This window comes from Opisthocomus hoazin, chromosome 9, assembly GCF_030867145.1.
Source record: "Opisthocomus hoazin isolate bOpiHoa1 chromosome 9, bOpiHoa1.hap1, whole genome shotgun sequence".
Taxonomy (NCBI): Eukaryota; Metazoa; Chordata; class Aves; order Opisthocomiformes; family Opisthocomidae; genus Opisthocomus; species Opisthocomus hoazin.
Genome location: NC_134422.1, coordinates 35710225 through 35770030, shown reverse-complemented (window position 1 = coordinate 35770030; position 59806 = coordinate 35710225). Strand labels below are relative to the sequence as shown.

At 51.9% G+C, this 59806-nt stretch overlaps 3 protein-coding genes across 14 annotated transcripts in view; 1 reads left to right on the top strand and 2 right to left on the bottom strand.

Annotated features, from left to right (window-relative positions):
• The window catches only part of AGAP1 (ArfGAP with GTPase domain, ankyrin repeat and PH domain 1), a 385086-nt gene extending 367661 nt beyond the window's left edge, over positions 1 to 17425 (top strand). For all 10 annotated transcript variants that reach the window (XM_075429671.1, XM_075429670.1, XM_075429669.1 and 7 more), the window contains 2 exons: positions 7989 to 8244; positions 8719 to 17425. In XM_075429671.1, the coding sequence (XP_075285786.1) occupies positions 7989 to 8244; positions 8719 to 8922 (460 nt within the window). In that variant the 3' untranslated portion in view covers positions 8923 to 17425. The remainder of the gene's footprint in view (positions 1 to 7988; positions 8245 to 8718) is intronic.
• Positions 17426 to 30835: 13410 nt separating this feature from the next.
• Positions 30836 to 32193, bottom strand: GBX2 (gastrulation brain homeobox 2). The gene is made up of 2 exons (XM_075430730.1): positions 31695 to 32193; positions 30836 to 31359 (listed from the first exon to the last, which is right to left on the bottom strand). The coding sequence occupies exons 1-2, from the start codon at positions 32191 to 32193 to the stop codon at positions 30836 to 30838; spliced, it is 1023 nt and encodes a 340-aa protein (XP_075286845.1).
• Positions 32194 to 40190: 7997 nt separating this feature from the next.
• On the bottom strand, positions 40191 to 55694 carry ASB18 (ankyrin repeat and SOCS box containing 18). 3 transcript variants are annotated; one of them, XM_075430441.1, is made up of 6 exons: positions 55576 to 55694; positions 51965 to 52500; positions 50975 to 51242; positions 42302 to 42800; positions 41549 to 41662; positions 40191 to 40551 (listed from the first exon to the last, which is right to left on the bottom strand). In XM_075430441.1, the coding sequence occupies exons 2-6, from the start codon at positions 52260 to 52262 to the stop codon at positions 40366 to 40368; spliced, it is 1365 nt and encodes a 454-aa protein (XP_075286556.1). In that variant the 5' UTR covers positions 52263 to 52500; positions 55576 to 55694; the 3' UTR covers positions 40191 to 40365. The 3 variants fall into 3 exon arrangements, with proteins under 3 accessions (XP_075286556.1, XP_075286557.1, XP_075286558.1); XM_075430442.1 differs by lacking the exon at positions 55576 to 55694 and adding an exon at positions 52672 to 52885; XM_075430443.1 differs by lacking the exon at positions 55576 to 55694 and adding an exon at positions 52672 to 52885 and having other exon boundaries at positions 51965 to 52486.
• Between the last annotated feature and the right edge of the window lie 4112 nt (positions 55695 to 59806).

Below are 59806 nucleotides of genomic sequence, written 5' to 3'. Positions count from 1 at the left end.
GAAAAATTGATTTCAAATGGAATTTTCTTTTTTTTTCAAAAAAAAAGGGGATAAATTGTGTAATGATTTTCTTGAGCTGTGTTTAAAATAAGATTGCATTAAGTATAGCCTTCCTATATGAGAAAATTAGTGTTAACAAATTGCAAATTAATGGAATCATCTAATCTGAGTGACTGTATATCAAATTGTAAATTGAAATTTCCAGTCTGTGTTCAGGTACTGACACAATGCAATTTGATTTATACACTTAAGGCATCAGTTTAAGTATGGTTACACATGAATAATGAAATGCATTAGTTACATGTTTGCAATTACTATTCTCTGCGTATATATATTACTGCAAACAAACAAGAAGCAAATATGCTCCTTGGTTTTAGCATTTCCATGCAACTGTTGTAGAGCAGCTTTTGGCTTTTTTTTAGGTCATATTTATAGTCTGCCAAGTGTTGAGGTTGACCACCCAAGAAATGGAAGCAGTCCGTGTATGTACCTAGAACCACGCAGTGAGAATTCACTTATTAGCCTTTTTTTTGATAGCCAACAAAGTGATACATTGTGGCTTAAATTTTTCATCAGTGTTCACATGCTAGTACATCAATATCTAGGTAAAAGGAATCAGATCGTGAACTCAGTAGTTTTTCTGCTGGTCAGCAGAGGGTAGGCGGACAGAAGCGGTCATTGGTGGCTGTTGTACTCCAGATGCTCATAAGATCTCTCCTTGTACATCTTGGCAGAAACCCATTTTCCTTCACTGTTCGCGGTGCTTTTTTAATTGTTTTCACCTGACTGAATGTTTAAAATCCTTAGAATTCACCATTGTTAGGTTTTTTCCTCCTAGATGTTGCAGGCAGTGCTGTTTAAAAAAATTCTGGGGCTTTTGGGGTTAGTGGAAAAGTACAGTTTGTGGCATTCTGCAAGCTTTTTGTTAAATCTCTAGGGACTGTTTTCATTTCATACAGTTGCACGGAACAAAACAAGCTTGGATTTGTATAGAGAAGAGACTTAACCAGCTTGCAGGGCTTACAGTTGTCACGCTTACAATCTTTATTCTGAACTTAATAAGCCATTTCTTAGTATCTGCAGTATTCCATACAGTTGTATGTCAGATGGCTTTTGCTAACTTCACACAGAGTAAACCCCAGATGTGCAATATATTTTATCGAGTATACCTTAAAAATTATTAGATTGAGTGTTGTGCAATGAAAACATGCATTTGCTGCAGTTTTATGAGGTAAGTCAGAGCCCACAGCTGGCAGGATATTTATCTAAAAAGCCTGAAGTCAGTACACCTTGATGTCTCGGCCAGGCTGGTAATTAATGCTGTGCAGTAATAAATCCTGCAGGTGTCTCAACACCTAAGGGAGAGCTGCTGGTCACTCGTGGCATCACTGGAAGGCTAACCTAGAAGTGCAGAAATAACAAGCTATTTTAGAGCCCTGTGCAGGGGGATACTGTCAGAAGAGAGGGCAAAGAAAGTGGAGAAGCTCCGCTGAATCCAAATTACGATTATACTGGTAAGTGTCATGCAAGACATGATTAATTTTAGAAGCACATTCAGCTTTGCACATATAAGTGATCTCTGTCCGTCATGCACAGAGGGCCTTTTTTTCCCTTAAACATACAGCTATAAAAGGAAAACTGAAAAATGTAGTAGTAGTTAGAGCTAATGGTGGAGAAGACCCTGACCTGTAGGCTTCAGAAAACAGCTCCCTGACAACGCGAGGGGCTTTGGGCGTGCTTCCTATGGGAAACCGCCTTTATTTGTGTCTTCTGGGCCGCTGTTTTGTTTCGGTGGCTTGAATGGGTCTGATGGTAGGAGAAGTGACTTGAATTTGGAATATTTCTACGGCACTGAATTGTCGCTCTCTGCCTATCCCAGCTGGTGGACAAAACTTTGCAGGTTTGACAGCGGGTTGAACACAGTCCTGAGCCAAATAACTTCCCCGGCAGAGACAGAAATTAAATCATTTCCAAGCTGGGTTACTACGCAGCTTGCCTGGAGAGCCCTGGTCCAGAGTCCAAGACAAGGCGCGGGTTGGCTTATCTGCAGCTTTCCTGTAGGGCAGCTCTTCGTCCGTCAGGGGTGTTTAACTTGTAAGAAGTAATAAGCTTAATAGGTTGACTTTATTTAATTATTAATGATCCCTTTCTGTCCTTACAGCTCATAAAACACCCTGTAGGTTGGCAAAACACTCATAATATTGATCAGGAGCCAGAGAGATATTTATTTCCTCTTTGCCCCAGCTCACATAAATCTCGGTCCTTTGCCTCCTTTTCCTCGGCGGGCGGGATTTACAGTGGCCTGTTTCTTAAAAGCTTTTCGTAATTAAGGAATAAATACCCATCGGTCTTTGTTTGCTGTCTGGAGCCCTCTTGTTTGCCAGGGACCTGTATATCCCCGGTGGGCTTGTGCGCCTTCCCCCTTAGCAACGCAGCCGGGGAGAGAAGGCATGCATGCTAGGAAGCAGTCAACTGCTAAGCACTTACTTTGCAATAGAGTGGGGTCTTCTCCTGCAGAGAGAGGAAGCCCCAGTGTTTTCTTAGCATATTGTTCCCAGTTCCTCTTCCATGCCTCTCCTCCCAGTTCCTGCTTTGCTTGGGGCAGGAAAACACTTTGGAAATTCCTTGCTGCTAGCCCTTTCTTCTCGCCTTCTCTTCTTCTCCCCCCTTTGCTAGTTGCAATTAAAAACATCATGAACCTGTCCCAACATTTCAATCCTGTCTTTCCCCTACCACTGCTCCCCCCCACGTTTCTCGTTTACCCATCCCAACGCTGCATCGCTGACTCTATCCAAAGCAATGCAGTTTATCGGATGCACGCGGGGTCATCGCGATGGGGTTTGTCTAAACAGCAAGGCCCGGCACAACCGGCTGCTCTGTGCTGGGCGTTCGGTGATGCATGCTTCTTGCATGCTGGACCACGAAGCTAATGACACATTCTGGGACTCTCCAGGAGTTTGGAAGGTACGGGGGTTAGATTTACTTCATTTTCTTGGAAGAGACACATTAACCTTGTCAGCTGGCCAACAGGAGAGAAAATTTGGCAGTGCTCTTGCTGAGCTGGCCAGGTTACTGCTGCGTTAAGCGGTTGTACTTCAGTGAGCAACCAGAAATGGCAACACACGGGCACAGCACACGCATGGCAACGCTGGAGAGACCGTTTAGAGGGCTCCTCAGTTACAGAATTATTTTCTTTAGCAAGAGAGAAGAAAAGATTAAAAATTTCAAGAGCTTTTTAGTGTTGTTGGAGGTATGGAGTATAAAACTTTACCTCAAAATGCCTGCACCCAAGCCAGCTGAGCGTTTTTGATGGTGGGAAATCAGTGCTCTTCTGTGGTAAGTATCTGCTGTCCATTACGTTTTTAATGCAACCTTCCAAAATCTCATTGAGCCTTTTAACAAATGGTGGGTAATTTTAGATAACGAGCAAGTGACACAACATTTTTGTCGTCCTTGTTACCGCTTTGGTAAGAACAAGGCTGCTCTTACCCTGGAGCTGTTCAATTTTGACGACACGTTCTCAGGCTCTATCCACATGCTGTTGCCTACGCAATCCATTCTGAGTTGCCGTATGAACACAGCATTTTATTTCCACCCTGCACATCCTTTTTGTGTCTCCCCAAGCTGAAGGCAGAGGCGAACGGGAGCAAGGAGGAGTAGGGTGGAGGTTCGATACCAGCAGTACGAGGCTCCTGCTCAGATTTGTCGGGTATGAAACCGCGTGTGTTTAACCGAGGTGGGAGAGCCACAAGATGCACACTGTGGGGCTGAGTGTGTAGGACGTGAGCTCCCAAGTGAGCATCTCTGGTGCAAACCCACAAGTGGAGAATGCAGGCTAGCCCCTGGAGCGAAGCTGTGCTTTAAGCAAATCTGCTTTTTACATTCTCTCCTGCTACGTAGTTAGCCCTTCCCCCTTACAGTGCCCGGTATTTATGTTTCCAGATAATAATGATGTGATGTGGCTGGCAGAGTAATTTAAATAATTGGACATTATCTTGAGAAGCAAGCACCTAATTAGATCAAAATAAACTGAGAACTGAAATTTTCATCTGTTTCTAATAACCCTGTACCTATGCACAGTATCGCTGCCGTGGCAGAGATTCCATTTTTCACACCGCTGCGTGTACTTCGAGTTCACTGGTGATGGAGACTCCTCCAAGAGCAAAGAGCTTGGTGGTGGTTTTTGGCCAAGAATTGGTGCCTCGTTCCTCTCCTGGTACCACAGAGCATTTTGCAGTCTTACTCTGTTGTATTTGGCCCTTATGTAACCAGCGAGGTTTGAAGTTTGTAGCAGCAGTCTGGGTTTGAATGCATAGCTTCAGAGATAAAAGGCTCAAAGAAGTATGATCTTACAGCTATTATTTTTTCTTTCTCTAAATTTCTCTAGGAGTTTATTAATTCCTTTGTGCGTATGGTTTGAAAAAATAGCAGCTAGCATGGTGACTGAAGAAAAGAGAAGTAATTTTAGTACGTGTGAGGAAGAGGCAGCTCACACGGTCTCCAGCAGTAGGTGTTGTAGGGACCATCGGAGCATATCGTGGTGTTGCCTCTCCAGCACACTGGCTTCAGTGTGGTCTTGAGAAAAGGACTCGGCTGGATTTTAAAAGTTCAGTAAGAGAGTCTTGTTTTGGCTTTGAAAAATACAGCTGAAAGTCTCTGGTGACGAGGAGGCTGTTTAGAGTGCAAGTTACCAGGATTACAGCTCAGGGAAGAAAACGAGGGAAATATTTACTAGCCAATGTACATTTCCTTTATTTTTAGGGATTGGTTCGGTGTCTTTCTCCTGATTAGTTACTCTTCCTCACATTTCCTCGTACTCTTATTCAGTTGATTTATTTAAAGGTATGTCAGCGCTGGCTGAAATGAAACACTGTGCCTCCTCTTTCTGCGTATTGCTGACCGCTCCAATAATTCATTTTTTAGCTCATTAGCTAACAGGGGATGTGACCAGTGGTCCTCCAGGGAACTGCAATGAGGTTAAGTGATCTACTGCTGACAACTCTGCTCTTGGACTGGCCTTCCTTGGGGGAAATGAAACCTCGACCGAGACAAGCTGTGGATCCCAGCAGTGAAACTGGGGCATCGGAGGAACAGTTACAGTATTTATGTCTTCTTGTCGGGATTTCTAAGATGAATGCAAGCCACGGAGCCGAAGCTGTCTTCCAGGAAAGTCCCCAGGACTTCCCGTTCAGAATGAAATGGTTTGTGTCAGAGATGTAGGGAGGATGTCCGTGGACATTAGCTTTCTAGATACTCATTCAGAACCAGGCCCTCTACATTTTTGGCTGTCCAGGAGGTGTGGGTGAGCATGCTTTTCCTCCTGCCTCTATGCTAAAGTTTCGTTTTCTACCAGAAAATCCGAACAATGTCTCTTTCTTGTGCCCAGTTTGTACAGTTGGATAAGATCTAAATCTCATTCGATAGCTGATGTCAGTGACGTGCTGCCCCCAAATGTCTGAGGCTTTTAAAACACTTTTATTTTTTGTTTGTAAGGTTTGCTGTGTTCCCACCACAAGCCTTAATGTCACTCCAAAGGTAGAATTGGGCCTTAATGAATTGAGTCTTTTGGTGGCCTACGTGGTCAAGAAAAATCAGGGTGGTTTTCTGAAAAGGGAAACCGAAGTGAGGTAAAGTAACCACGTGTGAAGGCTGGATTTTTAGGTGAGCGTAGCCCCATGGCACAGCCCGCTGCTGGCTGCAGGGTCCTGCTCTGGCCAGGCACAGCAGTGAGCATCTCCTGAGGGACCCGGTGTCTGCTTGGCTGGTGCCCAGCTCTGCAACGGATTTGCTCCGGTGAAGGGACGGGTCCTGACCGGAGCATGCAGTCAGTGTCAGTGCCGAGCATTTACGGGTTACTGACCGTACTGCAGGAGGGGGCTTTAAGGAAGGACCATTTGCATCCTCTCCATCACTAGTATAGGTGGCAGCATGTTCCCCTTCCTCAGAGTTAGGTTTATTTTTAAATGGGTTTTCTGTTCTTTTCGCAGCCGTTTGAGACAGGAGGCTAAACCTGAGCAGGAGCAGGTTGTTGGTGCCTCTCCTGCTCTCTTGCAGCCTTCCAGGAGCAGCAGGATTGCCTTTGTCTGCTCCCATGCGATGCGCAGCAAACGTGACATTCGTGCTGATGAATTTGTAAACCAGCAGCCTAAAGCTCTGAAGCCTCTGCCTGGACTTGGCACTTACGGCCTCTGTTTTGGTAGATACCATAGCTCACTATTACGGTTTAAGGTGAATTGTGATTGGAAGTGGGAAACTTGTGTAAACCAGCTTGTTTTCTACACAGAAGGGGAATTCTCTTCAAGCCATGGTGATCACAGCAACTGATGCTCTGACAGGAGCCAAAACTTACTATCGCTCAAAAGATGGTCTGGGGGAGAAGGGGAATTTGTTTGCAGACTCTGAACGCATTTTAAAAACATACAAGAGCTTTCCTAAACATTCTTGACGATACACTAGATGGTTACGGGACCTAGAAGTGTTGCAATGTTGCAAGAATGCCCATTTAGTTATAAATAAATGCATGTATGTCACTTTATCCTCCTCATTGGACTGGTTTTGGTTTGGTTTTTTTACCTTAAAAAAATTGCAAACACAAAAAACATCAGTTAAGGTTGCAGTAGTAACAGAAGTCCTTTTCTTCCCCCTCTCCATCTGGAATACCTGAAATGATACTCTGTTTATCAGATGGCAGCATCAAAGGTTAATTTGCAACTCCCCACATGCTTTGGGGTGGGTTTTTTTTGGTGTGTCTTTTAGTTTGCAGGAGTCATTCCAAGGTTTGATTTAAACGAAGCACTCTTTGTGCTAATTTTCTGTTTGCACTTTTGCTCTGAAGAAAAAGCCCTGGACCTGTTTGTAAGGTAAATTGTGGTGGGGTAGAGAAGCGGTTGCTTTGGGAAGCTGTGCCTGAAAGCATCCAGGGAGGTCAAAGCAAGGTCACTTCGCATGTACCAGGAAATGATGCAAAACTAATCCAGATTTGCTGTTGGAAGGATCTGTTTACATAGGTATTTAAAAACAGATTAGGGCTAACCTGACACTAGATTACTGGGAGCAGTGTAAACACGGCTGAAAGGCGTAAACAGAGCTTTGCCTTTTGTGCTCCAGAGAAGAAGATCTGTCACCAGTAACAAGTTGCCTGGCTTAGGTGATGTATATGGTTTTCACAGGCTGGACGGATTACCTGAGGTACCTCTAAATGGGACTTTGTCTAAGGCTAGATCTCTTAGATCATATAATTGTATGGTAATTTTTTTAATGGAGAGTTGAGAGACTTGTTTGTAGTCCTTGTTAGCCTGTAACCTGATAGCATCCAGAAGGCTTTTGATAGTTCTTTGACGTATCAGGAGGAAATGGTGCTTCAAAGTATTGTTTTGGTGGTCTGCATTTTGGAAAAACAAACAGAGGAACCATGCATATGCCTCTTGCATTGGGAACATTACTCCACTTGCACAAGGAAAAAGCACCCCTGCAAGCAGGGCTGTGTCCTTCAGGGCTTGCCCTCCCATCTGAACTGTGAGCCCGGGTGCTTGGTTACTTTTGGTCTTAGATACAGAAATTTGGTGCATTTTCTGTAATGTGTTCTGCAGCACGACCTTGACGTGGGACCAGGCTGCCTGCTTTGGTTTTGGTCTTTACGATGGTGAGGGCTCGTGCACTGACCTCTTGCCAGGCCTCAGGGAGCTTTTTAAGACCTCCTGGCTGTTGTGATCCTACAACCCCGTAGGCACGGCATCGAGTGAGGGCGATCTTGGGCACTGCAATAATATGATTCGGTAGTGATGAGATGGGTGACACAAATACCACTGCAAAGATGGGGTTTGGATGAACTGGCTTTATGAGGGCTTTTTTGCCAGAGGTTTGGGGGAGGAACAATTTTCATGTTGGCTTGCTAGCATAACAATAGCTAAAGCTATTGTTAAACTTGCACCATGTTAGAGAGTCAGTGAAGTTGGGTTGGAGTGACCTGTTTCCTTTGGCTTCTCTAGGGAAGAAAAAGAGCGCTGGATACGTGCGAAATACGAGCAGAAGCTCTTCCTTGCCCCGCTGCAGTGCCTGGAGCTTTCTCTGGGCCAGCATCTCCTGAGGGCTACAGCTGAGGAGGACTTGCGGACGGTCATCCTGCTCCTTGCCCACGGGACTAGGGAAGAGGTGAACGAGACCTGTGGAGATGGCGATGGGCGCACTGCCCTCCATTTGGCATGCAGGAAAGGAAACGTGGTGTTGGTGCAGCTCTTGATTTGGGTAAGTACTTGGTGTCTGGGGCGGGGGCTGGCTGGGCTGGGTTCCGCTTGGCTGTGTCCCGCAGCAGGACCTCCCAAACCTCCATCCTGCCGGTTCCACAAAGCCTTTGCTGGTGTCCCAGGTCTAGATGTTCCTCATTGCAGGCTCTCAAAAGACAGCAATGTGATTAAAAAGTACATTTCTGCCTGTCCTCTGCTACTTGACAGAAAGTAAAGGAGAGCCTAGGAAATGAGGAAGGAGAGATTTCCCTAGCACCTATTTGAAACACCACCGTAGCAAATTTTGTTCCCTACATGAGCCTCTCCCCATAGAAACTTTCACGTATGTGACTCAGTGCTGCCCACGTTATCAGGCTGATATCCTGCCTGCTCTCTTCTCCCTCTCTCCATCCTCAATTACCCTCAAACCAATCTGTCCCGAGTCCGTCCCTCCAACGTTCCACAGCTTCCAACTCCACACCTCTTCTTTCTGTAGTATGGCGTTGACGTGATGGCACGCGATGCCCATGGGAACACGGCGTTGGCCTACGCCCGGCAGGCTTCCAGCCAGGAGTGCATTGATGTTCTCCTCCAGTACGGCTGCCCCGACGAGCGCTTCGTCCTCATGGCCACTCCAAACTTGTCCAGGAAGAACAATAACCGGAACAACAGCAGCGGAAGGATGCCCACCATCATCTGAGGAGCTCACTCGTGTATTCGCTGACCTGAATTACATCCGCAGCCTCATATTCCTCCATCCCCATCACAGCTCTGCTCTGTGAGTCTGGTAACTCTCCTTTTCCCTTTTCCCTTCGGTACATCCCCGTCCCATCCAGAAACGGTGCGTCTGGAGAGCGCAAGGGGATGAGAAGGAGCAAAAGGGGCTGCAGAGAAAGCGGTTGTTTCAGTGACAGCTCTTGAACGATGGAAGCAAGCGGGCAAGAGCGCATGGGTTGAGCAGGACACGCCGCGCGTGGCACTGGGACCATGGGAGAGCGGTCATCCCTGGGGGGGGGGACGCAGGCTCCCCGAGCGTGGAGGGAAGGGGCGGAGGGAGAGGCGAGCGAGAGGAGAAGGAAGGAGAGATGGTGACTTTCCGTAACTGACAGTTAAGCACATCAGTACATTTCACCTCTACCAAACGCGACGCCTGGATTTCATTCTCTTCTCTGAAGAGCTTGACGGCATAAATCAGAAGCAAGCACAGAGTTTGTCAGGTTTGAAGCTCCTATGATGGTATGTGTCAAATCAGTTGTAGCTAATCTGTCCGGGGAGAATACTGGCTTCATTACACTTGTATAGTTGAGTTCTTCCAGCATTACCGCTGTTTAATAGAACATGATTAGTCATCACGGAGAAAAAAGCATATTAGCTGAGGAGGTAGTTACATGGCACGCTTCGGTGATTGCTTGGATGTGATTGCAATATTCTTAGAAGCATCATATTATCTCAGACATGTTCTTTCAAGCCCTTGGAGCCCTCCTTTCTAAATTCACTGTCATAATTTAGTATCTGTTTAATTTTTCAGTCCAAAGAGAGGAAATGAGTTGCTGAGTGTTATTTGACTGCAGTCTCCTTGGTGTAAAAACAAAATGGAAAAAATAAATAAGAGTAACTATGAAACACAAAAAGGAATAATGAATACCGCTAAGGAAAAACATTTCGAGTACATTTAGTGAAATTAATAAACGCATTAATGGCTAATATTTTTTCAGCCAGCAGAAATAGGTTTTGTCATTTTGCCAAGGTAAATGTGTTGAGTTTTTGGTCATTCCTGTGATGCATTGCCTAACTTATACAGATTTTTGTATTGTGTCTCTAGATTATATGTATGTAAAATCTATTTGAATAAAAAAAACATAAATATGCATCGATTTTTTTTTTTTTTTTTTTGTACAGAAAATGACATCTCTGTTAATTTATAAGCTGTCATGGATGTGAACTAAATAATGTGCAACTAGTTAGGATTTGTGGGTTACAGATCATTGTACATTGAAAATATTCCCAGCAGTGAACTCTTGTTTCCATTGCAAGCCTTCGAGGAACATATCAGAAGGAGATTATGGCACGTCTGACATCCAAACAAAAGTGTACAAGAACTTTTAGAAAGGAAAAAGAGGCTGTTTCTCAGCACTGTAAATATATTTTACTCCAGAAGTCACGAAGCTTTCACAAGCCAAGACAAAAAGCCCTAGTCTGGCTGTGGGAAGATCAGATTTGATTAAGTTCAGAATTGATAGCCTTCACCGTGGCGGGCAGGGCCTGGCTGCGCTTGACTCCCAACTTGGCTGCTTGCTGGAAGAAAAATGGCTTGTGAAAGTAGCCTGGACAGTTCATTTGAATTCCAAGTTTTAATACTTGATTTGATTATTTTGGTATTACTGGGCAGATCCCAGCTTCTCGTGTTTTCAGCGAAGCAGGATTCTGGTGCAGGGAAGCAGGCTGTATGGTTTTTGACAGGCAGAAAAGTGGGGTTTTTTAAGTGGCATATGGCAGTGTGAAGATGGGGGAAGGGTATATCACGGAGAAAGTTGAAAACTCAACTGAATTCGATGGCAAAGGAGCAATTAGGTGAGGGCAGTAAGGTGCACACAGCATAGTAGTTTGCAGATCTACCTGCTCGTATGTGTTTCCCAAGCCTTCGGTGGTGTTCTTCCTTGGGGCTCTGGATTTCATTTGGCATACAAATGGGAGGAGCGTAGCAATTGCTAAATAAGCTATATGTGGAGAAAATGTGAAGGAAAAAACATAATCTGGGTATCTTAAGGGGAAAAAAAAAATTTACAGATTTGGTGCAAAATCATCAAATAGTGGAAGAAAAGTGAGCCTCAAGGTGGAAGCCCGAGGCTGTTGACCAGCTTTTCCTATTCGGTGGTGTTCTCATTTTGTACTTTGTTACTGTATAGACCTTTAACTATGTGGGGGGGGGAATCTTTCTTCAACCAGCCTAGGCTGGCTGCATCAGAGTAAAGCTACAGCTGATCCTCTTCATACTGAGATAATTTTAATCATTTCTTTTTAACCGAGGAAGGGTGTCTGTTATAATTGCTATTTCTGCATCATTCCCATGCAGCTCCCCGATCTTTGGTACTGACGGGTGGTCCTGCAGCGATGGGACAGCCCGTCTAGTGTGCAGCTGGAGGGGATGCTGTGAAGCCCGCTGTGTCTTGGGGGTCACAAGCTTTGTACCCCTGTGAGGGGTACACAGCGGGGGGTCAGGAATCGCGGCTCATGGTCCCAGAGGTGTTATAGCTGCCCGCTGTTCCCCTGGGAGCATCAAGGGCATTTGCATCCGAAAACCAAGTCCAATATTTCAAATACATGGTAGGCAGATTTGCCGTTGTTCAGTCCTCAATGCATGTTCCATTTCCAAGCTGTTTTTTTCCTAATTGCAAGTATTTTCTGTACATAGTTTGATGCTCTCTTTGGGCCACCTTCCTCTTATAAAGCTGAGAGTGATGTCTGAGAAACAAGGGCAACCAGACTGTCAAGCAGATTTCAGGTAGAAGAATTATACGCTCCTTTCATAAAAATTTTCTGAAGGCAAGCATCAAAAAAACCACAGAATATTTTTAGGAGGGGAAATTCTACTGTATTATAGGAAAAATCATATATCCAGGCTAGCCAACTAATAACCTCATACTTAGGCAGTAATACAGTTGCTTTTAACTTAAACATGGGGTTTTTTTCCCTTGGAGGTGTAAGCGTTGGCAGTACCTATGTTGAAGTGGCGTAGGCTATGTGATGACTTCCCCCAAATGTTTGGGGGTCTTCGGGGGGGATACCCAGTCATGTCTCCAAGACAGGAGATCACCCAGCACTGTCTCTCCAAGTCAGGAGAGACCTTCTCTGGCCCTACAGCTGGTGATGCTCCAGCCACGGGAGAACAGACCCCGAGGGTCTGTGCCTCATGGGGTGTTGGCTACAACATCCCCTGTTCAAATGGGTTGTTGGATGGCTCTGAGAAGTTGTGTGGCACCTCCAGAGCTAGTGGGACAGGCCACTTGGTGAGGAAGTCAGGCCAGCGTAGACTCCATCGCCTTCTTGCATGGTGAGGGAGAGGAGGGGAAACCTCTTCCCACCACAGCTGAGAGCGAGGATGGAGGACGTTCTCTGTGGCCGGAGCTCGGTGGGGCTTGTCTTTGTGAGACAAGGTCTCCAGGCTGCTTCAGGGGATGCGTTTGCACTTTGCAAAGGATGTTCTTGAATCCATCCAGGTGCGGAAACAGGCAATATATACCGACACTTGGAGAACCTGCAGGAATCATTCCCCTTGCTTTCACTCTGTTAATCCGCCCGTTTTCTGTTCTTGGTGTCGTGTTTAGCCCCTCTCGTTGCTTTTATGGAACCCGCTTGCCAGGCTGTTTACGCCCTTTGAGCATGTTATGAGCAAATTAAAACCAAATTGAGATCCAGTCAATAAGAAATCCCAGCAGAAATATGTTAGCTAAAGCTGTTTTCTCCAAAAATGGAGTCCATGGCTGTGGTTTTTGTTGCATCCCCATTTAACCCTTTTCATCATCCCAGATACCTTTAAATCCCCCTTCCTCTGCACTTTATCCACAGTGACTAAAACACTAGAAGTGAGCCAGTCATTGCTATTAACATCAGCGCTTTCCTTCTAATTATTTTAAGCTAATTGCTGTTGAACGGTGGAGATGAGTTGGATGTGTCGTATCCGGCATCTGAACCTTGATATTCCCGGAGTTGAGGAGGGTTTACTTCTCCTCTCTGTTTATGAAGAAGTAGGATCTAACCTTGGGAAAATTCAGGGTCATGCCAGTGCGGAGATTTGGCCAAGGTCTCCCATTACCAGATTTGCAATTTCGTTGCTAAAAGGGGGCAGAAGAAAAGCTCGTTTTGGAGGGCTTTGGTGTGTTCTGAGCTAGGTGCTGCTCAAAAAGCCAGGTGAGCTCCTGGAAGGTAGAGAGGATTTTTAAGCATTTGGGCATAGTGTGTAATAACTGTGTAAACATTAGTATTGTTTAATTTGCCGTCTTTTCTCCATTTCCTTAAATTATGTGTGTTAGTCCAAAAAAAGCTTTAGCTGCACTTGAAGATTTCCCCTGGCCAGAAGAAGCTGGGTAACGTAGGGAGAAGACTAGAAGTGGGAATGCAGATACGGGCTTAGAAATGATCTCCGGCACTGTAATGTAGTATAATTAGATTATATGGGGTTTGGATAGCTTCATCTTTTATATTTGTATGGAGATCGGGAGAAATGAAGTAATTTGTAGTTTCTAATATAAAGTAGTAATAGTGGAGATAAGCACAGATTTCACAAGGGGGCCCCAAAGGGGCCCTTTCCAAATGTCTCGGGGAGCCGTGTTTGCACCTTAACAGGGAACAAATGGTCATTGTGGCTGGAGGGACTCAAGGTAAAGGAGGACAGCGTTGGGGACCAACCTTGGGGCAGCTTGGCTGGATAGGAGACAACTTGCCCATTCCCGTCTCGTCATCAGGCATCTTCGTTTCCCCTTCAGTGGCTGCCACAGCGATGCGTACATGGGATCTCTGGCTGTTAGTCTTTGATCCTCAGTTCAACATCTGCTTCCGTTCTTGGTGATTTGTGGGCAAAATTTATTGCGTAGAAAACCGGTTTTGGATGTTCTTGTGTTTGCTGCATAGCAGAAAAAAAAATCCGCTCCAGACTAAAGTTCTTTTCAAGGTAGAAAAACACTAAACTACACCAAATTAAAAGGTTCTGCAATTAGTTTTGACTTCTTGAATTCTAAGCTACAAAAAGAATGTTGGTTTGAATGGGTTTATTAGAAAATAATCTCCTGTTTGAAAAAATATAGAGGTAATAGAGCAAAATATCCAAAAGCTGTAGTTAAGTAGATTTATTACAATATTCTAGGTTTTATTATGTTGTTTAGCATGGGCCAGTTTTTAAAGTAAATATTGGGTGATCTCATCTCATGACAGTTTACCTTGAGTTGACTGAATCGGTCTCGTGGTTTAAAGGGAGGTTCGAAGGGTTTTGACCAAGATTTTCAGGAGCTGTGAATAGTTCGTATTTTGAGAGGAGGATTGCATGATTTCTGAAAATAAAAGGTTGGTTTGCTTTTGGTTGGGTTTTTTTATTTTAGAGCCATCTTAAGCCCCAGATCACGAGGGGTGCTTCTGGTCATCTTGGCGCTGGTGTTTCGTTTCAGGTGACAGCAATATGTGGGTGAATTAACTCCTGTTGTTTACTGTCTTCCCCTGAATGTTCAGGGGGGACTTTTGCTTGTGGGCAGATGAAATAAAAATGTCTTTGTGGATTTCAGCAGTTCTGACCTCTTCATCTCTATCTGTCTGCCTGTCTCCCAAATCCCTGTGGCATACTCAAGTGGTGGCGGTCTGTTCTGTTGACAGGCAGAGCTTCAGCTTTCTCTTGGCCATGAACTTTCTGGATGTGTGTTTAGCTTCCAGTACTAAGGACTGACTATTTTGCAGTGCTTCAGAGCTAGTAATTTTTACCTGTGTGTTATGTACAAAATGTGAAGGGGGGTGGGGGGGGATGCTTTCTGAGGTCTAACGGCATGCGTTTGGGATGACCGTGTTGCTTGCTGGCAGTGAATGCACCATCAGCGCTTTTATGTATGCCCCATTTTCCAAACCAATCGGTGTTTTTTAGTTTCTGAGAACTGAAGTAGCTGAAATCACTTTCCTGGTCCCCTTGAATGACAAGGCGCAGGGAGTAAAACCCCTCGCAGCAGACAACTGGATAGGGTCTGATCTGTGCTGAAGGCAAACCCCAAGCTCGTGCAGGACCGAGAAGAGGTTTTGGTGCTGAAGGTGGGTGGTTTGGCAACTAGTTCCCAGATCTGGGGATTGAGTTGAGTTGAACTGGTGGACAAAGTGCTGTCGGGGTGGTTTGAGTCCTAAGGTAAAGGCAGTGTATCACATGGAGGTCGCTAACTACACGTGCTTTGCGTTTGGTGTGCGTATGCGTACTTATATCTGCATATGTGCTCTACGTACGGCTGCTGGTAATCGTGGAAATGTACGCACGCACGTTTACACGCTAATCAAAGTCAATAGCTAGAGCCAGGGTTTCAGTTAGATGTTTCTAAAAGGGGAAGTTTCCCAGTCTGACTGAGACCAGCCATTTCCAGGAGCACCAGAGGCAGGCACAGGGTGGGGGACACCTGCTCGAGGGATGGAGAGGTGCAGGAAGATGAGGTACAGGCTGACTGCGACTCTTGCAAGCCATCAGACGCTCAGGACTTGCACAGACACCTGCCTCGGAGGTAGTCAGCAAATCCAGCTCCTTCAGACAGCAGCTCTCAGCTTGAGAAGACCTTAAACTTGAGCACCAGGACTGAAGTAGCTGCCTTGCTTAGGAGAAGAAATCGCAGCTTGCCAGCTCTGGGTGTGTTACAGTGGGAAACCCCAGGGAAGGAGATTCCGAAGGGGAAAAGGACAGAGGACTTGCTGCTCAGAGGCCCTTTTGTTTATATAAATTTGCTTGAAACTCAGCTTACTGGCTGAATTTAAGTGCGGGACCAGCAGGCTGCCCTCCTGTAGCTGGTTCAGTGATGCTTCAGGTTCTGCTGCTGTCTGAGGGGCCATTGGGGGAGACAGCGGTGAGATGTTTCTGAAGAGCTGCCTCCAGGTGGGTTCTTCCCCAAGAGCAGCTCCTCATCCCTCCCTCCACGTGTTCTTGGCCGTGACTCTCTGGCCTCAAAATTTTGCCATGAGGGAGCTAAAGTGTGCTAAGGCTTTGTGTGCACTGAGTAGTCTGGGAAAGCTTGACCCGGGTGTTGTTCACACCATTTCTACCATTGCTTTGGGTTTATGGTCCTGTTGGGGGAAATCAGTAGGGAGCGGGCAGGTCTGGAAGGATGAGAAGGATGGTTTGCTGGAGCTAGGCAAGGTGTGTTAGGAAGCATGGCTGGGTGCACGGAGGTGGTGGGACGATCTTTTATTTCCCCTTCTCGCTCCTGTGGCAAAATAATTTCTTTGAAATGCTGCCGAAATCCCCTCCAAGCGTTTTTTTCCAATGTATCCAGAGGACTCAAGGCGCGTTCAATCTAGGGAGCTCATTTTGCCAGTCCATGGCGAAAATAGGATGTACCCATCCTCTGAAAGCACGGCCCTTGGCTCCGTGGGAACGCCGGGTGTCCAGGGGACCGCACGCGTTCGGCCCAGCTCCCTTTCACTGTTTCAGTGCCAAGAGCATCTTTCACTTGCAGGCAGCATGTGTAGGTGTGTGCACAAACTGGAGGGGTGGTTGGGAGAGGAAGGTCTTTTAACAACACCAGGGACTTGTTTTGCGTAACTGTTGCCTTTGGACTCTGGTTTGGGATTGCCGGGGGCCTGATTCTGCAGCTCCTGCTGCCTTAAACCTCTCGACTTCGGCGGGGTTTGAGCACATCCCAAGTGCTTTGCCGAGTCCGGGGCAGAACGGCGTCGGGGCGGCAGAGTTGGGCGTGGACGGGCTGTATCCGGACCTCTCTGAAGTCCGAGGTTGGCCCCTGGTCTCAGCGAGGCTGTGAGTTGAGGTTGGGTCTAGTCGGCACCTCTGCCTTGGGAGGCACCGTCGGCACCACTGGGGAAGCAGATGCGTACGCTGCTTCTTTCTTTTATTCCGTGATACGCTCTGACCGCCTGCAAAGGCTGGATTTTGTGTTCGGACGCGTTTAGCCCTCAAGTCTTTCATTTTTTTCTGCTTTGTGATGTTTGTCTTTCTGGTTGGGATGGGGAGGAAGGGAGGCCAGGTGAGTAGGGACACCTGAGACCTGCGTTTGGGGTAGAGGCAGAAGATACCCAGCACATGACAGGCTTTACAGCAAGTTTGGTTTTTTTTCTGTTTATGTAAATAATAATGTATAAATGATGACAAGACAGTGTGGAAGTTATTAAAAGAAAATACGTCTTTTGTTGTTGTTTTTATATTACCTCATTCAGCAAGTTTGTTTTACGATGACTCAATGATGCTTTATTTATATTGTTTGTACTGTAATTAAACCGATTGACAAACATTTCACTTTGCTTGTTGTTTCATATGATTTTGGTTTGATTAAGTATGCCAGTTTGTATTATGTTTCCCTTTCCTCTCTCTACGTGTTGAGATTTTTGGTCAGCTGTACAGTATTCTGAATAATTAAAAAAAAATAAATAAAAAGCAAAAAAAGTTGTAAAGTACTGCAGAGAGAGGCTGCTATATTGTATAGGTCTCTTTCTAATAAAGACAAGAAAATTTGTTCATCGCAGCTTTCTTCTTTGCTGGAGTCTTCATTGCCGTGTTACTGAGATACACCTGCCCTGGCCCCACTTTCTGCCCGTGCTAATGATGAGATACTGTCACTCTTTGCCAGTAATAAAGATGAAGTATTATCCGAGACCTGGGATGTCAGAAGAGCTGGTAATGGTGCAAATTGATAAATTAAAAAGCAATAAGTCAACCGGACCATAATGGTGTATATCTAAGAGTTCTAAAAGTGCTTATGAACTGAATGACAGATCTTCCAGCAAAAATATGTGAGCTTTCATTAAAAACAGTTATTCTCCCCGAGGAAGAGAGAGTAGTAAATGTTGCACCTAGGCTTTAAGAGTCTCTGGAGGAGATCCAAGGAATTAGGCCAGTAACGGTTACATCTGTATCTGCTAAATTGGTTGAAATGATCATTTAAAATAAGAATAATAAAACATCTTTAAGGTCATGATATGGTATGGTCTAATCACTTCTTTGAAGGAAAATCATGGCTCTCTATTAGGCTTCTCTGAACAAGTCATTTAAAGCACTGAACAATGGCAACTGATTGACATTTATTTACATTTTTCAAGGTCTTGGCCTGAGCACGTCACGAGAAGAAACTGAGAATCTGAGCAGGCCCAAGGAGAAGACAAAATATTGCCCTGGCGCAGAAGTTTGAGAGATGGGGTGGAGAGGAAAGCAAGGGGTGATGACTTTTCACCTGACCAGCCTGGTAACTGTCCACATGCCAGCAGGGTCCCTGCTGGGACCAGTGTGTCCCCGTGGGTTGGCGATACAGTATTGGTGGCTGTGGAAAAACTATGTAAGGCCAAGAGAGCTGAGCGGTGTCAAGGCAGACACGTAGAGAATAGCAGATAAAATTCCATAAATGTGCATTAATGAGGGAAAAAAAAGGGAGATAACTTAAAGAACGTGCTCTGGGATGAAGAAAGAAGTGTAAGATTTTAAGATGCGTAAGGGCATCATGGGGCAAGACAACCAATGCTACAGTTTGGCCGTCTGTGCTTGCCCCACCTTATAAAAGACACAGAGAAATCAGGGATGCTCAGAAATTAGCAGAGCTATGAAGATGTGGAAAAAGTAAGGAATTTCCCTCAGAAAGAGACACAAAGATGGGGATAGGATAGCTGTAGGTAAGCAGTGGAGAAGCAGCAGATTAGGGATGTCTCTTTTCCTGGTCTTCCACCCAACACGGTGCATGGGCTGATACCAAAGGGCAGCACGGTCAAAACCAATACCAAGATGGACGGGTTCTCTGATACATCACGGGACTGGAGACCTCGCTGCAGTGGGATTTTGCTCGAGAGAAGGCCTGCCCAAGATCAGAAAGGTGAGCTTGCATCTTCACAGGCTGCGCGGGACTGCCCGGAGTGTGGGACTGGGGCTTTTTGGTTTCGTCTTTTACATCTGCTTGCACCTTGGCCTAAATTTGTTCGTTCTTCAGGTTATTTGCCCATCCCATCAGGGCTCCCACCCGCAGGGAGCTACCAGTTCTGTCCTGTCTGATGAGAATTTGTCTGGGGCTTGGGGGATGTTTTCAGTTTCCTTTTCTGCTCTTCAGTTCTCCACGTGCTCCAGGGAGGCTGTACCAGCACTGTGGGGGATGAAAAACTGCAGGAGTGCTTGCGGATTTTTTTTTTTTTTTTTTTTCCTTTTTGGGGGGTCTACATCAATGGTTTGTCATGCAGCAACCGTATGCCTTTGTTCTGGCAAGGTTTTCCCACCCTGTTTAACCCCATCACACACCCAGCCAGCACTGAAGCAGGAGGTGGGTGCTTTGTGTCGTCCCCTTCCGGATTTGAAATGTGATCTTCGAATGTGGGATAACTTGTTTTGGATTCCCCCTGGGTGTAAAGCTATAGCAGTGCTTTTTTTAGCAATCATCCATCCCTCCCCTCCTTTGCCCTCCTGTATGGGTATGGGGTTTGATTTTGTGATGGGCATGGCTGGCTGCTCGCTCTCTAACAACCCCCCTAAGATCTGGCTTCTCCTGGAAGCTCCTGGTGCCAGGGATGGTGGAGCAGATTTAAGGTTGTCTTTCATTCCCACGTTTCTCACCTACCCCAAGCCCACCCCCGTGTACCCCTGAAATGCTCTCAGCTGGTGGCGTTCACAGATGCCTAGGAAGAAAAGAAAATGTCCTACTGCAAAGCAACAGGGGTCAGAAAGAGATTTTGAAGGAAAACTATTGATGCCCATAATGAGAGTAGGGGGGAACCCCCCCCTTTTTTTTCTTTTTTTAAAGAAGGAAGCAATTACTGTAAAGACCGGGTGGTTGCTCTGGCAGAAGGCCTTGCTGTGCATTTCCATCCTTGCCTGCAAAGTGTTGTCTTTGATGGATGCTGGGAGCACCAGCTGAGGAAACCTGGCCCAGAAGACGCTTGCTCTGTAGGTACCGTGTGCTTTTAGCCCTCATTCAGAATATTCCCGTGGCAGTTTTGCTGTTTCTCATTTGTTCTTTAACACAAATCCAAACTGGTATGAAGGGAGCGATGGGGTGAGGCGACTGAGGACAGCACACGCAGTGATCCCATGCAGTGCGATGGCAGGATGCAGCTGACCCTCACTGGTAAACAGCTTTGTTTTCCAGAAGACAGCCAAGCTCACCCAAATTCAGCTGTTTTCATAAACGAAATAAAACATTTTATGCATCATGAATTATTGGGTAAGAGTTGCCTTAAAGAGCCAGGTCGCAGATCCACCCACACCAACAGTTTTACTCCACCTTGGCCAAAAGCCAGTGCTGGAGGAGAGTGTAAAATCAGATTAGAAGGGGCTTTTGCTATGTATTTCCCCAGCCTGAAACTGCTCAAGCTTCAGGGACTTCAGAGGCACCTGTTTCTGGTGAGTTTAGTAATCCTCAGTGGATTTCTCTTCCATCAGTTTGGCTGATCCCCTGAATCTCTTCAGAGCTTTGAGCATCCGCAGCATCCCTCATCAAGGAGTTCCTCAGCTGAACCACAGTGCTTAGTGAACCACCACCATCATCTTCCTACCCCCTCCTCTCCTCCCTTTGCATGGCCCTGGAGAAGGAGGGGGAGCAGTGGGACCCGCTGGTTTGGAGTGACTTGGCCACATTTATCTTCCCGAGGGCCCTTCCCAGGGGCAGCACGAGTCGCTCATGCCAAGTTGCTCGATGACTTGGTGGCAGTGAGTGGAAGTGGTGTCCAGAGATGCTGCTCAGAAACTTGACATTGTTGACGGTGAGAAACCCAGTAGAAGTCTGGGCTGGGGAGCAGCAAGTCCCACACAAAGCTTTTCTGCGCCCAGCATCACCCGCCTTCGAGCTCATCCTTTTGCCCTGCTTTCTCTGTTTCTGTGGTGGATCTGAGGCAGGTGGTGCTTGCAGGGAGAAGCAGGCCGTGTGGATTTTCCCCAGTGGAACGTTCCTATAGCATTGCAATTGTCACCCGAGCGATGCCCAGAACGTGGCTTCGGAGAATTATTTAGGTTGGAAGACACTTTCAAGATCATCAAGTCCAGCCATAAGGACAGAGCACAAAATGCAGCAGTTACTGGGAGAGCGCATTAGGGAAACGTGGTTGCTCCTGGTGAAACCACGAAATGTGCAGTAGGAAAACCACAAACCGACGGCAGGACTGGGAAACCCACCAGGCAGTCATTTATCTCACCTAATGTCCAGTAAAGCCCTTAATTGGCCAATAAATGCGGTCACAATAACTGCACTCGACGCGCAGCGCCACTGCCAGCAATTAGCACTTATTTATTTGCATTCTGCCCCCACCGATCTCCGCTCCCCGACTTCCAGATCTGTTTGTTTTTAAGCCAGGGAGACTCCTTGCGTTTGCCAGAGGATGAGAAGAGCTAAAGCGGCGGAAGAAAAAAGGACGCTGTGCCACGAGGCAGGAGAGGTGGAGGGATGCAGAGGCACAAAACCATCTTCAGGGCTTTCCCGTTGCTCGGGGGATTAGCGCTCGGCTCCTTAGGGACGTAACGTGCCCGGGGTTTGCTCAAGAAACGGCTGCCAGCACCAGGGGCTGCTTGTTGCTCAGCTGAAGAGAACCTTCTGATCACCGTTCGCAGTAGAAAATGATCATTTCTTGTCAGTTTGGCGCGGGAGCAAACCGTTCACGCCGTTCCGGAGGATCAGCGGAAATCCAAGGCCAGGTATTTCCACCTCGTGAAGCGAGGGCTGGGATCCCAGCCGGCCTCCGGTTGCCAGAGCTGGAGCAAGGACACGGTAGCGAGACAAGCGAATGCCCGATGCCCGTCAGCAGCTGCCAAGATGGGGGGGGGCCGTGGCTGGAAGGAGCAAGGGGGTCCCCCGAGTGCCAGTCCCCCGAGTGCCAAAACACCTCGTCCTGCGATGCCGACAGCAACAGATGGGCGCGTGGCTTGAAATTCTGCCTCTGCTTTGGGCCCTGGTGGGGTGGGGGGGGCTCGTATCTACTCTGCAGGCAAGCAGCAGCCCTTGGCCGCTGTGCCGGGATGAAGATGTCCGCCAGCATCATGGTGCGGGTTCCCAAGCACCGGCTGGGTGCGGTGCAGAAGAGCTGGGAGCCGGAGTGAGGCGTCAGAGCCGCACATCGCTGTGGGAAAAGGGGGGAAGCAGCCAACACCCCCCCCAGCCCCGTGTTTACCCTTCCGAATGGGCTGTCTGTTGGAGGTGTTCTGCCGTCTCTGGGAGTTTGTGGACTGGAAAGGGATCGTGCTGCCGAGCAGCTTGGTGACCGGAGCGGAACGGGGCAGTCCCGCCGACAGCGTCGCGGCAGGAGCCCAGGCGAGCGCGGGGGCACTGAAGGCTGCTGGGAATCACCCCAGACAGATGAGCATCTCCGACTGCTGCTGAGGAAAGCGGGTTGTGGTACCACCTTCCTTCCCACCCCCAGCACGCTCCCCTCCTCCTCCTCCCCGCCAGAGACGCAGCATCTACAGCTCCCGCTCTGCAGATCCAACTGGTAATGGCCGGGCTGATTGACTGCAGATTTCCCTGTAACTGAGCTTAATTAGCAAGCTAATCAGGTCTGGAGATGGTTCCAATTTATTTATTGGCTGATGGCTGCCACTAATCGGCCTGGCTAGTTAATACTGGCAGCACTGAGGTTTGTGCCAGGTGAACAAATAATGTCAGGATTTCACCGTTTCTAGCGCTCGGAGCTGGCAGAATTTGCCCGGCAAGCACCCGAGCGGGGATGCGGGCGGGGTGGTACCCGCAGCATCACCGCTCCGTGGGGCGAGGGAGGGTCTGAGCACCGTGCCCAGCTCGGGCCAGCTCCAGCTCTCTGGGAGGGTGATGCTTGCGGGTGAGGATAGAAGAGGGGCATGTTCTGCCTAACGGAGCTCGAACGCCCGAAACAGTCCCTGTGGCAGGAACAAGGTGTACAAATGCAGCGTCGTCCGTGGGTCACCTCTTTTGAAGGTGACCCAGAGCAACCCTCTTACAGCTTGCGCTTCCTTAGTTCCCTCCAGCTGCACAAAGGTGATATAAAAGAGGATTTTTATTATGCTTTAAAAAAAAAAAAATTAAGGGGAGTTTTTCTGGATATTTTTTTTTTTCTCCTGAAATTACGGGGAAAGTGGCATCAGCGTTCCCTGGGTTTGCTGGAGCATCTCTGGGCTGATGTGGGATGTCTCTTGAGCGGAGGCAAGGAGAAAGGGGGGCAGGGGTGCTGCGGCAGAGCCTGCCTCCCTCCCGAGTGCCAGGGAACCAGGACTTCATTAAAGCATGGTGAACAGGTCCCTTCCCTTGGCTGCTGTCCCTCCAGAAGTCCCGCCAATCTCTGGATGTGGGATGGGGAGGTGCACTTGGGGTGGCACCAGGCAAAAGAAGGAGGGCAATGGGATTTCCACATCTTCATTCCAAAGGGAAGGGAGGGAGAATGAAAGGGGGAGACACAGCAAAACAGCTGGAGAAGGCACTTGCTGCAGCAAAAACCCATGCTTAGCAGAAGCATCTCGTCCCCAAAGGCAACCAGCCCCAAGGTGAAGACCCCGAGGGCTGGAGAGACCCCCTTGTGCCTTTTGGCTCTGATCTTTAGTGGTCCTCCATATTTTAAGCGGAAAAAAAAAAGAAGGGAAAACAAAGCCTTGCTTCTAATTTGAGTCTGTCTGGCCTGAGCTGCCGGCATCGATTCTCACGCCGCCGTCCTCCTGTTGATTCAAGAGCCCTTCAGTGCCAGGATTTTCTCCCTGTGAAGGCACTTACGGACAGCAATCGAGTGGTTTCTCAGTCTCCTCTCTCTGATAAGCCAGGACATGGGCAGGTGTCAGAGCACCGGACGTTTCGGGGGGCTGCAGACCCCCTCCGGACCGTGGCACCCTGGTGACAAGGGGTGATGATCCCAGTGTGGCAGCCGGGGATGACGGCTGGCGGGACTGGGGAGGATCCGGATGGAGCATCCCTCTCGGGGGGCTGTGTGGCACCCCACCCTGGGGTTTTCGGGTGATGGAGCTGGTCCATGCCGGGCAGGGAGCAGGGGGATGATGAGCTGGATGAGGCCAGAAAGCCCCAGTGCAGGCGATGCTGGTGGCACCGGGGGAGCAGAGGCGGTCGGGCGGGTTTCATGGCTGCGGCTCTGAAGTCTCTTGCTGGAGAGGGTTATTAGAGGGAGTAATTGGGATCACCTTACTTTACAAATGTTACTTTGCAGAATGAGGCAGGAAGACAGATCGATCTCAACTATTATTCATTAAGGAAAGTCCTTTATAAATCCCAAATTAACAATTTCTCTTTGAGAGAGACTTCCTATTACCCTCCTTTCGCGGGAACTTATTGCTGCTTTGGAAATGGGGAAATATGAAAATAATTGGGGAGGGGGAGAAATAGCAGTCGTGGGCTTAGGAACCGAGCATCTGTTTAAAAAAAAATACAGATGTGTGTCTTAAAAATGACCATTACCCTAATTCAGAAAATGTTTTTGATAGATACTATTAGACCACGGCCATAACGACGTTCGTAAGAGCCCAAGTGGCTTCTTAGCGATGAACAGGCTATTTGTAAATGTTCGGCGCTTCGACGGCCTAGCTACAAGCGGCGATGGTTTGCAGAAGGTCTCTGCTGTCCTCCATCCTCTCCATGCAAAGAGATGAACGTCAGCTGGGGGTGGGGGGAAGGACCAGAAAGCTGCTGTTACTGGTGCCAGTTGGGCTGGGTAGCTCTTTGCACCGGTCATTGCCATTGGGGCTGCATAGGGTTTTAATTAGAGGGGGGGTCTCTCTTGGTGTTTGGGAGGGAAGAGAGAATTTCAACCCAAATTCTCTTGATGTTTTTGGGCAAAAAACACTAAAAGACGCGCTTTTTTTGTTGTTTTTCAAGCAGTGGAGGGAAAAACCCAACAGTAGTTACCACTTAAAAACTCCTCTGTGCCTTCCAGGTTTGGTGCAGGGCCTTGAAATTCGGCGGGAGGGTGACCTGGTAACATTAATGTAGGGGTTTGGGGGGGGCCGTGTATTTCACAGGGTGCGTTACCCCCAGCCACCAAACCTGGGGTGATGGGACACGCCCTGAGAATGCCGCAGGGATGTGCTGAGACAGCTCGGGATGAAGAGACGTTGCCGTTGCCATTACCCACAGAAGTCGGCTGGTTTGCTTTGAGTCGAGGTTACCAGCAAAATAAGCAGCTACTTGATTTGTAAAGTTGTGCCCGTGGCTGCTTTTGGCTGTGCTGGGCGTACCAGCAAGCGAGACAGAGATGTCTCAGAGGGGTTTGGGGGCCATACCTATGTTTCCCCACGTCACTTCTGAGCTCGGATGCTTTCGCAACAGGAATAGACAGCTTGAACAGGACCGCAAGCGGAAGGAGAACAGCAAAGACCTCTATATGGACTCGGACAGATGCAGGTTTTGTCGCCTCAGATCGCATCAGGATATGTTACCTTGAAAAAAAACCAAAATCACTGCTAATGGCCTTTCTTGGGAGGCCAGTTTTGGGGTACTGGTACCCTCCAGGGTAGCTTAGGAGTGTGGAGAGGGAAGCACTCCAGGCACTTGGCAAGACGTACTCCACCCTGTGAGCTCCAGCTCCCCGCTGTTGATAACACGCTCCTAGAAAATTATAAATGGGAGTCCCCAGTTTGTCTTTCACTCCTTTAATTAATAGGGTTTGAGCATTAAAACTGCTCCCCCGGAGCCAGCGATAGGCCCTTTGCCACCAATTCAGGCCCCTCGCCACTAATTCTGTCATCCTGGCAGGTCAGCGTAAACACCCCATATTTTACTGCCATTTTTAGATTATTCCCCTGCCTTGTAATTATTTTCCCGGGGGACGGCGGGGGATTAATTCCAGGCGCCCGTGCCTCCGCAGATGGTGGCGTGCCCCAGCACCGAGGTGATGCAGAGCATCCCCTGGCAGCGGAGAACGCCGCCGGTTCCAGGTCCCTTCACCCGCTGACGAGGAAAACGTCGTTAAGCTGGGCCTGCGCTCCTCTTCCTCTCCTTTTATAAAGGGAAGGGAGGAAGGACTCGCCGCTGGGTCAGCCCTGCCTGGGCCGGCGACGCAGTCCCCTGGGCACAGAGAGACATCGGGCACCGGCGGGGAGATGCTTGCATGGAGCTCCCAGCCCGGTGGGTGCTGCAGGGGCTCGGGGGCACCTCGGCCGCGGGCAGCCCTCACCGGAGCTGGGGTCCGGCACGCTCGGCGTCGCGGCCAGGGGCTGCGGCTGTTTGTTCCCCAGGGTCTTCTCCACACCAGGCTGTTTGCAGAAGGAGGACCGGGAGCCTGCACGCCCCGTAGCAAGCAGCTTCGGGGGTTGCCCTTGCCAAAAGGAGGGAGAATCATTTCGCTTGTAGCTAAAATACCCCTTTTTGTACAATTTATCTATATGATTTAATCTCCTGCCAGGGCTGGGAGTCAGAGCACCTGCGAGAGCAAGGAAGCACCGCGTTTTTCTTTGGGGCCGAGATGCTGGGAGCTAAAGCAGGGTTTAAAATCCACGTGGCTCCGGGAAAAAAAGTCAGATAGCCTCCATCCCTGGTTCCTCGCTCAGGCCCGCTTGGCAAGGCAGCCTTTCGCTTCTGCTCTTCGGCTGAGCCCCGGGGAAAGTTGGGCGAGTGAGTCTGGTGAGCCGGAGGGAGGGCGGCACAGATCGATTGGCGAGTTTAATAGGATCAGGTCAGTGTAATCCTGTTTTCGCCATTGTAATTCAGGCAGCCAAGGAGACCTCAAACTATAGGGGAAGGGGCTTTTAAAACCTCAGCGGTCCCACCACAAAGCCAGAGGCTGGGGCCGGGACAAAAGCGGGGGAGAGGATGAAGTGGCTTGAAATAAATAGATTAGGGCTTTCTATGGGCCAGGCGTAGCGGGAGGGAGAAAAGAGCAAGCGAGGGGCGGGCGAGCATCCCGCGGGGAGGGGGACGCGAAGGGACCTCGCACCCATGAGGGGCGCGGGGTGGCTGGGCAGAGCATCCCCTCATGCCGTGGGGAGACGGGTGGGTTTCTCCCCACCCCCCACCTCGTGCCGCGCGTGTTTCCGAAGGGTTGGGATAGGCAATCAATTTTTACGATGCAATTTATAATTCATACAGGTTGTCTCCGTACATATGGTGTTGCTTTTGTGTGTCAGGGTGCCGGGTGCTTTATGACGGTGACGGCGGGAATTTGCGTTGGCGGCCGCTTACCGGCCTCATCGCTCTCCTCCTCCTCGGGGATGAAGATTGATGCGGCCTCGTGGAAGCACGCACGGGGGGGGGTGCCGATCCTGGAGGACAGCGAGTCTGGAGGGGCGGGTGTCTCGTGTCCCATTTTGGGACTGGGGGACATGCTCAGTCCTGGGGGAGGGATATTCCCGGGTGGGGTGCGGAGTCCCTTGCCCATCTCTTCAGACACTGGGGGCTGGGGGATGCTCGGCAGGGATGCCCCCGCTGTCTGGGGGATAATCCCAGCGCAAGGCGGGGGTTCGGCACCCACCCACCCGGGCACAAAGAGTCCCTTGTCGGTGGGGCAGCCGCATCCCCGGGGGCTGGGGGGGGGGGGGGAGGTAAAAAGGCACAAAACTGTGCCTGGCCAGTCCCAGCTGAAATAATTAAACCAATTAAGTCAATACAAACAGAAACAAGGCGGAAGGCAGAGCTGCCCCCTCCGAGGAAGCGGGGGCCGCAGCTGGGGTCGTGCCCCCCCTCCCCATGCACTGAGTTTGTCCGGTCTCTGCCGCAGCCCTGACAAGTGGTGAGTTTGCCGGGTCGCTGAGGCAAGGGGGTAGGGGCGGAGGGGGGAAGATTTAAAAGCTGTGATGTCTTATTTAAGAGCGAGTCAGCGTTCTCCTCGCCCCACCGGAGAGGGGTGACCTCCTCCTCCGGCTGCCGCATCCCGGGGCTGCTGAACGGCGGTGGCTGGAGGCTTAAAAAGGAAAAAAAAAAAATATATATATATGTGTGTGTGTGTGTGTGTATATCCATATATCTATATATCTATATATCTAAAGGGGTTTTCCTCAGGCAGGCTGGAGGTGAGGTGGAGGGGAGCGGGCAGCTTTCCTTCCCCTCCGGCTCCGGGCCGCAGCGAAGCGGGCCGGCGTTTCTGCCGCGCTCCCCGAGCAGTGCAATTATTTGATCTGCAGATGTAAGAGGAATTTATTGTAACAACAAATATAGTGATGTCAAAACCCAACCTTGGATTAAAGCCGGCAGCCAAAGGGGAAGTGTATTAATTTCAAACAGCATCAGAGGCCAGTGCCTATTAGGACGAGCTATTCTTCAGACCCCCCCATCAGAATTAATCATTGGGAGTTAATTTGAAGCTCAGACAAGTTGCTGTTAATTTAGTGCAGGGAGGACGGGATGGAATAAAAAGCTGAGGTGCTGGCCGGGCCTCCTGGGTCTCATTAATCAGCGAGCTGAGACGGCCTGGCTTGATTACAATTTGCAAAAAAATTCATTAGAGCCTGGGCGATTGACAATTTTTCTCTCTGCCTGTGATCTGACTCATTAGGCAGCCAAATGAAAGCCATGATGATGGTGATGATGACAGCTATCAACCCCCTCGCTTGTTTATCTCCTTCTCCTCTGGCCCCGGCCAGGGGCTGCCCCCCTCCAGCCCCAAAGCCCCGCTCCTGGGGGGGGGGGCGATGGGGGACCCCGACCCGCGGAGCAAAGAACTTTGTTGCGCCTGGGGCAAGGCGCTGCCTTGCAGAGGGAGGGCTGCCCCGGGGGGGGGGACGGGGGTGAGGAGCAGCTGCTCCTCCCCAAAATACAACCCCCCCTCTCCGCCCTCGGGGATGGGGGGGGAAGGGGGGGGTACAGCCGGGCTGCCGCTCGCCCAAGCCGGCTCCGGGTTGCTGCGCTTTCCGTGCAGCATCCACTTTGCACCGAAAGCAAACCGAAATAAATTACAATAATTATTTAAAAAAAAACAACCAACCACAAAAACAAATCCCAAAAGAGCTCTCCGACGAGGAGCGGCGCTGGGGAAGCCCGAGGAGAGGGCGGGCGGGGCAGCCCCACGCGTGTCCCGGCTCCCCGCTCCCTCCCGCGACGAAACCAAACCGAAAATTATTATTAATAATTTTTTTTTTTTTTTCCAAACGAGCCGAAGGAGCGGGCCGTGGCGGCGGCTGCCGGCGGGACTGGAATTACCCGTGGGTTCCCGCTGGTCCCCGCGTGTCCGCGGCTGCCCGTGGGGCCGGCAGCGATGCTGCCCGGGGCCGGAGCGAGCGGCGGCTGGGAGAGGGGAGCAGGGACCCCTCCGTTCCCTCCCCCCCACCCGGAGCCGCCGCCAGCCCCCTCCGAACCCGGCGTTACAAAATAAGAATTAATAATAGCAAGAACAATAATAATAATTAAACAAACGGTAAAGTGCAAGGGCTAGAAAGGACGCGAGCACCTCCGAGCCGTGATGTGCTGGCCCGAGCCTGCCCCGGGAGCGAGTCACCCCCCTGAACGACCCCCGAGTCTGATTTTCACGGACGCACCCGCACCCCCGCACCCCCTTTTCCCCGCTTTTTAACGCCGGACAGCCCCCGACGGCCGCCAACGGTGCGGCTTCACCGGCACGAACGCAGCCGGGATGCGTAAAATGAGGGAAAAATTAAAAAAAAAAACGGATGAAAAGGATGCGGGGAGGGGGAACGCGGGACCCTCCGGCCCCGACCCTTCCCCCCCCCCCGGGTGCGCTGGGGTAGCGGCCGCGGGGCTGGGGGGAGAGGGGCAGTGACCCCCAAAACACGGGGCTGGGGGGAGGAAAGGGGCTGTGACCCCCAAAACACGGGGCTGGGAGCCCGCCGGCTGCCCGAGGGGGGGGGATGTGGGGGTGTTTCTGCCCCCCCTCCCCCCCCCCGAGACGATCCACGTTTATTTGTTCAAAAAGCCTTTTTCCAGCCTTCCTGCCCTCACCCCCCCCCCCCAAGAAAAGGGGAACTTTGTGCCCGTCCTACCCCCTCCCCGACAATAAATGCGGCTTCGCAAGAAAAAGAAAAAAGATTAAAATAAAAGGCGAGAGCAGCATCGCTCCGCTCCGGCAGCACGGGAGGGGAGAGGAAAACCAGCTCAGCGCCAAATTCTGGACAGAACAGCCGGGGGATGGAGGGCTTTTTTTTTTTTTTTAATGTCTTTTTTTTTTTTTTTTGTCGGTTTTTATTCACAAGACTTAGTTTGCTTTTAAATTTCATAACTTATAAGGAAATAAGCTACATTGAAATAAATTAAACACAATAGAGAAGATCGTGCTTTTTTTTTTTTCCTCCCCCTTTCTCTCTCTCTCTCTCTTTTAAATGTGGCTTGGTAGAACAGGCAAACCAAATCAACAGAAAGCCAGGCAAAAAAAAAAAAAATAATATATATTTAACAAAATCGTCCCCCGGTGCCTGCCACTCAGCCATCAGAAATAAAAATCATACAGTAAAAAAAATAAAATAAAAAAAAATAAAAAAAGGCAATGAATGAAACTCTTTAAGTTTTCTTTCATATTTCGTTCTCCCATCTTTTTACCTTTCGCCCCCGGTAAGGAACAGAACCCGAAAGCTCGGCGAAAGGCGCGCTGCGGGTATGGCCGGGGGGTCTCTCTGCCAGGGTGGGGGGGCATGAAACGGCAAAGCGCTGCTGGAGCCGGCCCCACCGCGGCCACGACGGCGCGGGTGGGCACGAACAGCGCGGGGAGGCAGCGGGAGAATAAATATCTGCGTGTCTCTTCCAGGGTATCGCGGTATTCCTGCTCCGAGCCAAGGCAGCTCCTAAGCCTCTTGCCTTCGCGGGCTCTCGCTTGACTCGGTAAGGGGAAAGTTTCGCTTCAAAGTTCGCTCGTGGCAGGGATTTGCTGTGCGCTCGGCATGGGATTTTCTTTTTTTCTTGTTGGAGCTTGTTTGACTTGGGGCTTTTCTTCGCTTCATGTTGTTGTTTGGTTGGTTTTGTTTGTTTGTGTTTTGTTTTTTATTTTTTTCCTCGGGTGGGTTGCTTTTAAACCCCGATTTGGAAACTTTTCCCTCAAAAACTCGCGGTTCTGAGCGTAGGGAGAGATCAGGGCCGGGCTTGCTCCAGCTGCTGGTGCTGACTCCTGATCGCAAACCTGCTGACGTGCACCGGGATGGGGACCACGATCTTAGGGTTTCGGGAGGGCTCCCCTGTCTTGGAGTTGGCGTTGCCTGCCTTGACCCGTTTCCATTTAGCCCGTCTGTTCTGGAACCAGATTTTCACCTGCACCTCGCTGAGTTTGAGGGCGTGAGCGATCTGGGACCTCTCCGTCAGGGACAGGTACTTTTTGCAGTGAAACTCCTTTTCCAGCTCCAGCAGCTGCTCGCTGGTGAAGGCCGTTCGCCTCCGCCGGTTTTTGCCCGTGGACGTGGTGTTGGTGGAATTGGGGGGGTTTTGGGGGTTTTCCTCCAGCGCGTTGCCAGAGTCCTCTTCCTTGTGAGCCGCCTGGCCGGGGATGTTGTCGTCCGAGCTATAGTCTAGATCGCTGTCCATGGAGAAACTTTCCTCCTTGCCTTTCGCGTCCTCTTCTGCTTTGGGATCCTCCTTCCCCTGGCCGCGGAGAGCCCCAGCTGGAAGCGAAGCAGAGGCCTTTCATCACCCTTTGGTACCCTCCGGCCCGCGCTCCCCGCGCTCCCCGGCCCGCAGGTCCCTCACCCCCAAAACTGTTGCGTTTTGGCGTTGGGGGGGTTCTTTCTTTCGTATTTTTTACGCGTCTCTTTCGGTTGCATTGATTTTTGTTATGATTTTTTTCAAGTGGCGGGACTCGGAGCCCCCCTCCCTCCCTTCTTCTCCTTCTCCCCTCTTCCCCTCGGCCCTGCGGCCGCCGGACTCCAGCCCTGCCGCCGCCTCCCCGGGTTCTCCCGTCCCCCTCCCAGCCCCCCCGAGGGCTCCGGCGCTCACTCACCGAGGGAGGCCTGGACGGCGTCGGCGGCGGGGAAGGGCAGGAGGGCTCCGTCCTTCCCCAGGAAGGCTTTGCCGTCGTCGCCGCCGCCGTCCGGGGGCATCCCCTCGGCTTTATCGAAGTTCCCCGGGGGGGCGAACTTCCTGGCTGCCTCCTGGTGCTGGGGGGAGGCGGGGAAGGCGCTGGGCAGCGTGGCCATGAGGGTGGAGGTGAGGGCCATGCCCTGGGCCAGGCCGGAGCAGAAGCCGGTGGGCAGGCTGGGGAGCTGGTGGTGGTGGGGGTGAGCGGGCGGCAGCGCCGGCTGCAGGGCGGCGGGGGGCGGCGGGGGGGGCGGCGGCAGCACCACGGGCCGGTAGGGCATGAACATGGGGTAGCCGGTGTAGACGAAGTGGCCGGGGGCGGGCGGCGGGGGGCTGCCGATGAGCGAGTCGATGCTGAAGGCCGTGCTGCTTCCCAGCGGGCGCTGCATCATCATCAGCGAGGGCTGGAAAGCCGCGCTCATGCCGGAGCGGCGGCGGCAGCGACCACCTTCCTCCTCCTCCTCCTCCTCCTCCTCCTCTTTACCCCTTCCTCCTCCTCCCGAGAGCCGCGCAGCGCCCACGCGTGGGGCAGAGCCGGGGCGGAGCGGGGCCGCCGCCCGCACATCGGGGCTGGGGCCGGCCCCCGCCCGCCGCCGCCGCGCAGCCCCCGCCGCTCTGCCCGCCCGCCGCCGCCGCCGCTCTGCCCGCCCGCGCTCACCCGCGCCCATTCACATTTTGCCCGGCTGGGAACCCGGCCCGCCCCACGTGGCCGCCGCCGCCGCTTGCCATTGGGCGGGAGGGCGGAGGGGAGGAGCCGAGCCGGGCGAGACCACGCCCCGCAGCGCCGCCGCCGCCCCGCCCTCCCGGCCATTCAGCACCGCCCGCCGGACGGGGCGTCCCGCGCGCGAGCGCCCGCTGCCCTGCGGGGTCCCCCGCTCCCCCTCTCCGCACCCCCCCGTCAGACAGCAGCGCGGTGCCTCCCCAGCGCCGAACCCCCTTTTTTTTATTGAAAAACCCCACCATATTTCACCCACTCTTTTCTCTCCCTCCTTTTTTTTTTCAGTTTTCTTTTGGGGTTTTTTTTGTTTTTCTTTTTTTTTCCCGTTTTTTTTTTGAAAAGCCCCCAAATAGGCTCCATGTGGTTCTGGGTAAAGTCAGCCCCTGGCTTGGCTTTGAAATTGCTTCTGCAATTATGTAAAAGAGCCATTCAGCAACACGGCGGAATTAAAAAGCGGCGGAGGGCTGCTCCCTTTTCTCCGGCGAGCCTCTCATGTTGGCCGGCTCAAAGCCCCTTTCCAACACGACGTCTTTGGCGAGGACAAAAGCTAGAACAAAAAAAAAAAGGGGAAAAAAAAAAAGGGAAAAAGAAGAAGGGAGGGGAAAAAAAAAAAAAAGCCCCCAAACTTGTAAATTGAACGTCAAGGGAACTTTACACAATTTCAAAGGCCATAAATAATGATAAAGGGACCAGGCGAAGAGGCAAACCCAGGCAATTAATGGAGGTTCCCAAGCAAAGATCAAGTGGTTTGGAAAATAAAATTAAATGCAAAAAAGAAAAAAAAAGGAGGAGAAAAAAAAAAAAAAGGAGGGGGGATGGCTGGGGGTGGGATTCCTCCTGCCTTTGGGAAGTTGAAGCCTTCCTGGGACAATGGCTCCGGCTGCGCCTCTGGGCTCGGTTTCAGGGGGCTTTTGGGCACAAACCCCCACTAAAAGCGGCTTCTGGCTTGGGGGGGTGTCCCTGAAAAGCGGGGGTCGGCAGGAGATCCCACTTCTGCCTGGCGTGCCCGCTTGGGAAGCCCTTAATGACCCCGTCGCTGGTCTCTTGCTAATTGATGCTCCTGTTTTCCAGCGGACGATGGCGGATGTTGGGCCGGGGGGGGGGGGGGGGGGGGGGGGGTCTGCGCACCCTGGCAGAAAGGTGACCCCCTGCGACGGCCGGGTCGGCGGGTGCCGAGGATGGGGAGCAGCCACGCTCTGTCCCCCAAATCCTACCCCTCTCTGCTGGCCACCCTCCAGGCCCCAAAAACCCGGAGGGTGCGTGGGGCCGAGGCAAGGGGTGAGGGTGGTCCCTCCAACATCCACACAGCTGCGTGTCCCAAGGGACCCCCGACCCCCCAAAGCAGTGGGGGCTTTTATGCTCCCCAAAATGTGCCCACTGGGATTTGTCCCCTGGGGCGTCGCAACCCCCCACCCAGCCCTCACCAAGGGGCATTTTCGACCCCGCCAAAAAAGCCCCTACCCCATTCACTGTTAATTCTCAGAACCAGCGCTCAGTGGCTTCCCCAAAAGGGGGGCTGGGGGGCTGCCCCCCGCCCTGTGCCCGGATATCTGGGTCAATTTATCCCTCCACATTTCCAGCCAACATCTGAAACCGTTCTTTTCTTGGCAGAAACAACTAGGGGAGGGGGGTTCCTTGCTTTTGGGCCTTGGAGCAGTTTCACCACCCTGTCCTGCATCTGGCTCCCCATCCACGTTTGCCGCAGCTTTCAGGGTGCTGAGCCCCATTGGGCACCCGGGGGGGGGGGTGAGTTTTGGGGTTCCCCCCTCCCCAGTGCTGCCCTACTGCTGGAGAAACCGCTCTGCCCCGCGACGCGTCGAACGGGACACGGCGGGCGGCCATCGAAGCAGCTGCTGCCACTGGGGGGGGGGGGGGGGGGGGGTGGCGGGGTTGTCTATGTGCGCACACGCTTTTGGGGCCCATCTCTGACTTCAAGGGACTGGGAGAAGTTTACTTATACAGCTCATTTCCATATGTCCCGGCTGCGTCTCGCGGAGGCCACCATATGTGCGGCAGTGCGGCGCTCGGGATTTTTCCCAGCGCAGCTCCGGCGAGGTTGTGATCTCCCCTGGTTGTTGCCCTCCCATTTATTCCCCCACACCACCCTTTCCCCCCTCCCCATAATCCAGCGGCCCCTCTCCTGCCTCCAACTCCTTCCCATCGTGGTGGATGGAGCTGAGCTAAACCCTCCACCCCCCCCAAACCATCAGCATCCCCGCTCCTTCCAGAGCGGGCTGGGAATCCTTGCGGAGAAGCGAAGCTTGGTAAAAAAAAGCGAAGAGAGGAGGTGGGGGGGGTGGGAATCATCTCTTTTCAGGAAACCACGTTAGATTGCGGAGAGGGGGGATAATTAGGCATGGAAATCTGGCAGGGTGCGGAGATGTGTACCAACACCCAGCTCCTGCAGCTGTTTTTATTGTCGGCCCTCTTCAAAATTTGCCCACAAACAAGTGCCTGTGCAAGACGGGAGCATTATTTCAGACGAGAATAGGCTTTTTGTTCGGCACATAATTAGCTGATTTTTTTTCTCCCGGAGAAAAACGTCGGCGATCTCTGATTGTCGGAGGAGCAACCGGAGCGTGATTGCGCCTGGGAAGCGTAACAGGCGGGCTGGAGGCGAGGGGCAGGCAGGGAGCCCCCCGCCCCATGGAGGGACCCCCACCGCTGCTGGGATGCGGCCAGAGCCTTTCCCAGGGGATCCAAATCTGGGCGCGAGGCAGAAATTGGGATTTCGGAGGGTCACGCTTTGGCTTGGCAGGGGGGCAGAAGCCCTTTTCCCCCCGGGGCCGCAGCGTGGGTGGGGACCTGGTCCTGCGTGGCCCCAGCACGAAACGTGGCCACCAAGGAGCAGGGACTGCTGAAGAGCAGGTGGGTTCTGGCAGGCTTTTTGCCCCGAGAAAGCTTTCCCAGGAGAGGAGCATCAGACATACGGAGGCACGTTTGAACCGGGCAGGTTTTGGGAGGTGTCTGTGACCCCGGTGGCCTTGGCCGAGTGGAGAAAGCACGCTGAGCAAACCGGGGGCTTTACCCCCAAATCTGGGTAGGGAGGAGGTGCAGCTTTTTGGAGCGAGGAAGGGTGAAGCAGGGGAGATGTGGAGGCTGAGGGAAACCTGGCGGTGCTCAAACCCTTCCGGGCCGCGCGTCCGTAGGTCGGCAGAGGTCAGAGCATCCCATCCACCCGGGACGGCCACGTGCGGGGTGGGGCTGAAGGCCCCTCCAGCCTGTCTGCGGGGAGCTGTGCTGTGGGTTCCCGTGGGGCACGGGGGCTCGCATCCACCCTCCCGCCGCACCGGTGGGATGTGTGGTTCGGAGCAGGTGCCACCGCTGGGTCCCCAGGGCTGCGGGGGGTGAGGTGGGGGGGGCAGCTCTGTTTCGCAGGCGGTGATGAAGACCAGTGAGTTTTTCCAAAGCAAAACTCAGGCTCACGGAGACCTGGGCGAGGTGTTGCTTGCAGGACCCTCTGCCTTTGCTGGGGAAATATCAGTTGCGTGGGAAAACGTCAGCAAAAGCATCTCGCCCTTTCGCGCTTTTAAAGGGATTTGGTTTTTTTTTTTTTCTGGGGAGGGGGGTGGGCAAGACGGGAGACCGTGAGCAAAGCTACCCCCCCCGCCCCAAAAATCAACGATGCGGGGATTAGGGGTGAGCGCTGAGTGCCCTAACAGGGGAGGCAGCCGGGGGAGGTCTCTGTCCCGCACCCCCCCCGCGAAGGGCTCGGTCCCGAGGGCGGGATTGTGCGTGGCCGTGGGTCTGGGCTGCAGGAGCCGGGGGGGGGGGGGGGGGGGGGGGAGCGGGACGGGGCGGGATCCGGGGGCTGCGGGACCCCCGCCCCACGCGTGACCGCGGGCGCCGCTGCGACCCCGGGGAGCCCCCTCCCGCCTCCCTCTCCCGCCTCCGAGCGGGGGAAAAAACCGAGCCGAAACCCTCAGTCGTCGCTTAATCCCGGTTAACCCCTTCCCGCTCCGGGGCGGGGGGCGGGGGGGGTCCGCTCCCCGCAATTTGCACCCCACGCACGGCAGGTCCGCTGCGCTTTTTTTTGTTCGTTGATTTTTTTTTTCTGTGTTGATTTCCCCCCCTCGTTTCTGTTTCTGATATTTTTTGGGGGGTTTTTTTGTTTTTTTTTGTTTGTGTTTTTTTTGTAAAAAACAGACTTGAAGGCTCTCGGGATTTTCGGGTTAGGAAAAAGGAGGGTAAAAGGGTAAAAATAACGCCGTGCAGGTTAAAAAAAAAAAAAAAAGAAAAAATGAAAAAGAAAAGAAAGGAATTTGGCTTCGGTAATCTCGGTTCACATCCCGAAATTCGTTCGCATGAGGGGAATCGGGCTGGTTTTTTTTTTCCTTTTGGATTGATATGGATTTAAATAACCGGAGTCCAAATATTTTAAGAGCGCTGAAGGAGACCGTAATCAAACGCGTCGGTACGGAGAGCTCATCTCCAGCGCTGGAAAACCAGACGCGCGGACACACACACACACACACACACACTCACTCCCATTCACGGCTTTTCTTGGAATAGAGTTGAGAAATCCGCCAGTTTAAAAATCCCAAATAAAAGTCTAAAATATTCCCAGGTCAGAGGGGCACCGTCTCATTAAAACCAGCGCGGTCCTGAAACTGCGCTGCAGACATTAAAGTGCAGTATTTTTCAATTAGAGCTGACGAATTCAATCAAAATTCCATAGATTAGGATGAAATGAGGCATGGGTCATTTACAGGGGAATTTAATTGCAGAGCCATTAGACAAATAGTATATTTGCCATTCTCACATTATCCATCATTTTAGACATCAATAGAAGGAACAGCATCTTTACTAATACAGCAGCACTTCCCAATCTCTGCCTGTAAACACTCCCTTTCCCCATAGCTCCTGATTATATCTGATTTCATTTAAAGCCATGGGGGATTATAAATGTTCATGCAATCAGGTTCATTAGGACTTCAAAAATCTCATTTCTGATTTGTATTGCTTTGCGGATCACCCGCCTCAGCGCAGCCTGCGCGATGCCTCACTCTGCCTGGGAAAAAAAAAAAAAACAAAATAAAAAAATTAAAAAAAAAAAAAATCAAACGCTATTTCATTACCGGGGCCACTTCGGGGCTGGACTGTCACCCCGACGAGCCCCTCTTCAGCCACCAAGGGGGCTGTGAGGAGCAAACCCGGCTTCCCACCGGTACCCTCCCTCCCAGCACCCCCCCTCCATCCCCGCAGCCGCCCCGGAGGGGCCCGATCCTGCCCGCGGCGGCGGCTCCGGCGGCGGCTTCGGGGGGACCCCGGGTGGGGAAACACCCGACGGCGGGCAAAGCCTTTTTTTCTGGTGGGGGGGGGGAGGGGGGGGGGAGGCTCCTGAATTCTCCCCAGCCCCGGCTGTTTAACCAGCTCCTGGCAGACAGAGACGTGTGTGCGTCAGGGCAGGTAATTCCTATTATTTGGAAATTATTTCGCAGCCGCTGCCGGCCAGGACAATCGGCGTTTTACTGCTGCGGGGTGGAAAACCGAGACGGACCAGCCCCGCCGCAAGAAAAAGGCGAGGAGCGGAGGTCTCTGGCATTTTTTTCCTTAATAGCAGTTTAACATTAACCGCCTTTCATAAAACACGCGCATCCAGATAGCCTTACCAAAAAAAAAAAAAAAAAAAAAAAATCACAGAAAAGCCTTCATTTCACCCAAATGTATGGTGTGCGCAGCGCTGTCTTAGCTGCCTCAGTAATTTAATTGGAATGAAACGTGAAAAATGTGTCATTTTTTGAAGAATTTATGCATCGCTTCCTGGAAATCTCATTGTCTTAACTAGCAGCCTACTGTGTTCTGTTTAGCAGGCGTAATCGCATTTTTATGTGTCTTCGTATTATCAGTTAATGTGACCTCCCGTCTTTAGCTGCCGGAAAAAAAAAATAATAAAAATGATCTTTTCCTATAACATCTGCATCAAAACAAGGCGCCGGCAGGAGAAAGGAAAAAAAAAAATATATATATATATATCACCTGCCCGACAAAGTTAAACCAAGCAGGGGAGCGCGGAGCATCCCATCCCGCCCGGCGCCTCCCCCGCCGCCGGCAGCACGGCTGAAACCGAGGGGGAAAATAAGAAAACCACCCCCGAACCCCCGAAAGCCGGGTTTCCCCCCCCCCGTTTTCCCCCCTTCCCGCGCCCCTTCCGCGTCCCTCCGCGCCGCGCGTGGGAGCCGCCGCCGCCGGGCCCAGGGCGCCCCCTGCCGGCCGCGGGGCGCCGCGCAGGCAGCGCGCGGGGCTGCAGCCCACTAGTGTCCGCGACGGTCCCCCCTCCCACGGCCCTTCCAGCCATCCCCGCCCCCCCCCCCCCCCGCCTCCCCCCTTGCTCCCCGGTTCCCCAGCACAGACCTGCTTTTTTTCCCTCCTCCCTATTTGACGTGTGTTTTTCCCTTTTTTTACCCCAAAAAAGCAGCTGCGGGATGGGGAGCTGAGGTCACGGATTTTGGGGGGAGGACGCGGGACCCCACCTCCGTGCAAACTTGCCCCTTACGGATGCGAACCGGGCCACCTTTCCCCACGCAAACGACGAAAACCTCATCAGAGGCACCGAAATTTAGGTTTGGCTGGCTCGGACGCGCAGCGACTCGGCTGGGGGACGCGTTTTTCCCCCCAAAAACCCCTCCAACCCCCGCTCCGAGCGCTGAGACAATAAAACAGCCGCTGAGGTCACCAAGTCTCGAGGGGTCGCGGAGATCGGACACGGGGCTTTGCCGTGGGGCGATCCGGCATGGGACCAGGCTCAGGCACCCAAGATGGGGATGCAGAGGGGCTCGGCGATGCCATCGTGCGTCCGCACCCAACTCCCAGGGCGAGGGAAGCTGCGGAAGCAGCAGGTGGGAGCTGGGAGCAGGGGGAATTCCCTTTCCCTCCCCATTTCCACGCTCCATGGGCACCGGCTGCGGGAGCCAGGGATGCTGCCCGGCGCGCAACCCACCGTCAGACAGCGAAGGGTGCCGGGTGCTGGTGCAGGGTCCCAGCGAACAAGCAAAAAGGCTGATTTATTTATGTACTTATTTTTAAATAGCGGGTGTAATTAAGCAAAGGAGCAATCTGGCGAGCGCCGTGGCAGAGCTGCTGGCGCCAGGGGAGCCGTTCTTCCGAGGGGCCACGCGCGTGCGCTCGCTTTCGAGCCGCAGAAACCAGTCTGGGCACACAAATCCTCCCACTAGCAACTTGGCCAAGTCGCTGTGCGAAATGGAAGCCCGAGCTCCTCCGCTCCGCGTTGCCACCGGGCTTTGCGGCCCCTCCGCCTGCCAGCCCGGGAGCAGCGATGGGCACTGCGGGCGCAGGAGGTGCCGGCACGTCTCTTGGAGCGTGGGGAGCCGGGAGAAACAGGGGGCCATCTCGCTGCGTGGGGTAACCAGATCTTTCTTGGCGGCTTCCACGTCGAAGCACAGATTTTTTTTGGTCTATTTTGGAGTCTGTATCAACGCCGCTGGATGCCGCAGCCTGCCAACGGCTTCCACGCCGCGGCTCTGGTCCCAGTTGCGTGGGGAGGTTCACCCAAGGGGATCTGACGCCCCGTGGGCTCGTTTTAGTCATCGGCCATGCGCGCTCGCCTTTGCACACCTGAGGAGCCCCGCTGCTTTATAATGAGTGTTATTCATATCTGCAGCGTGCCCGTAACAGTTACTAATCATTTTATTACTCTTTATAATCTATTTAAAGCACAATTAGAAAAAAATCTATACACAGTTACAGCTGAAAGCACATTTTAGTTACGTTATAAATCCCTGGAAAACAACCATCTATCACGAAAACCAGCGCTCCCGCGCTCGGCTGACAGCGATGGATGCTGCCGCGCTGCGCCGAGGGATGGCGAGGTGAGGGGGGGCTGGACGGCCGGCTGGGGCCGGCTCCTCGCGGCCCCTCAGAGCACGACCCCTTCGGGCTCCAGCAGCAGGTAGTCATGCAAAGGTTTGGGCACGGGCAGCAAGGGGACGAGGCAGTGGCATTTGTCGCCAAACTTTCGCCGGATGGCGGAGCGGCATAGATGTTGCAGGCACCGGACTGTGCCTGCCAGCTGGAAAAAGGACTCGTAGAAGAGCTGGTGCTGCTGCAAAGAGAGGAGGGGAGAGAAAAAACATGAGCATCAGCTGGTTTGGGGGCTTTTCCTCATTAAGCCAAACAAGCCGGAGACGTTTTTGCGATGAAGTTCTAAGGGGGGGGAGGTAAGAAACCCATCGGCGATGTTTGCCTGTGGGTTAGGGGTCCATGCTCTCTCACGGCTCCTGCCAGTGAAGGCTGGGTGAGGAATTCTCGTATGGATGTGCAGGTGAAGGCCAGCCTCACCGCAGGCGCTTTTTGGGGACGATGCCTCCATGCCCACCGGCAGAGCATCCCCGCAGAAAGCCTTGGAGCTGACGTAGAAGAGACCCGCTTGCTTCTAAGACGGAGAAGCAAAGCAGGATCGGTCTGTGAAGCCTTAGTTTGGAACAAAAACAATTTCACCTGTCCCCTAAAATCATAGAGTCATAGAATCTTAGAAAGTTTTGGGTTGGAAGGGACCCCTAGAGGTCATCTAGTCCAACCCCCCCGCAGCGAGCAGGGACACCGCTAACTAGATCAAGGGTGCTCAGAGCCCTGTCCAACCTGGTCTTGAATGTTTCCAGGGAAGGGGCACTGAAGAGCTTTACTTGCATGTCGGCAGCCGGCCCCCTCGCAGCCAAGCTGACCAAAGACCTGCGGGACTGATCCGGGATCACTCCAACAGCAGGCTGGCCGTACCTGTCGCACGGCTGGGGACAAGCTTCTCAAAAGAAAAATGAGTGGCACGGGCTTCTGCCGGGCAGCGGTCTGGCTCCAGGGTTGCTTCCAGACATTGGGACGGTATTTTGTCATGGGCCAGGGGCAGGAATGAGGGTTTTGGTGTTGATGGAGCTGAAGGGATGCAAAGCTCCTGAGATGAATTGGGTGTGCGGTGGTGCTCCCACGACTATTCTTTGTTTTTCCTCACCCAGCTGAAGTCTGGATGGGGGAAAAAAACCTTTTGGTGGGTAAAATACCTTCCCTGGGGCTCAGCCATTCTTGACAAATGGCCAGAGCCGTCTCACCTGAAACACCTCCTCCGGCACGGCCTCGGCCCACTTCTCGGAGACGGGGATTTGCGAGTAGGAATTGAAGAGGACTTCAATGATCTCTGGCACGGCCGCACAGGACTTCAGCACCTAGTCATGGGCAACAAGGGGGGTTCAGGCAGAGGTGCATGTCCCAGAGGGACAGAGCATCCACCTGCTGCAGCCGGGACGCGTCCCACCCCACCGCGGTCCAGGCTGGGATGGTCCCCGTATGAGGCAGTGTAGGGTTTGTCCTGGCATGCTTTGGAGACCTTTCTACATCTGCAAACTGGTGAGAAGACCTGCTTTGCTGTGGCACTTCCTCTTCTGGATGTGGCCCTTGCTTCTTATTTACATTTTTGGCTTGTGCGGGCTAAGCCAGGATAATATTTTCTTTATTGTTTGATGTAAAATCAATGAAACGCAGAGCCATAAGAAGGCTGTGCTGCTGGCTGATGTACCAAGCTGGTCTTGCCTGTCTCTGACATCCCCTGGCAAGAAAAAATCTTCATTCCTGGTCCCCCCGGCCTGTGCTGGCTCCGTCCTGCTCTTCATCCTGCCCGCTTCTCCCTGCCACCACCCCGTGTGGGTGTTCTCCTTTCCATCATTCGCAGCAGGATCCCCAACCTCGATGCCATGGCCCCAAACCCTCCCAACCCCCCAGCCTTTTATTTCCCCAAGCGCCCGACCCCAACTGCGAAACCCCCCATGTGAGGGATGTACCGGGGGGGACTGTTTCGGGGTCCGTACCTTGACGAAGGCGGGGGGCCATATCTTCTGCGAGCCGTGGTTGAGCAGCAGCTGGACGGAGAGGTGGGGCCGCAGCTCCCGCTTGAAGGCGGCGCTCTGCAGCGCGCAGCCCAGCGGGGACACGCCGTTGTAGTCGATGGCGTTGACGTCGGCCCCGCGCCGCAGGAGGAAGCACGCCAGGCCGGCGTTGGCCGCCCCGCACGCCTTGTGCAAGGGGCTCCTCTGCGCCTCGTCCCGGGCGTCGATGTCGGCACCGTGGGCGGCCAGCAGCCGGCAAAGCTGCAGCGAGCCGTCGCCGGCACCGGGCGCCTGCCCGCTGAGGACGCCGAGGGCTGTTTCCTCCCGCGCGCTGCGCGCGTCGACGTGCGCCCCGTGACGCAGGTAGAGGCGGGCATGGTCGCAGAGGCAGTGCCTGGCCGCCACGTGCAGCGCTGTCTCCCCCTCGTCCTCGCTGGGCAGGTTGACGGTGGCCCCGTGTCTCAGCAGGAGCTTGGCGCATCTGCGAAGAGATGGGGAGGCTGGCGCGTGGTGGGTTTGTGGGGCATGGGCTGGAGTGGGAGCCACGGGGGATTGTGGGGTGAGAGGCGGAGTGGGTGGGGATGGGGGTCAGAACGGCGCTGGGCTCCCACAGGGGTTGTGGCACTTGAGGGTTTTGGGAGGGAGCAGCAGAAGGTGGGGAGGGCGACCCTGTGCCCTGCTGCCCACTGTGGTGGTGGTGGTTTGGGGCAATGTCTCCCACTTGCCCTTGACCAGCATCATTCAGGAACGGTCATCCCTGACCATTCTTGTCTACTTTGACAATCCCTAACCATCATTACTCATGAATGGTCATCCTGACCATTCCCGACTACCTTAACTGTCCCTGACCATCATCATTCATGAATGGTCACCCCCGACCATCCTTGACTACCTTGACCACCTCAACCCACCACCCTACCCACCAGGGACCGGTGATCCTTGCCTCAGCTGGTGATCAGACGGCACTGGGAGTGGTGCCCACAGTTAGCTATGCCAGGTGGGTCTGTCCTAGGGGTGAGGGGTGTGGGATGCATCCAGAAGTGATGAGGACACATAGGGTGATGGTACTCTTCATGCCATCAGTCTGTTGGCTGCAGTTTCATCCCCTGGCACAGCTGTAGCCATAGGGTGTTATGGAGCTGATCTATACAATCCCACCCCTTGGCTGACATCAACAGAGCTTCTCAGCTGAGAACATCCTAAACTGCTGCCTCCACCTTAGTCTGTGCTGGGACTGAGCTGACATGGAGGGAGAACCTTGCTGACGCCTCTGTGCAGCACAAGAGCTTGGTGTGGGTTTGCCTGGGTATGGAAAAGGATTTCCCTGCTCCTGTTGAGGGACTCCAATGACTGTGTTGGGCTCCCACCCCAGAGAGGACTAAAGAATCACATTGTCTGCCCATCCTGAAAAGAAACACCTTTGCAGGTGGTTTAAGCCTGCTGAAACCAGTTTTGCTGGCTTGTTTTGTACCTGGCTCTTGTGAAGATGGAGCGGCAGCACCTGCAGTTCCCAGGAGGAATAAATCAAGGTAAGCAGTCTTCCCCATCCTAAAAATCGCTGCTCCCCTACTCTCCTTCCCTCTAACATCATTGTGCGTGGTTGCAAAGAGGGGTTGTGGCCGCTGCAAAGGGGGACGCACCGGTTCCCATCAGACCTTTCCACCTGCATCCTTCTGACAACGGATGGGGGATAAAGATGCCCAGTATGCCCCGATGGGGTTTTTTTTTTTGGTGTGCGTGTGAGTAAACGGATGTGATCAGCCAGTCTAAATGAATCAGAGTGACTGCTCCATCTCCTGCCGGGAGCCGCCGGGGCTGTTGCAGCTCAATGTCACTGCCCGGGCAGAGCTGTCGGCAGTCGGGTTAGTGTGCAGGGCCGAGCTCACCGCTGCAGCACAGAGAAGTTATTTCTTGGAGGGAGGCCAGACCCATGTGCCATCTAAGCGAGACCTTGAAAACGCGGCCAGCTTGTGTTTCCCAAGAGATGCGGCTGGGGAGGTAGGAAGAGCGGTCCTTCAGGAAGCCTCAGCAGTGGCTGGCTGGAGTCTAGGCAGATGTATCAAGCTTAAACACCCCCTGTCTCTTTTATTTTTCTCTACTACACATTCCTTTCAGCTCAGGTGTCACTCAGAGCCCTCAGTGAGGTTCTGGGCTGATACAGAAGCAAAATGGGGGGGAGCTGTGGAGGAGCAGAGTCACAGCCTTATCCTTCCGGCGGGAGGGATAGGGAGAAAGAGGAGCCCTGGGGAGGAAGGATGGTACTAGAACATTGCTCTTTTCTCTTTTTGTCTGGCCCAGATGAATGCTAACATATGTAGGGAAAATAATAATAATAATAATAATCATAATAACATTGCTACTTGAATCTTTTGGGGCCTGTATCATCACTGCCCCCGAGGTTTGATAGAAGCTGATGAGACATTCACTGTCCTTGGTGGTGCAGGATCTGCAAATACCTCCTTGGGCTGCTTTTCTTGTGCATATCAAGCCTGAATTTGCCAGGAAAAAATCCTGCAGGATCCGTGGGGACAGGCTGTGTCTGCAGCCTTTGCAGGTGTAATGCTCTCTGATGCTGCCAGCCTGCACTGGACCTTGCCTGAGGCATCTGCTGTGGATGCTCTCTGCTGGGGATGTAGTTGTGGGTGAGCAGATTGAGCGTGGGGTTGTGCCAGCCCCAAAATCCTCAGATCCTTACTTTACAATTCCCCTTTTACTCTAAAACATGCTGAATCCCTTCCTCAAGCAATGGTTTGTCTTGCTGAGGTTTTTTTTTTCTGGCACTTGCTGTGTGTTGCTGGTTGGTAAAACTTTGTTGGGGGTGGGGGTGGGGCGTGGTGTCTGTTGCTGGAGCAAATCACACCGTGGCTTCGTCTTGTTTATTGGTCTGGTCTGTCCTTGACAGCGGGGATTTGTAGCCCTAATTATAATGAGTCTCTGGGGCCTCTCCGGGTTAGCTTAATCCTAATGTCACGGTTAGTTCTGGCACCCTAAAATAACATATTCAAGGCAAGCCAAGGGACCATTCTGCATGGTAAAAATGGCAAAAATAATATTTCTGACTTGGTTACAAAACATGCAGCAGCCTAGTCCGTGAGAAAAATCCCTTTTTTTTCTTTATAGATCACAATTCCAGCGTCTCTTCTCCTTCCCAGGCAGGGAGGCGGCTGTGCCTAGAGACCCTGAGCACAAGGACCGCGCCGCTTTCGGCAAGCGCTGTGTATCGAGAGAGCCCAGGCTGAGGATTTACATCTGCGTGGGCAGGACAGAGGGAATATTCCCCCGCCCTTAATTTCCAGGTGAAGGGTGGTACGTCATGGGTTGCTTGGCAAAGCCAAGAGCTGCGTCCAGCCCCTCCAGCCCAGCATCCTCGCTCTGCCACAGGTTTTTCCCTTACTGAGAGCGGGTTGGGAGTTCACTTACAGGGAGCTCAGTTCCTCTTGGTCTTCTGCTAGCCATCACAAATATTCTTCTGGAAATACCAGGGTGAAAACGTCACCCTTCCCAGATGCTATTTTGCTGAAGGGTTTTTTGTTATCAAGTTCAATAGCTAACTTGTTAGAAGAAACCTGAGTCGGTTCATACGGAATTTCCCTGCTGCGTACCCTTCCCTCGGCAAAGAGGGAATGTTAGTGAGGGGCTATAAATAAGGGGTGATCTCCTGCAGTTAATGGAAATCATGGGCCCCTGTGAGGAGCACGTGCCTCCTGTTTGGATGTATGGGGCATCAGCAGGTGCTGGCTAGATGCCGTTCGTGTTTGCTGGCTGTATGATCTTATTTTAGCCTCTAATCTCTGCTCATGGACTCATATGCTCGAACGCTTTGCCAGCGTTTCTGGCTTCTTGTTTTTCTTATTAACAGCCTGTCGTTCACCGTCAGATTAGACTGAAATCCCGTTGAATAAGGCTCAGGAATCACTTGCTGCTTTTTGAGGGCGCCTCTCCAGTTTTCTGGGAATGTCACAAGAAGCCACAGGTTTAGTTCAGCAGAAATTCAGACACAGGGTGGCAAAGCAAGCCGGTTTCTTCTCTGTCCAGCCTAGTGCCATCCCTGGCCAAGCAGCTTGCTGGCAGCAGCGATACCCCTGGAGCAAGCCCTCAAAGGGCCACACTCGCACACAGCTATGCCTAATTTTGAGTAGTTTTAACTCACTTCTGAACCCTTCCTAACTCATTTGTGGGTGATGGGTAACACACCTGAATGTCTCCTTGCTTGGGCAAGTCGCTCATTAGGTCAAAATCACACGAATTTGTGATAACTGGTGTTAGTACTACGGGTTCACCTTGCGCTGGGTTCCTGGCTCAAACAAATGGGATAAAATTATTTGGGTTTTATTTTCCTCCTTCACTCATCAATAGCTGGGGCAGAAGTCAGTGCCACGTCGGGCAGAACGTGCCCATTGCCCTCCCCTGCCCTCTCGCTGACAGGGTGGCTCGGTGGGATGCTGCTCAATTTGGGATGGAAAAGGCCCAGGCTGGGAAAGCGGGATTTAACTCCAAAAGGGATGTGATGAATAACCAGCAGGAGGAGCAGGAGCCTGTGGAGGCCGAGGCTGGTGGAAAATTCCTGTCCCAAAAACCCGCTCAGGCCTCCAGTTTTTTCAAGGAAAAATCTCCTGTTTGGCTTTTTCCCCCCTCCCTGGGGCCGGAGTGAGGCTTTCCCATTCTTTGCTTCGTTGTTTTTCATGGCATCCAGGTGACCATCTCCTGATACGTAGGTGATTTACTGAAGGATTGATCCCACTTGAAAACCAGCCTTCCCCAAGCCTGGCTCTGAATGCAAAGATTACTCTTTTTAATATCCTACAAGAAGGAGAAAGGAAGCCTGGTTTTCTTTAAAAGATGAAAATCTTTTTGGGCACCACAAGCCCACCAGTGAACCATGGCAGGGCTGGATGTGCCGGCGTGGGGACCGTCCCGCTGTCGTGGTCCAAATCCCAGCGCAGAAGCACCACCTCTTTGCCAAAGCTTCGTGAGCTGTGGGTATTCATTTGTATGAGCCCTCATCTGGCCACACCAATTTGGGAAGCAGTGTCTCCAAAAAGCAGGGTCAGGCTTTGGGTTGTGCCCTGTGTCTGCTTTTGGGCTCTTCATTTCTTGCTCAGGGCCCATTAAGGAGCTGGTCTTCCCCAGTGGGGGGACAAGTTTCCAAAACGATGGCTCCAGATGCTCCGAGTTTTGTATTTTAGCAACGCTAAACAGAGCAGAGGATGAGGTTTAGCACTAGATGATGCTAAATGCTGGCTTTTAATCTTTGCTGTCTTTTTTTATTTGTAGTAACGCTTCCTTCCCACAGCCAAAAGGGCAGTGTGTCTGGGCCGATGCTGGAAGAACCAGAGGGTGCCATGGGGTCAGAACCCCAACAGGAGGTTAGTGCCCATCTCGCTGGTGTTTGGGAACCTTGCTATCTTGGTAGCATTGCCTTTTTAGGTACCTCCCTTCCTGCTTCGCTCCTGTTTGCTGTTAATTCCTCCCATGATCAGCTTTCCTCATCTAACATCCCCTAAGGAAATCCTGTCTTGTCTCCCTGAGCTGCCTGCTCCCGCGCTTGCTCCCTACCCCATCATTTTTTGCTTGAAGCCCCTTGGACACTGAGTCTTCTCTTGCATTGATCTCATCTCACCATTTATCTCCCATCCCTTGGTGCTGGAGGGTTGGACCCAGAAGATGACTCTGATTTCTGCTCCCAGGGTAGAGAGCAAGCTTGAAGAAGTGAACACAGGGGCATCGCTGAGCTATAAACCCAAGCTGCACAGAGGCAGGGGTGACATCTTCTTTTCTCATCCCTTGGCTTGTCTAAGCCCATTTCCCTCCGTGGAAGGCTGGGGAAGGCAAACCCTGGGGGATTTCTCTCCAGGTAGGCTCTCCCTGGTTGCACTGGAAACCTGGGGACTTCAGAGAGCTTTTTCCCACTCAGATCAGAAGGAGGACTCTACAAACGTGGTAGCGTTCGCCGTCCCTTCTGCTGTGGGTATTGTGATGGGAGGCGGGATCTGCATCCTGCATCCCCGCGATGTGCCTTCCCACCGCCCCGTGCCTGCTCTTCCCCCCAGCACCGCCGGGAGAGTTGAGAATCTTCCTCTCCCCCTCAATTATTTTTATTTTATTTTTTTTCGGGGTGCCAATAAAGGCAGACTCCTTTAATCATCCCAGCTTTAAGAGGGAAACGGGAGAGCACCAGGGAGAGAGTGCAGTGAATTTAGAGACTCATCTTACCCCACCATGTTAATTATCTCCGCTGTAAAAAAGAGGTCAAGGAGAGGAACTCTACTAAATAGGCCGACGTTGGCATGAACAGCTCCTAAAGTGAAGAAGGTAAGACTGAACTTTACTGGAACTTTTTTTTTTTCCATCTCTTCAAAAAGCTCCTAGATTAAAGCTCTTATATCCTTTTTGTTGAAATCTCATGGATTCTGAAGCTCAAATGGCTGGAAGGAAGCCCAGATAATTTTTTTTTATCCCAGTCACTGAGAGGCTCAAAGGTTTTAAGTCCTGCCCCCATGGTGAATTGCCGAGTATATGGGAATACAGAAGAACCCAGCACATAGGTGTTCTGGCCATTGTTATCGAGAGGGAGAAAAATAAAATAGCTCTCTATGTAGGTCAATGACCTGCTCTTTATTGTCAGTAAAAAATTAAGGATGACCTAAAATCTACTACTCAATGAAAAAAATAAAAAATAAAAAAAAAGGCAAGGTAAAGTAGTCTCCCCCTAATCAAAGAGGAAATGTTTGTGTTACCTAAAGCTTGACCTTCTCAGTCTCTAACTTTAGCAAAGTCTTTGCGATTGAAAAGCAGTGGTCAAAACCTCAAAACCTGTCTGAAATGTCTATTAATTTTTGGTCTTTCAAGGGAGTTGGCTTAGTTATTGTAGAAGCCCCTGTAGTGCCGGGTAGCGTAGTTAAGGGTCTCTCAGCATTTCCATTATAAAGCCCCAATATTCAAGGGCTTATAACTCAGCTGTTACCACGTTGCGTCTGTCTGACCCCCACATTGCTGTTTGCTGGCTCACCTGCCATCCCCCTCCATCCTTCTGGGGGAAATAACATGTAAACCAGTGACAACGGCTCATTTTTAATATGGTTTTTTTTTCCCCAAGCTGGGAAGCACCTGGCCAAAACCAGGACAACCTGGACCTCTGTGGGCCATGTGGTCCTCTCCATGTACCAGGTTGGTTTACATGCCCCATCTCTACGGGGGGAGAGCAAGTCAAGTGAAGCCTAAAATACCCCCTAAGGCTTTTAGGATGGCTTGGGGTTTGGAGACTGAAGGCTTTAAGCTCAAAAGGGACCTCAGGTGAAGGAATTAAAACCAGCTCCTTATTAATGTGGCATCCTCCCTTACCCATCTGACTCCTTCCAACCCTCATCGTACCAAGGATATGTTTGATTAATCCCTAGATTTTTGGCTGAATCAAAATTTGATTAATACTTGATTTTTGGCTGTCTTGCAGAGACTCTTATTTATAAGCTGGGCTTGAGATATCTACATCTGCAAATCTTTTCCTCTCTGTCTGCTTTTCTTTTGCAGAGCTCTTTCCCTGACATCTGGCCCACAATACATTGGATCTGTAGTGAGAACCTTGCCTTCACCACCTATTTCTATGTAAGCTCACTGCTTGTTTAAAGGGGAGAGGACTGAAGCTGGGGGGGTGGCTTTTCTCTGAAGCTGGCAGTTGACGAAATTCGCTACTGCTCTGAGCAGTTTCATCAGGATATCAAGGGCCTGAGCTCTTTACAAAAAAAAAAAAAATCCCAATTCCTTGGGTCTAACGATTCAGGCACTTAAAGTCGTACAAGGCACACATGTGTGGACAAAAAGCTTATTTTCAAGGCAACAATGATGCCAGTCTCTGTGTGATGCTAATCCAGGGTGAGAAGGGTGTAGATGCACATGGCCAAGCCTTAGCCCTGCCTATAAACCAAAGTGGACCCGTACGTGGCAAGGAGGTGGGAGGATCGCTCCCATCCTGCAGACTCCATCCCTTCGTTACGGCCCTGGGGCTGGGGTTTTAGGAGTGTGTGCCCTTATGGGCACCGACATCCCTTGTGGATGGAGTCAGCATGGTCTGAGGAGCACAGGAGGTTGGGGTGACCTATGTGCCCCATGTCTGGGCTCCTCCTGAGCACCTCCTGGGGGAAAGGGTGCCAAAAAGAGGAGGAAAGAAAAGTGTGTGGAGCTTGGCTGGGCTGCTCCTGTCCATGGGAAGGAGGCCTGGGCCATGCAGTTAGACTGGATATTAGGAAAAATTTCTTTACTGAAAGAGTGATCAGGCATTGGAATAGGCTGCCCAGGGAGGTGGTGGAGTCACCATACCTGGAGGTGCTCAAAAAACGTGTAGATGTGGCACTTTGGGACATGGTTTAGTAGGCATGGTGGTGTTGGGCTGATGGTCGGACTTAATGATCGTTCTTTTCCAACCTCAATGATTCTATGGCTCTATGAATGTGCCTGGTGCTGAAATGTCTCTTTATGGCTATGCTGGGTGTTCTTCAGCAGCCAATGCAGCCCAGAGATGTGGTAGCATGCGGGAAGACTTGGTGGATATCCTGACATCTTTTTTGCACCCCACAGAGGCAAAAGTGCTGGGACCTGCATGCAGGGGATGCGACGTGAAGCTATCAGCGGGGGGATGGTGCTGGGGGACCCTCTCCTTACCCCAGGGAGTCTTGGGTGGTGCAGAGGTGCAGTGGGGCCAGGCCCTCGTCGCTCCGCAGGTTGGGGTCAGCCCTGTGCTCCAGCAGCAGCTCGACGCAGTCGGTGTGCCCGCCCAGGCAGGCTTCGTGCAGGGGCCCGCGGCTGCCCGGCGCCAGGTCCGGGTCAGCCCGCCGGCGGAGGAGGTGGCGGAGGCAGGCGGTGTGACCCAGTCGAGAGGCCAGGCACAGCGGGGTGGTCAGCTCCCGCTTGTACTCCAGCGACCACAGCCCTGCGGGGAGGATGGAGCAGGGCTGATGCCCGGCGCTGACCCGCTGGGGACGTTCCTGTCCCCTGTGCGCCAGCTTTGCGAATAAACCACCTCGACACGCTGCTTTTTCCATTCTCCTGCTATCTCCCTGTTGACTTCCGGTGTTTCAAAGAGCCTGGTTACAGCTGGTGGCTGTGCCAAGCACTGTTGGCAAGAGGGTTGGGTTTGGGTTCAGCTGGAGCTAGGCATTGCATTTCTTGGCAGCTCCGGGACCTCTGGGACCATCAGTAGATGCCCAGTGAGCATCTGCGACCAAGGGGGGCATCTGCGGTTGGGAGGTACCAGGTCCCACTACCCTGGGAGCATCTTCTTCCTCCTGGATAGGACCAGGCTGCTCTGTCTGAGCCCCTGAAAGGGGAATTTGGGCTGCGAGACTTCTTTCAAGCATGCCTAAGCCACAGAGTGTCCCAGCCTAACATGGAAAAAATCGTGTGGACACACACTTTTCACACTTCCCTGCCCCTCCGGTGGGTTAGTACGTGCAGAATTGAAGAAAATAATACAACGAAGTGCTAAATATCTATGGCTAGGCTGCAGGGCAGTCAGCTAACCAGAAACCAGCCGCCTCAGGAACAGGGTCTATAAAAGCAGCGTTAGGTACTTAAATGCACCTCTCCTATTTAGGGTTAGTAAATACCTGGATTTTAAAAATTTTTCTGGGCTGGCCTTTAAAGGAAAAGTACCTGAGAGTCCATAAGTCGCTTGGCTTTTTGCCTGCCACTCCAGCTCATTTTTACTGATCTCAAAAACCAGGTTGACATCTTGATAGTATCGGTCAGTCAGGACCTCGAGGCTTCTCAGGTCTCCCATGATCAGGGCTGTGTAATACTTGGTGGCGGGAGTGTGAGCCGTTAGAGGATGTTCCAAATCCAGTTTGGGGGAAATCTGTACCTTTTCTGTTACAGGTCCTGGTAACTCGCCCATTCCTGTGTTTCCCGTGTGTGTGGGTCCTGGGAGGATAGACAGGCTTTTATAGTTCATTGTTTCAGTCCTCCTGGGCTCATTGTCTAATTATAATTCAGTTAAGGCTCTATTGTTGCTGTATTTTTAACTCCAGCGGGGTCAGATGATAACAGGCACACGATACAATGAGGGTCAATCAGTCACTGGGCTGTGTTGCGGCAGCACCTCTTGGATTAAGTAGCCGGTTTAATTGCAGGCAGCAGCTTGGGACACTGGTGTTCAGGCTGGGAGGATAACGGTGCCTAGTGTTTAGGGGCTAAAAACAAAAAAACAAAAAACAAAAAACCAAAAAAAAAACAAAAACAAAAAAAGGAAAAAATTTAGCCAGCTCCTGTCTGCCCAACCCCATACAACCTGAGCTCTAAGAAGGCAGCTTTTTTTTCCTCTGACTAACACTGTATTTTTTTTCTCCTTAAGGCACTTGTACCTGTTTCCAGTGTCATGGTAGCTATATGGAAAAATCTGGGCGTTACACCGCAGCGCAGGCTGGCATTCTGGTGCGTCCCTGCAGAGATGCAAAGCACTTGGCAAAGGTCAGCGAGGTACAAATCCTCCTGGGGCTTTGGTAGGGTGAGCCGCTCTCCCCGCCGACGCCTTGTATAGGAGAGGGGAAGCTCCCAGCCACTGCTGCCGTTTAAGCACTGAGATGGACGCCAGCAGAGAGTCCCCAGCTCCTGCTGCCCCGAGGCTCATGGCTCCTTTCCTCAAGGTCACAGGAGAAGTCCGCGGCAGGGACAAGAATAGACCTTGGCATCTCGTGACTCGGAGGCTCTGGGTGATACAACCCCCCGCCAGCCCTCCTGTCCCACCTCCCCATGCAATAAACATGATCCAAGCTGATCTCAAGAAGAGGTTAAACCATATCAAAGCAACCAGACGTTGAGGGACTGCTGAAATGCTTTGTGGTTCCTTCTGTATGCAGTCAACCCGGGGCTGGAAGAAATGTTTGGGACCTTCTCTGTAGCCCCCTGCAAGCGGGGACTTTGCTGGGCTCGTGCAGCATCCTTGACCATGAGCATCCTTGTGCCAACCCATCTGCTCTGCAAGAGGCTTTTTTGTGGGTCTCCTCAGCAGGGCTGTAGTGGCATCCAGCCACCTGGCCACAGACACCATGTGAAGAGCACCGAGCCACAAAAAGAAAATCATAGTGTTTCCATCCAGGATGGGCTCACACTGAGCCAGGGGGTTCTGAGTTGGGGTCCTTGTATGAATTAATCCTCTGTGTAAGGAACCCCCTGCCTTGAGATCCCTGTTCGCTAGTAACTGCAGTGGGAGGTAATTTGAGGCCAGACTATGTGGTCTCTCCCGTTTTCTTCCTCCCCCCAAACTCAAGGCTGGCCTTCCCACCTGCCTGTCTGTCCACATCTTCTCGATCGGTTTGTGACCCCCAAATCCCATTGTTCCTCTCCTTTTGCCACTTGTTGCTATTCTGCTACCTCCAGCTTTTCTGTGCCTGTTCGCCCTTCGGGCATTAGCTACCCCCTCAAAGCATTGCTTTAGTATGAAAAATAACCTCGTTATACCCTGGGGTCCGTTAGCTGGAGCAGGAGAAAGCCTGGAGACCCAGGGAGCAGAGGCTGGGATCGTTTTCCCCAGGGACTTGTTCTGGGTCGTGTTTCCGCAGCCCTGGCTCGCTTTCCCTCTCTGCGCATTAACAGCCCTGTAATATTTTTGTGGCGGCGTGGAGGAAGCCTGCCTTCACGTGCCCACGCTCACACCGAGGGGATCGCCTTCCCGTGGCACAGGCCACCTCCGGCGCTGGCAGCCGGGTATATTTAGCAGGGAGTCTAGACCTCCTCTGTCAGACGTGGGCTCATTTTGCAAGAGGTGTGTGTGTGGGGGGTGTGTGTGTGGCCTTAAACTGCCATTGAGAGTGTGTTGAAATACCCTGTGACCCCTTATCATGGGCCTTTTAATCAGCATCCATTTGCATATAACACTCACTTCATGGGTCATGGTAATGACAGGATTAACAGTGTCACTGATGGGGAGTGGTTAAAAATAGCCCGGGCCAGCAAGGGTAGAAAGAAAAAGTCCTCTTGTAGCTGAGTGGCACATACAGACACACGAGCCTGAGCTCCTGCCAGCCAAGCCAAGTGCTTTCTCCACCGATGAGTGCAAGGCAGTGTCAGGATGAAATGATATTCCCCTGTTTTTAAGGGGAATGCTGTTGTACAGGCAGGAGTGATTTACTGCAGGGAGGAGCTGGCAGCCAGGACACCTGCGGACTGTCCTGGGCTGGCCAGGAGAGGGGGAGAAGTCCCCAGTTGGGTTTTGAAGGAAAACTGGGGGTTTCATCAGCTTATAAACTCTCCGCCACCTTTGGGCAGCGATTTTGGGCCGCAGAGGAAGGTTGGGACCCCACAGCCCTACCTTCTGCTCTGCCACTGCCGTGCTGCACGGCCTTGGGCACATCACCTCTCCTGTCAGCATCCTGGTCCCCGCGCCTCGAGGACCTGAGGGTCTGATCCTGCACCCAATAACGCCTGGGATCATCCTTGTGCGTCCTTACCTCAGTAGAGGTGTTCCTACACACACTCGGGCCCCAAACGTTGGCAAGGATGAGCACTTCATTAGCAGTAGCCTAGCACTCATTAATCTCTAACATGGGGATAGCATCTTAACCTTCTCCCTGCATACAACTGTTTGCAGAGTACACCTCATTTAACAAAACATTAAGCATTTTACTTCCTCAGATCAAGTGTATCTATTAATAATGACTTAAATTGTCTGTGCCGGCTTCACATTATGAGGAAAACTCATTCCTGGCACATAAAAGAACACGATACACAGAAGCGAAATTACTTCAGCCTGTTCCCCAAGTTAAGCTGACGCATAACAACTTAGTCCTTGCACCGGGGAGATTTCAGCCCATAATAACTTGCCCTGCCAGTTCAAAAAAATCCATGAGGCTGCCTTTAAAAACCCGGCGAGTCCAGATGTGCCGGTGCCGAGAGCTCCTGGCATCGCTGCTGTGATTTACAGCTGTCCTCCGGCAGCGGGGAATGACACTATTTTTTTTTTTTCCCGGGAAACTTCCAGCGTGGTGAAGGAGCCCGCGGGCTGGCAGCCCATGGCACTGCCTCCTCCAGCTGCTCTCAAGCGCGGATTGCAATGCGTGACTGATTTAAAGCTTGCACCTCCTTATACCCCCTAAAATAATTAAAATGAGCTGGCTGAGTGGCGGAGCTCCCTGTGAGGGCTGTATCCCACCCAGCACCCCGCGGCCGTGGGGTGGGGATGCTGTGCCTGCAGCTGGGTGACCGAGATGTGGGCAGCCAGGATGGCGAGGCCACTGCTCTGTGAGAAACCATCGGCTGCCCAAGCCTACCTTGGAGGGACGGTGGCGAGCAGGCGGCTCTCCCGGGCGATGCTTGCTGGTCCCCCCAGGACACCATCCCCGGCTGGGCAGCGTCGGGGGGGAGGTTTAATCTCCTTTCTCGGAGCCAGGTGCCACCTTGGAAGCAGCCAACCTGCCACCGAAACGTCCCCACGTTTATATTTCCAGCGCTCCCCGCCCCGGCTCCATGTGACAGCGCTGCCCAGTTATGCGGCCGGTGGCTGAGCGAGGGGGTCAGACCGCGGCACTAACGCCTGCCACGACGCAGGGCTCTGGGCCGGGAGGGGCCGGGGAGTCACGCTTCGCACCCCCCCCTTCCGAAAAAAACTTTTGCATGAGCTGAGCCATCTGAGCTGCTGCTGCTGGACCAGCTCTCCTTTAAAAACTGCCGCCCAGTGAAATATAATCTCGTCCCGAGGCTGCATTGATTGTGTCCGGTTTTTATTGGAAATTAGATAATATTTAAATAGTGCTGAAACATTTCCCTTTAACAGCTCTATATAATATGGAAAGGTATTCTGCGCTACACTGGTTTATAGTGGCTTTTCTATGACAAATGTAAATAATTCCATTCAATAAAGAAAAATACCCTTTCAAGTTTTCATAACTGTGCAGTGCTTTCCTTTTTCTCCCGTTTTCCCACCAATTATAGGAATAAAATACTGTACCTCTTAGCTTACACTAAAATTATTAGATTTCCCTTTTTCCCCTCCCCACTGAAGGATTGCAGCTGTGTTAATTACCCCCTGGGAATTCAATCCCAGTGTGCATCCTCTTTTAAAGGCAAAGGGGAGCCCTACCAATTACGTAACCCCTCAGCAATGCGCTCGTGAAACGTCGCCCTGCGTGCCAGCCTGGAGACCCATCTCAGACCGACCCTCCGTCACGTGGCCCTTACAGTACACGGCCCCGTGATGGCATTTGATAATTAGCCGCTCGCCCCTCGTCTCAGACAGCAGGGAGATCGAGTTCTTTTTAGCAATCACCCTTGAGGTTGCCGGTTTGTGGGCTAGGAGTATGGGCTGGGCGTTTTTGCCCCCTTTTGCCCTAGAAGATCAGAGTCCGTTTGGCGAAGGCAGGCGCGGGGCTGCGGTGCCTCGGCTGCTCTGGGCTGCAAGAGGCTCTCGGTGAGTGGCACGGGCAGGCGCAGACACGGAGCTTTCAGCTCGGCTCGCCTTTGATTTGGGGACGTGGGGGGCTCGAGCTTCTCCCTGAATTTTTTTCCCTCTTTCTTTCTCTCACCCTTTCTCTGGAAGGTGTGTGTTGGAACACGTACAGCAAGGTCAGCTCCATTTCTGGGTAGTGATGGTTCGAGGGTTGTGCTTGAGTTAAGGGTTACTCGAACCCACCCAAGAGGGTTTAACTCCATGTGAGCAGTGCAAGGGCTGGTCCCTCACTCTGCAGAAGTCACGGTGCTAGTTTTGCCATCCAACACCTCTATTTTTTCTGCCCACTTCAAACTTTGATGCCCCAAGTTGGCCAGCTGCAGCCTAAGAACCTGCCTGCGTATGGTGGCTACAAAAACGACCGGACCTGCTCTGGTTACACCTGGGAGAACTTAGGAGCAGAGAAGCAGCCAGCGATGAAGGAGATGCTGAAAAGCTACCTGCACAACAAACCCTCTTCTGAAAAGCAGAGAGAGTTTTTCTTTGTGAATGTTGCATGCAATGGGGAAGGGCGGCAGAGCAGCTGTCCTGGGGGACTCACCCAGGAGACGCCACCAACCTTGACACCATCTCTCAAGTGCTTGGGGGAAAAAAAGTTTGTTCCTGCAATTCCTGTTTCAAAGCCTCTGGATTTGGCAGGGGACTGGGCTCCACTGGCTCTTTGACGGGACCAGAGCATTGTTTTCACTGTCAGTTTGCCTGGGTCTGGTGAAGAAAAGAGGAGGAAAGGAGAGACATGAAATAACATCATCCTATATAACAGGGTGGAATGGAAGGACAGAGCAAACATCTAGCTGGACTGAAGCAGCTCGTAGGGCAGCACAAGGTAGCAATGGCTCTGCGCACTCCAAAAAATGCTACCAGAGTCCTGCAGGCATTTTTGTCAGTGAGCTGAGGCAGGGGAAGGGTTAGCACCCCCGCAGCATGGGTTTGCTCTCAGTTTAGCCAGCGCTGCAGTCGATGCTCTCCCACGGCTGCTGGGGCAGGGGGGTGCAAGGTGGGTGACCCTCCACGTGCCAGGTGCCCTGTGGCCACCATGGCATCACTGGGGTGGCTGTGGTCCCGAGGAGGAGGAGAGATGGTGTGATTGCAGAGGAGGAGGAAGGTGGAACGGATTAGTGGCTCCTTGATGGGTCTGAAATGCAGGACCTGCTCCTGGGATGGGACATACCAGGGTTGTGATGGGCCATGCGTCAACGTTCACAGGCTGACCACCTAAAAAGGGACTTACAAATGATAATAAGGTGAGGATCCAGTGCTGGGTACCTCAGGACTCAAACCCCAGTCCTTTTCACCAAGCTCATGAAAACTGAGGCAGCTTCACCCCATTCCCTAGCCGGATCCCCACCAGGAGCATCACCACCATCCAACAGGCTGTTCTTTGACAAACCACTACAGGAGGTAGAAACAGAGGAGCTGGATGGCACCACAAGCTTCAACAAGCCCTGGACTCAGTTTCATGATGTCCTGTGCTGTTTTGCTCCTGAGTATAATTAGCTTTTGACACCTGAAAGTGTAACATATTTGTGGAAGAAAGGTATTTATGAATCGGAAGATGTGTTTCCCAAGTGCACCCTAACTAGAAAGTTATGGAGATAATTGCTTGCCCTCTGGGATGCAGAAGAACAAACTCAACTATCCCTTGTTGGCCGTATCCATTTCTGGGGGATTGATTTATTTCTTACCAGTGGACACATCTGAACTTTGCTTGTCAGCGTTAATTAGTGGGGACTCAGCCCGATTCATTACAGCTATGACCTCTCCTTGGCACAGCTGCACTTTAACGAGAGAGCCATCTGGTTTGCCTGCTCTGCTCTGCCTTCATTCCTGCCCCCCCTTCCCATCACTTGTGGGGTACGGGCTGGAAACGCCGCCTCGGAAATTACAGGTTGCTGCCGCGGTGGGACAAGGCAGCCGGTTCTCGGGGCCTGGCCGTGGCACCTGGACCATCCGTCACACCGGCAGTGCCTGGCGGGGTGAGCTGTCAGCACATCATCCCCACCGCCATGTCCCCTGCCCTCCTCGAGCTCGTGACACTGAGGAGTTTCCCCACTGAACATAGAGGGTGGCTTGGGTGGGCGATGCAGGGGACCAGGGCTTTGGGCTGCTTCCAACACCTCCCCGGCAAGGGGCTTCGTTAGCGAGCGGACGGGGATGTGGCCTGTCACCAGCAGGCTGGGGACTTCCCAAAATTGGGAGCTTTATCTTGGCTATGGAGCAGGCATGGCTTTGTAAGCCTAAAACGAAATGCTGTCTCAGGGCAGGACCTCTCTGGAGGGGCTCAGGGATGGAGGCGTCTCCTGCATGGGCTGGAGAAGACAATGTAAGGTTTTTGGGCCATGAGGTGGCACCACAGTGTGCCCACATGTGTGGCTCCTCCAAACCCACACCAGCAGAAGAGGGAAGGGTTGCTCCTCACTGGATATTTTTAGGCTAATGTCGGTGGTGGGATGGGGGCCACAATGCCAACGCAGGCTTCCTTCACGATTTGAAACGCCGCTGCCAAGACCCCAGATTTCGGGCTGGCCCAATGCATGGTAGCATTTCTCCCTGCCCATCGCCCCCTCCTGAAGGCCACTGCTTTTTGGGAGTTGTCTGAGCTGTGGCATTTGGGATGGAGCCACCGTCTGAGTGCACCTTTAATTAGAGCAATTATGAGTGTAACATAGCCAAACTTTGTGCTGAGCAAGGCTATTGGCTTTGCTGGCCAAAGTGCTCATTTGCATGATTTCCATCTCCTCCTTCTAATCCTCTAGTCTATTCACCGCTCCAATTACTCCTAACGAGAGGACAGGATTGCACCCAACCTTTAACCTCTCGTCAAGATTTCACTAGGGCTTGGTCCATCACACTGTCTCCAGTCTTAATGGCTGACGCATAGACTTTTTTTTTTCTCTCCAAAGAGCCTTTCTTGGTGTTTTTCCTCTCTTTTCAGCCCTTTCTCTTTCCCCTCCGTCTTTTTTTCTTTCTGGAGTTTGATCGAGCTGTTTTTACTTAGAAAGCAAATGTCCCACTCCATTATGGAGCCCTTGGGTGGGCGGCTTGGTGGCTTTTCC

Coding starts and splice junctions, on each gene's coding strand:
- GBX2 (XM_075430730.1), bottom strand. CDS start 32,193: ATGAGCGCGGCTTTCCAGCCCTCGCTGATGATGATGCAGCGCCCGCTG. Junction 31,360..31,694: donor CGCCGTCCAGGCCTCCCTCG/GTGAGTGAGCGC, acceptor CTTCGCTTCCAG/CTGGGGCTCTCCGCGGCCAG.
- ASB18 (XM_075430441.1), bottom strand. CDS start 52,262: ATGAACTATAAAAGCCTGTCTATCCTCCCAGGACCCACACACACGGGA. Junction 51,243..51,964: donor AGCGACTTATGGACTCTCAG/GTACTTTTCCTT, acceptor TCCTCCCCGCAG/GGCTGTGGTCGCTGGAGTAC. Junction 41,663..42,301: donor GGCCCCCCGCCTTCGTCAAG/GTACGGACCCCG, acceptor GCCCATGACTAG/GTGCTGAAGTCCTGTGCGGC.